The sequence below is a fragment of the Durio zibethinus genome, chromosome 27, assembly GCF_047325235.1.
Source record: "Durio zibethinus cultivar Kanyao isolate XHJ-2024 chromosome 27, ASM4732523v1, whole genome shotgun sequence".
Lineage (NCBI taxonomy): Eukaryota > Viridiplantae > Streptophyta > Magnoliopsida > Malvales > Malvaceae > Durio > Durio zibethinus.
The window spans coordinates 5,334,035-5,394,982 of NC_143188.1; the positions used below are offsets into that span (position 1 = coordinate 5,334,035).

At 29.8% G+C, this 60,948-nt stretch overlaps 5 protein-coding genes across 7 annotated transcripts in view; 1 reads left to right on the forward strand and 4 right to left on the reverse strand.

Moving 5' to 3' along the window:
• Positions 1–7,475, reverse strand: part of LOC111279271 (cysteine synthase-like) — a 7,888-nt gene extending 413 nt beyond the window's left edge. Inside the window, exons 1-10 of one of the 3 annotated variants that reach the window (XM_022866261.2) lie at positions 7,335–7,475; positions 6,972–7,024; positions 6,725–6,834; positions 6,508–6,565; positions 2,805–3,068; positions 2,589–2,726; positions 2,402–2,453; positions 433–512; positions 174–233; positions 1–70 (exon numbers count right to left, since the gene is read on the reverse strand). The exon at positions 1–70 is cut by the window's left edge and continues 11 nt beyond it. In XM_022866261.2, coding sequence (XP_022721996.1) covers positions 1–70; positions 174–233; positions 433–512; positions 2,402–2,453; positions 2,589–2,726; positions 2,805–3,068; positions 6,508–6,565; positions 6,725–6,834; positions 6,972–7,013 — 874 coding nt within the window. In that variant the 5' untranslated portion in view covers positions 7,014–7,024; positions 7,335–7,475. The other 2 variants (XM_089756035.1, XM_022866260.2) reach the window with 2 other exon arrangements.
• A 26,566-nt stretch (positions 7,476–34,041) lies between these two features.
• On the reverse strand, positions 34,042–36,363 carry LOC111279109 (Ribosomal L18p/L5e family protein). Its single transcript, XM_089756573.1, has one exon. It carries the CDS (start codon positions 36,361–36,363, stop codon positions 35,329–35,331), a length of 1,035 nt encoding a protein of 344 aa, XP_089612699.1. The 3' UTR covers positions 34,042–35,328.
• FDC1 (2Fe-2S ferredoxin-like superfamily protein) lies at positions 34,187–34,838 on the forward strand. The gene has a single exon (XM_022866012.2). The coding sequence runs from the start codon at positions 34,187–34,189 to the stop codon at positions 34,637–34,639; it is 453 nt and encodes a 150-aa protein (XP_022721747.2). The 3' UTR covers positions 34,640–34,838.
• A 1,881-nt stretch (positions 36,364–38,244) lies between the features above and the next one.
• Positions 38,245–41,918, reverse strand: LOC111279108 (FRIGIDA-like protein 4a). Its single transcript, XM_022866009.2, has 3 exons — positions 40,933–41,918; positions 39,385–39,560; positions 38,245–39,026 (listed from the first exon to the last, which is right to left on the reverse strand). Exons 1-3 carry the CDS (start codon positions 41,825–41,827, stop codon positions 38,535–38,537), a joined length of 1,563 nt encoding a protein of 520 aa, XP_022721744.1. The 5' UTR covers positions 41,828–41,918; the 3' UTR covers positions 38,245–38,534.
• Positions 41,919–49,440: 7,522 nt separating this feature from the next.
• On the reverse strand, positions 49,441–58,672 carry LOC111279188 (RNA recognition motif XS domain protein). The gene is made up of 3 exons (XM_022866105.2): positions 57,581–58,672; positions 54,467–54,774; positions 49,441–50,141 (listed from the first exon to the last, which is right to left on the reverse strand). Exons 1-3 carry the CDS (start codon positions 58,420–58,422, stop codon positions 49,786–49,788), a joined length of 1,506 nt encoding a protein of 501 aa, XP_022721840.2. The 5' UTR covers positions 58,423–58,672; the 3' UTR covers positions 49,441–49,785.
• Positions 58,673–60,948: the final 2,276 nt, after the last annotated feature.

Consider the following 60,948-nt stretch of genomic DNA (forward strand, 5'->3'; position numbering starts at 1 on the left):
TTCCAGCATTCTCAGGTCTCTTAGCAATTTTAATTGCAGCTGCAGTAGCCGCCCCGGATGATATTCCCACCTGTAACAGATGCTTCAACAGTCAGCTAAGTGCAGGGACAATAGAAATGGATGAGATAAATCCCACTGAGATATCTCTGGTTTTGAAAGATTGAGAAACTTACGAGTAAACCTTCCTTCAGTGCCAGAAGCTTTGCAGTTTCAATAGCTTCATCACTTGATACCTGCAAATTTACAATAATAATAGGAATGGACGGTAGTTGTGGTTTATTAGCATTCACTGTGATAAGCTACCTCAATCAGGCAGGACAACATAAATAAACCAACTAATATTTAAGCTTTTTCATCAATGGTTTAGAAGAAAAACTTTACAAAACAGAATAGGAGGATCAATATCATGCATGATTAACATATCGGCCTTACTTGAACAACTTCATCAACGATATTGACTTCCAAAACACCAGGGATGAAACCAGCACCTATTCCTTGGATCTTATGCGGACCTTGATATTTGATATATAAGCATGAAACAACCAACAGTCATCAAACCGATAAACTTTTTAGCTTATAGTAATGTCTTGGAGAGAGCCAAACAACAAATTTAAGGAAAGCAGACTCATGGTGTGAAGATGAAATTTCATGTGTAGAATCCATAGACATACCTCTTGGGGACAATGTGCAAAAGAGACAGGAATCACTCACCCCTTGGTTGGATGGAATTGGGATTTTATTCCAGCCATTTTCTTTATGCCTTTTCTATTTCATTGTTTGGTTATTTTTTTAGCAAAGAGTAACAATTCCATGGAATGTCAATTCTTAAAACCAAGGACTAGCAATTCTCTACTCTCCCTTAAGGATTGCAATTCCTGCCTCATCAGTAATAGAGAATACTATTTATTGGACAACTTTATCCTTATAATAACTACTTAATTCCAATTTTACCCTTTCATATTTAATTAATTCTAATTATTATGATTAATTATTTTTTATTTTAATTAATTAAATAATATTAATTATTCAATAATTAATTAATATTACTTTAATATAATTAAATAATATTAATAGTAAAATATTATTAAATTAATATTCAAATAATATTCAAATATTACTCTATATTAAAATCTTATTAAATTAAACATTTAATATTGAAAATAACATTAACATAATTTTAAAATAATATAATATACTAAATTATTATTAAATTAATATTTCATATTTCATATTATTAACATTAAGTTCATATTAATATTTAATAATATTAAAATAATATAATATATAATTATTATTAAATTAATATTTAATCTAAAAAGAATACCAAAATATTATGAAAATAATATAATATGTTAGAATATCACTAAATTAAATATTTATGATGAAAAATAATATTAAAATATTATGATAATAATATAATATATTAAATTAATATTTCATATTAAAATATTTCTATATAACAATTATTATTTGTAAATAATATTAAATATTTAAATATTATTAAATTAATATATTTGTTATTAAATATTAAAATATTATTAAATTAATATTTAAGATTGAAATAATATTTAAATAATAGTTAAATAACATTTAAATAATTAATTTTTAAAATACTATTAAATTAGTGTATAATAAAAAAATATTAATAAAATACTAAAATATTATTAAATTAATATTTAATATTAATATTATATGAAAATAGTATTAAAATAATAGTAAAATAATAGCAAATCTTATTAAAGTAATATTTAATGTTATTAGTTTAATATTAAATATTGTTAATAATATTAATATTATTCAATAATTTTAAAAATTTTTAAATAATATTTAATAATATCAAATTAATATTTAATATTATTAAGTTAACATTTAATATTGTGGAATTAATATTGTTTAAATTTTAATATTTAATATGATTATTTTAATATTGATATTTAATTTTTACATTAAATTATTGAATTTTTATTCGTTTTTACTAATGAATAATTTTATAATAAAATATAAGTGTAAAATGATTTTTTGAACTTATTCCTTTCATATTTTTTGAACTAGCCAAATATATTAACACTAATACCTTTTTTTATTTTATTCTAATGAACCAAACTTAAAAATATATATTCTATTTTATTTTTTTATTCTCACAAAATATCAATTCCATTCCTCTTTATTCCAGTCTGCGACGAAAGGAGTAACCAATGAATTACAGGAATATCATTTTTTTAGAACATAAAAAATTTGTGAAACACACCGTTAACCCTTCCATTCTCCCATTTGATGATTTATGCCAAAATGAAATGTGTTAAGGCTCCACTTATGAATAATTAATTTGTAGTTCAATCATTTGACAGAAAGATGCCAACTGCTAGTATATAATATGCAAGAATGAAGATTTTTAACTTACCAGGCTTTCCTCCAGCAAGAACAGGACTTTCAACTGGTTCAACACCATAAAGCTATCATACCCAACAAGGAAATTAATGAGAAATGGGGAACAAGATATTAAAAACAGATAATTTATCTACTCGACTGCTGTATATACTAAATGATTTAACAGTGAATTTGTAGTACAATAAAAGATGCAAGCTTACCTTAATGTTGGGATTCTGCTCTTTCAGATATTTGCCTGCACCTGTTATGGTACCACCAGTACCTATGCCAGAAACAAGTGCATCAATTTTGCCTCCCGAACCTTTCCATAACTCTGGTCCAGTGGTCTCGTAGTGTATCTATACCAACAACAGTTGATGTTAATTGACTTCGCCAGCCCATGATCAGATCCATTAAAATATTGTTCCAGAAAATACCTTTGGGTTCGCAGGGTTCTCAAACTGCTGGAGCATGTATGCATTGGGTGTCTTAGCCAATATCTCCTCTGCCTTCTGTACAGCCCCTTTCATGCCTTTAGCAGGATCCGTGAGAACCAACTCAGCCCCAAATGCTCGGAGAATAATCCTTCTTTCAAGACTCATTGAAGCAGGCATTGTAATGATAAGCCTGTATCTCTTGGCAGCAGCCATAAATGCTAGCCCTATCCCAGTGTTTCCACTTGTAGGTTCAATGAGGACACTCTTCAGCAACCATTCATGAACAAAGTTAAAACACAAAATCAAGGGACATTTTACATAAAGCGTTGTTCCTTCACGAAGAAACTCAGATCATTTTTGTTCACATTTTTTATAATAACAGACTTTCATTGATACTAATCCGGATTACAGACAAAGTTTGGGAGAGAACACCAAACCCCTTGTACTCCTATCTGACATTCAAGTTTTGCAATCTTATGGGATAGCTTATTTGCATCTCTAAAGACATGACAAAATCAACAGAATATTTGAAATCAAATTGCCATCTACCCAGAATGAAGTGTCCATGCTATTAACTTCTTTAACAGCCATTAAAGAGTCACATTCAAGCATTACTTTATCCACTCCATAGTCACGAACCAGCTTCAAACTCCACAAATTAAGGCCAACCATTCCACGACAATTAAAGCCAACTACAACTAATAATGCACATATTTCTTATAATAGTTAATTACACATTTAATATTTGAACTTGAAAAAAATATATAAATTGAAACCTAAAAGAATAAAATGTACAATTTACATCCTAATCTTTAAATTATATATCATATTAACCCAAACTCTAATCCTATTAATCATATCAACTTATACATATGACGTTTGAAAAATATTATTAAATTATATTTTTATCACACATACTGTAAACATCTTTTTTAATATAAATTAAAATATATTTTTTAACTTGAACAGTAAAAGTTGTCTAAAGATCAGTCAATTATTGTTTGTCATGTGGTTCCCACATGATGTCCAAATAAAATTTTTACTGAATATTTGACACAGATTGCTATTTGCACTACAACTTTTTTTCTTCACAACCCACTACTAGTAAAACCCAATTTTTTACTCAACACACCCCAAACCCAAAACACAAATTCACTAAAAATCCAAACACTTCATCTCCTTGAACCGAACACCCTAAAAACCTTAAAGTATTAAGCCCCAAATCAAGCCCCAATCTCTCATTTGATATTAGATAGCTTAGAATCAAAAGTTAATCATCTATTCTTTTTGCTATTGCATTTGGTTTCGTGTTTAGTTTCATAAGATTTAAGATTTTAAGTTTTGAGATACAATTTAAACATTTCAAAAATGAATTTTTAAAAATTATTGAAGGTTTTCCAAAATGAATGACCAGAATCATTTAAGAATTTTCAAAACTTCAAACATTTTGAAAATGAATTTTCAAAAATTATTGAAGGCTTTTCAGAAATGGATATCCAGAATCGTTTAAGAACTTCTAGAAATTCATTTTGGATTCCCTTAAAGGTTTTTGAACATCCATTTGCAAAAATTTTTAAGAATTTCCTAAAGTGAATTTTCGAAATTTCTCAATGGTTTTTGGACATTCATTTCCAAAAACATTTAAAAACTTCTGAAAATGGAATTTTGGTACATTGAAGATGTTTGTGGAAGCCATTGCTTATGGCACAATAACTTGGCATCGTAAGAAACATTGATCCTAACAATGTCATCAATGATTGACGAATTTGATATTTGAAACCTTTAATCATTCGACCACCAAATATTGTTTACTTAATAATGTTTGCAACATTGTTACAATTTTGACAAACCTGTATCTAAGATGTGGCAATCATGCTCCATCTCACCAAATTTGATCCCACCATACTATTTCTTATCAGCAGACTCTCACCTGTATACCCACTTACAAGGCAACTAGTTGCTAACAAGAAATGTTATGGTGGTATCAAATTTGGTGAGATGGAATGTGATTGTCTCACAAGTGCTTTTTCATAATTAGCAATTTCTCTCAAATGCATGTTTGTTAGAATTGAAAAAATGTTACAAATAGTATTAAACGAATAATGCAAATGAAAGATTAAACATCTTTACTACTGGATTTTAAATGGTTCATACTTCGAAGAAATCATTAGAGACTCGTTTAGAGATCGCAATAAGGAACATTCAATATTTTCATGTCAGATACTGATCAAAGGATTAAAATCTACCTCATCGTACTTAATGCAACCAAGAAACTGAAGTAAAAAATTACTTCTGAAAATGCATTTTCAAATAATTATAATGCTTTCTAAAAATGTATTTTTAGTACAATGAAGAAGTTTTTGGAAATTATTTTCATTACAGTGAAGAAGTTTTTAAAAATGAATTTCCGGTAACTTTTGTTCAATTACGAAAATCAATTTCTAGTGAATAATTTTTTTTTAAATGAATTTTCAAAACTTACTAGAGAAGAGGAAAGACATGTGAAGGGCAAAAAGGTAATTGATTAATGAGTATTTAAGCAATTTCATTAAAAGTCAATTTTTTTGTGTATTGAAACTTTTTTGGGGTTTAATTAGAAGCACTTATCTAACACTTTTATTTAAGAAATGATATGAAATCTACCTTTTCATACCTAATGCAACAAAGAAACCAAAATAAAATATTACTTCTAGAAATGCATTTCGAATAATTATAATGCTTTTCACATATGCATTTCAAGTATAGTGAAAAAGTTTTCGAAAATGAATTTCCTATACATTGAAAAAGTTATTGATGAAGCCTCTGAAAATGAATTTCTAGTAACTTTTGTTTAATTTGAAAATCAATTTCCGGTGAATAATTGCTTTTTTTAAAAATGAATTTTCAAAATTTACTAAGAAAAAAAAAGGGATATTAAGGATAAAATATAATTGACTAATGGATATTTAAGTAATTTCATTAAAGGTTAATTTTTTGGGGTGTATTGAGAATTTTTGGGGCTTTAATTAAAAGCACTCATTTAACACTTTTATTTAACAAATGATATGAAATCCACCTTCTCGTACCTAATATAACAAAGAAATTAAAGTAAAAAATTACTTCCGAAAATGCATTTCTAAATAATTATAATACTTTTTGAAAATACATCTTTGATACAATCAAAAAGTTTTCAAAAATAAATTTATGGTACATTGAAAAAGTTATTAAAAAAGTTTCTGGAAATAAATTTCCAATAACTTTTGTTCAATTCCAAAAATCAATTTCGGATGAATAATTGCTTTTTCCAAAAATGAATTTTAGAAACTCACTAGAAGAAAAAAGTGGTGTGCAAGATAAAAAAATAATTGACTACTGGATATTTAAATAATTTCATTAATGATTAATTTTTTGAGGTGTATTGAAAATTTTTTAAAATTTAAATAAAAGCATTTATTTAACACTTTTATTTAACAAATGATATGCATATAACAAAATTATACTAATTAAAGATCATGTAAGCAAATTAAATTAAAAATATTAAAACTTAGATTAAAATAATATGTTATTTAAAAGTTCAATGTGCAAATTGTATATTTTATTTTTTAAATATCAATTTTATATATTTTATAAAAATTTAAATATCAAAAATGTAATTTAACTCTCTTTTTATAAGTAAGAACTCAAATTCAAAATTTACAATTAGTTCACGACAACAGGTACTAACCTTTCCTGGTGTAATAAGACCCTTTGCCTCAGCATCTGCAATCATGCTATAACCAATCCTGTGCCAATCATAAACAACTGTTAAGTTTTTGCAACGATTTAACAAAAACAGAAATTTAGATAAGAACCTGAAGTATTTAGGGGAACTTAGCATTCTAGCATGATAAATAGACTGACCGTGGAAGCAATAAACCAAAAAGAATTTTAAAAAAGGATACCTGTCTTTGACACTAGAACAGGGTTCCATCATTTCAAGCTTAGCAGCAATTCGAGCAACACAACCATCCACCACATTGTTCAGGTATACCAATGGAGTTTTACCAATCAACTTTACAATCAAAATCAAAACCAAAAAAGAAAATGACCAACAGTTAGTAAATCACTCTACCCAAATAAAAATCCAAAATCAAAATAGATCCCCATCCAAAGAAAGGAAAAAAAAAAAAAAAAAAAAAAAAAACCTACTTCAGTGACATCTCTGGCTATCCCAATACTTTCATGCGCCATTTTCCAGATAACTGAAATGAAGAAAACCCACTACGTAAAATTAGTTAAAAGGTTCATCTTTTGCAAACTTTAAAGAGTAAAGGAACTGGTAAATTTGCCTTTTTGTTCAACAAAATGTGAGAAAAATAAATAAATTTTGGTTTTTTCCTTTCTGTTACTCAATTTTATTGGCATCCAAACAGAAAGTTTTTATTTATGAGAACATACTCAATCAAAATCTCTTCGAAATCCACAAAAACAAGAGAAAACAAAAATGATTTTTGAGTGAAATGGGAAAGTGATTAAAAATAATTAAAAAGAGGATTAGAAAAAAAAAATCACCTTTGACAATTGATTTAGTCTAAAAGCAGATGAACTGTAACGGATGCTGTGGAGGTATAATAGAATGGGATTTACATACGGAATAAAACTTAAAATAATTATAAAAAACTCCAATTTTATCTAATTAATTTGGATAAAAAAACAAAAAAGGAGTGACATTAATTTCTGAATCAGCCTCTGAGAATGCATCCAAGGGATAAAGATGGGACGGGGAATTGAGCATTTTTGAATCTAACCTGATTTAAGGCTCAATTCAACAGTGCCAAATTTGGAAAATGACTCAAATTTTGTCAGTGTACCTGATTTTTTATCAATGGTCCAAACTTCAAATACTACTTTTCTTAGAGATACTATTTTCCTTATAGGGAAATTAAATTTTTGTCAGTGTAACTGATTTTTTATCAATGCTCCAAATCATATTTTCCTTATAGATACTGTGTTCGTTATAGGGAAAATTAAATTTATCACTCATCTTATTATAATTTTATCGTTGTTTTTTCTTCTTTTTTTTTTTTTTTGAAATGTATTAGATATTTTTTAATTTGATTAAAAAAATCAAAAGTATGCTCAAAAAAATATATATCAAAACCAAAAATGAGCTACCCGACTAAATCCATTTGACTCGAGCCCTAGATATTGATATTTTAGGATAAGGATCAATCCAAAAATATTTTATTTTGATAAATAATATATTTTAATTAAATTTTTAATTTTAAAATACATATGAAAACATAAAATAGTTTTTAATATTTTAATAATAATCATAATTTAAATGGATAGGTTGAGTTTAAGCATGAGTTTTAGAGGTGCAAATTGGGTTTGGCTTCGCTCAAATCTCTCATCCTATACCTCTAATTAAAAGTTAATGACAAAAGAACTTTTAATGAGAAAATTAAAAAATAATTATAAATATTTAAACTTTTGATTTTTTTTTAAATAATAAAAAAGTATTCTAATTTTAGCACTTTATTTAAGTAAATCTTTATATGTTTATTAAACTTAAAAAAGCATTTGACTTTTAATTTGCATTCAAATAAACTCTTAAATTTTAATTTATATTCAAATAAGTCTTTATTTTTTATTTTATACCTAAATCAACTTTAATATAAATCAATCTTTTGTTTAAAATAAAGGTTTATTTGAATACAAATAAAATGAAACAAAAACTTATATGGACACAATAAAAATAAAAGAGCTTATTTAAAAATAGTAAAATAGTTCAAAAAACTTTTTAGTGTTTTAATATCTTTTTTAACCAAATTAAAAAGTATGGTGATAGAATTACACATGTTCAAAGATAGATTGTAAATTTGATCCATTACTTAAATAGAATGATAAATTTAGATATTATTCTTTATTAAATTTATTAATAGCAACCTAAAATGATTAAAATATATGTAAAGAGTGGCAAATGATAGGTTAAAGTTTGGCTCATGTTGAATTCAAGTCATTTTAGGTTTGAATTGTTTTATATTCAAACAATTTTAAGTTCGGATATTTTGGATTGGAGATTTTTCAATTTTGGGTTTTTTTTAATTAAAGTTTGTTCATATTATTTTTAGATTTTATATAAAATGCAACAATTTTAGCATATTTTTTAAACTTAGTTATTTCAAATTTAGATTATTTTAGATTTGAATATTTTTTAGGTTTGGATTATTTTAGAGTTCATAAAATTTTGTGTTCAAGTAATTTCAAATTCAAATCTTTTTTTTTTTTGTCAAATTAGATTCAATTGACTTCGAGTTTCAACTTTTTCAAATGAAATTTCATATTCTAGTTCATTGTGTCACATTTATTTAAAACCATAAGTATTGTTCCATTGAGCTAAACACAAATGTACTTAAAAAAGAATTAGGGCTATGAATTGCAAAATGTTAAGTTCAGAAAATGTTTTTATTTTAACCTATCAAATATTGAACCTTGTTAAATTTTTATTGATATCATTAACAGATAAACAAAGATTAGAAAAAAAATATCAACTTTGACAATTAACTTAGTCTAAAAGTAGATGAACTGTCATAGATGCTTTTGAGCTATAATAGAATGTAGTTTCTAAATGCACCCAAAAAAATCTCAAAACACTCATATTTTTTATGATAAAATACTCATATAGTAATTTTCTTAAATAACCTTAATCAATATACCATTTAGTCATTCTCTCATATTTCATACACCAATTTCAACTTCTAACCTCAAACTTGCCCCTTCCCCCTCAAACATAAATTCAAATTCTGACACTAGCCATCAGACGGATTGTCACTTATCAGCGTTAGTTGTCAGCGTAAAAAATCTTTCCAAAATCATCCTAAGAAATCCAAAAAAAAATTCAATATTCCTCTATTCTCGAATATAGTTCAATTTGGACCTTTGGAGAATCTTTACACATAATTCACTTTCAATATAAACATAATTTAGGGTCAAATCATCGTACTTTAATTATATATGCAACTCTAACTAGAATGCTATGCTTTTTGGCCAATTACCCAGTTTAGCGATAATGGAAAAGGAAAAGACCAAATTTTACATAGTTGAAAGTGGGTTCAAGAGTGAAGGACTTAAAACAAAAAGTTTTTCAGTGCAATAGCTAGTAATAGTAAATAAACTCATCATACACCTTCAATGAGATTAAGAAAGGTACACGTTAGGGATATTTTATGGTCCAAGAGGCATAACGAACTTTTTTTTTCTTAGTACATCAATATATGAAAGGCATTGTTGACATTCCAAGTTAAGTTAATGTGACTGGCCGACCTAATTTATAGGAGTCCTATCAGCTAAGCCAAGTCACCTATCCTCATGAACACATATGAACATGCAAAAATGTCACTATACAATTGAATCGTCATTTGTCAAGTCAGGTCAGGTCGACCTATCAACCTTATGCTCATAGACAAAATCTAGGCTAACTTAGCCTAAAGCCCCCTTTGACACAAGTATAAACAACCTATTTCCATTTAGGTACTATTCATTCAATTATCTACTTTCTTGGTGATTTTTTTCATTTTTTTCTGCCAAACACTTACTTAAGCGTCGTAGCACAAACGCTAGAGACACCTCCAGCCTTTGTTACTGATCGACTCACGATCTCTGATTTGTTAGCTTTTCAAGTTTTGCCCTTGTCAGATAACTTGATACCAACATTGTGGCGTACTAAGTAGATTGTTTTTTATTCAAAAGCCAAGCAAATCATGCATCCATAGAAAAGAATAGTGAAAAGAGACAATGTTGCATCTAAGACTGAAACTCAAATTAGCAAACCAAACTCGGACTAACCTATCAAACCATATTGACCATGGAACAGTTTAAGGCCCTAACCCAACAACTACAGACCTTTCAAGAAATGATTTGCAATATAACCCATCCATAAACTTTAAAGAACCAATCACTATAGCACTTAGAAACCCTCAAACCCAATCATTGTAAATCTATGATAACAGTATAGCTACCTATAATGGCAATCAAGACTTTTAGCTTTGAAGATAAGCTCAAATTCCTTGATACTTCTTTTTTCACCGAGGATATTGATTAAGCTTTATCACTTAAAAGGTTCAAGATGCATACCCTTAAGACATATGATGATATTACTGATCCTTCTGATCATCTTAAACTTTATAGAAGTAAAATGTTGATCCAAGGGACCAATGAGCCACTCAATTGCAAAAGATGTGTAACTACTTTCGAAAGCACTACTCAATCATGGTATACTAGTTGGGAACTAAGGTCGATTTTAACTTTTAAACATCTCAGTCACTCTTTTCTTACCCATTTTACAAATGGTCGATGAGCTAAGAAGATTATTTTGAGCTTGATATCCATATATCAAGAAAATGATGAGTTTTTAAAAGATTATGTAGCATATTTTAATACCAAAACTTTTTATGCAAAAGAACTCGAATAAGCTGCTATTGTCGCTGCACTGATGAGAGGATTGAATGACAAGGAATACCACTTAAAGCTTATTATTTCTTTAAAACCCCCAAGACTTTAATTGAGGCACTGATGGTAGCAAAAAAGTACATTAAGGCCAAAGCATGATGAAAAATAACTGAAGTGATAGAGAAATTTTCCTCTATCTCAATAAAAAAGAGGTAAAAAAAATGACAATCCTCCAAGAGAAAAGAAATCCATAAAAGGGTACCCTATAGCTAGAAACCCAATTGTAAGATATGACAACTATACTACATTGAATACCTCTTAAAAGAGGATTTTGATGCAAAAAGAAAAAGATCTCCAACTCATATGGCCTAAACCATTAAGGCAGAACGGTAAAAGAGATCTAATTAAAAAATACGCTTTCCATAGAAACCATGGCTACAATACCAAAAATTGTATTTACCTAATCAATGAGATTGAGAATTTAATTAGAAAAGGTCGATTGATAGATTTGTGGACAATAGAAGGCAAAGACAAAACAAGAGAAACTTTGGTGAAAAAATGAAAGAATAGCAACCAAAAAAGAATTAAAAAAAGAGAGATGACAATGAGCGAGGTCACATCGATGATAGACCCAGTCAAAAACATGAACAAAGAAATGACATTATTAATCAACTTATGTCTGGAATTATCAATGTCATAACAAGAGAGACCTTGATATTAGCCAAAGCATATTTGATGTAAGAAAATTATTGTCATTGGATCCGCGACTAAGAAACCAAAAAGTTAGAAGGACGAACTGATCTCGTTTAGTTCAAAATACTAGCAAGAAATCTAATTCCCATATGATGATGCCATCATCCTTCAAGTTATGGTATAAAAGCATGTAGTGAAAGGACATTGTTTAATAATGGCAACTCGTTCGAATTTTGTACTTTTTAAAGATGCTTAAGATGGTAATTACCGAGAACATGTTGAGACTGTTACACACTACTTTGTGGGATTTAAGAATGAACAGGTGCAGTCAAAGGCACTATCAATCTATTGATCACATAGGAGCTAAGCTGAGGATCATCAAATAAATTATTGAGTTTATACTTTATAATGGCTAATGTACCTTCAACTTACATCATTTTAGGACAACTGAGCTAATCTATCTTAAAGGCTATAGGGTTAGCCCTACATTTGAAAATCAAATTCTCAACCCTCAATGGAGTAAGAGAAGTCTGAAGAGATCAGTATGTAACAAGGTAGTGTTATGTCACTACTATGAAGGGCTAGACAAGGAAATAATCTATTAGCTTAGCCAATACTAGGGAAGCACAAGATGAGCAAGTTATTAAGATAAGGGATATGGCTAAAGGAAAACAAAATAAGAATAAAACTACAACAAACCAAAAAAAATAATCAGCTCTCTTAAGAGCAAAAAGGAATAAGCTTTTAAACTTATGATCAACTATGAAGCCATTCTAAATAACACTTATTAAAACTGAGCTTTTAAGCTGATAATACATACCGAGCTTTTAAGAAGAAACATATAGCATTTTAAAGCCAAGCTTTCAAGCCTACAAAACTACATTATGAGCAACACTTCATCAAATAAAGCTTAGCAATTTTATCTACTTTATCTATTTATTAAGCAAATTAAATTTACATTAGAAGTTTTATTCTCTTTCATAGGAACCAATTCTAATCCAAACAAAAAAATTATTACCAAAAGCCAAAAATCGATCTCACCTAACCATAGCCAACTGAAGATTTGATACTCATTTCGTTTTTGAAAATAACTTAGAAAAATGTATGTAGATTAGGGTGAAGCTCAGCCAAAAAGAAAAAAAGATAGATTTACTTATAAACAATGCCAACCTTTTTGCATGAACCCATCAGATATGCCTGAGATATTTCAATAATTGTATACAAAATGAACACTAAACCAAACATAAAACCAATTTGACAAAAGAAGAGGTGTTTTACTTTAGAAAAACAATAGACTGTTGAAGAAAAGGTTAGTAAATTGCTACAAGCTGATTTTATTAAAAAAGCTTATTACTCAAAGTGGATAGCAAATGTAGTGATGGTAAAAAAGCAAAATGGGAAGTGAAAAATATGTGTTGATTTTACCTATTGTCTTAATGTTTCAAGACCAAAAAAGTATCTCGAGCATTGAACGAATTGGAAATTTGAAAAATAGGGGGTTTTAAAAAGTATTTTCGATAAAAATCAAAACAAATAGTTGCCACTAATCTTTTTAACAGTGTGATTGGTCACCCAAAAATTTTTATCCTTTTTAATAAAACATTTAAAAAATTTAAAAGTTTTATAAAAAGAACAAATTGAGGTCTGCAAAATCATATTTAGGCTTCGAGAGTCAATTACATATAGGGAAGAATTAGCATAGTGCTCATAAAAAATGATACCAATTAACTGGATGTTATTCTTTGACTTTAATTAAAATGGTCCTATTTTAGTGTTTAGAAATTAATTTCTTTTTTCATTAATTTATCAAAAGCTTGAATTTTTTTCTTTTGAAAACAAAACATTTTATTTTAAAATTAAAGTGAAAACACCTTAAGTATTAAGACACCTTGTTCACTCTCCTATATTTAGGTAAAGCTTCAAAAATATCTTTAATTTAAAAGTTTTCAAATTACCCCACAAAATCGAAATAACACCTAGCATAAATAATAACTATTGAAAGTTCCCTATATTTAAACCAAATCTTAAAAACATATTTACCTAAGATATTATCTTATTTAAAAATATTTTTTTCTTTTTGAAAACTCAGTTTTGAAAATAAATGCGTGATATGGATAATCATAATAATGATATGATGAATGCATGACAATAAAACATGAATGACAAAGTATAAATGCATAACAATTTATGAATGCATGTAAAAAAATAAAATGTGATTGAAATGCATGAATGGGGTTAAAGGTTGATTTTAAAGTTTGGGGTTGGTTCGAGGTTTTAGAGTTTGGGGTAGGTTTAGGGTTTAGGTTAGGGTTTGGGGTCAAGTTTAAAGTTTGGATTGGTTTGGGGTCTAGGTTAGAGTTTAGGGTTTGGGTTTGGGTTTAGGGTTTGGTTTAGGGTTTGGGGTTTAAGGTTAAGGTATAGGTTTAGGATTTAGGATTTAAGGTTAAGGTTTAGGGTTTCATGTGTTTAGGGTTTAGTTTGGGTTTTGGTTTATGGTTTCATGGGTGGTTTAGGGTTTGAAGGGTTTAGGGTTTCATGGGTTAGGAATTTAAGGTTTTAAATTTGAGGTTTCATCAAAATGCATGTGATAGAAACAAATTACAAAGATGTCATTGGTAAAAATGTAAATGTTGATGCATGTGACAAATAACAAAAATGCCATTGGCAAAAATGTAAATATTGATGCATGTGACAGATAACAAAAATGCCATTGGTAAAAATTGTAAATATTAATGCATGACTAAGGAACAAAGTAATTACAAATCTAAACATTTTAAAAACTATATGACAAGCTAAATGTACGTGCAAAAACATGATGTAAATGGATCAAATACTAAAGTTTTTAAATTCTCTAAACATGTTCCACCATTTTTTTTTTTTTTTTGTTTTTTGAAAATTCACACAAACAAACACTAAAATTACCAAACAAGCTACCAAAACAACATTTAATTCATAGAAATTAAATCAAACACATTGAGAACTTAACGAACAAAGCAAGAACACAAATAATTAAGAATGAACCAAACAACATCTAGCCATGAAAATCAAAGGGAAAATTCGGTTCAAGCATGGAAAGCTTGGCTGAATGCTTTCATAGCCTCCCACTATCATTCATTCATTCATTCATTTAAACTCAAACATGCATTAGACATTAACATATTCATCATATAAAAGCATTTCTACGACAAGAGGAATTCCATCAAACATGTAGTAAACTAAAATAGTAAAGAAGCCATAAAAACATGAACCAAACACCAAACATATATCACTAACTAACCAAAATTCATGCAAAATACAAGTAAGCTAATCGTCTAAACATCATAAACATTATTTACAAGCAAGTATATCAACAAAAAGAACCAAAAAGAGGTTCGACCATGGTGAAATGGAGGTTGGTTGAATCTTCAAATGGTGTTAATGGTAAAGTTTTATTTACCTTCTTCGATATCTTGTCTCAAATCAAACTATGGATTCGTTGATTAAGTTTCTAGATCAAATTTGAAACTAAAAACACAAACAACTATGAATTTCTTTTTTAAAAAAAGAAAAATAAAAGGCAAATATGAAAATGCTTTGAAAATGGGATGAGAAATACATTGAGATGCAAGAATGGGAACTAGAAATTATACTTCCAAAAATGCTTTCCAAATTTTCTATTTTGTTCTTATTTTCTCCATTGATTTTTCCAGCTCTTCTTCCTCTTCCCCCTTCAAAAAACGTAAAGGGTATTTTTCTAATTTCATACCTTCCAAGGTATAATAAAGGTTTTCAAATTTTTAAAAATCATTAAGTAATATTAAATCATGATCTGTAGCTTTTTACGAAATTGCAACCTTAGAAAGGTCAATTTACAAAAATATCTTTAAGGGTATTTAAGTAATTTCACACCTCTCAAGTTGTGATCAAGATTTTTAATGCATTAGAAATCATTAAAAAAAATTAATTATAGTCTAGAAGTTTTCATGAAAATTCGTCTTTGGAAAAGTCAAATTATGAAAATACCCCAAGGGTATTTCATTAATTTTACATTTTTTGAAGTGCAATTAGGTTTTCAATGCTTTAAAAATCATAAATTTCAATTTAAATCCATATTGATTCCAATTGGTTGTGGATTCTAAAAGTTGACCCGAGTTCAAATCTTTTTTTGTCATTTTTGACCAATTTGACCAAGTTTGACTTTGCTTGACCAGATTTGACTAAGTTTGACTTTGGGGCATTTAGATTAAATTGGTCCCAAATTTAATTTTAAAAACTTGTAAAAATAAAAGAATGTTAGATTTGAATTGGGTTGGATTTTAAGAGCCTTATAAATTATCAAATTTTGCCTGAATAAAATTAAGTGTTTAAACCAATCTCAATAAAGCCTATCCTAAGGAAAGTTTTCTTCTGCCAAGTATAGATCGACTAGAACATAATAGTACTGAGCATGGGCTCTTGAGTATTATGGATGTATAATCTAGCTATAACCAAATCAAGATGTTCAAAGAGGATGAGGAGAAGATAACTTTTGTAACATAAAAAGCTCAATATTGCTACAAGGTTATGTTATTCGAATTAAAAAACACGAGAGCAAACTATCAAAGGTTGGTTAATAAAGTCTTTAAAGATAAAATTAGTCGAAACATGGAGATGATATAAATTATATGATTGTGAAAAGCAAGACCTCGACCAACCAATGAAAGATTTGGAAGAAACCTTCAACATTTTTAGGAAATATAATATGATGCTAAACTTATACAAGTGTGCCTTTAAGGTAACCCTATGTAGGTTTCTTGGATACATGATAAATCATAAAAGCATAGAGGTCATAGAGGCATAGAGGCCAACCCAGAGAAAATCTTAGCTATTTTAGATATGAACCTAATGATCTCTATGAAATAGGTTCAAAAGTTGATTGGAAGAATAACAACACTTAGTAAGTTCATGTCCAAATTGGTAGATCAATGTTTACCTTTCTTCAAGATATTCAAAAACATTTCAAACTTTCAATATAAATCCTAGCATCAACAAGCCTTTGAATAGATCAAGAAGATGTAGTCCTCACCTCCTGTTTTATAGAAACCTTAGCCCCATGAAACCTTGTATTTGTATATAGCAACAATTAACCAAACTATCAGCTTAGTGTAAGTCTAAGAAGAAGAAGAAAGATAGAGACCAATGTATTTTGTGGTAAGGTTTTAATAGGGGTCAAGCTCAATTATTAGAAAATAGAAAAATTGGCATATGCAATAGTCACCTTAACTAGAAAGCTCAAATCATATTTCTAGTCCTACACAATAAATTTTTAACTGACCAGTCATTGAAACTAATTCTGTGAAAACTAGAGCTTTTAGGGAGATTGATAAAGTGGATATTGGAGCTCAATAAATTTGATCTCTATATATTACTGAGATCAACACTTAAGTCCCAAATGTTGGCAAACTTTGTTATTAAATGTATCTCAAAAAGTCTTGAGGAATAGCTCATATCCACTAAGTAATGAAAGGAAATGGAAACATGGAAACTAGATTTAGATAGCTCAGCAACTAATAAAAGGAGTGGAGCTGGGTTGATCATGGTAAGCCCAAAGAATGTACAGTTATAGTATGCCTTAAAATTCCAATTCAAAGCCTCAAATAATGAAGTAGAATATGAAGCATTGATAGGTGGTAGCCGATCTAAATGTAAAATTTCTATGTGCATATAGTGATTATCAATTAATGGTTCGTCATGTTAATGAAGAGTTCAGAGCCAAAAAAATGATGAAAAAATACTTGGAGAAGATAAAGGCCTCGATGATAGTATTTTAGAAAATAAAGGTAAAAGGCTTTGAGGTCAAAAAATACCTTAGTTGATTTTTTTTCTAAGTTAGCTTTAGGAATTGCATCTAGAAATTTAGGCCAAGTACTAATAGAATAATTGTTTGAAAAAAGCAAAAAAAAAAAAATATAGATCAATTAGATTAAAGAAAGCACAAATTCATGGATAAATCTAATAAAAACTTACCTAAAATAGGAGAATCGCCAGAAGACAAGGCTCAAGCAAAAGCCCTAATCAGAAAAGTACCTCAATACACCATAGTCAATGAAAGGTTATATAATAAGTCTTTCAGTCTACCATACTTAAAGTGTGTAAATGAAGAAAAAGCTAACTGTGTGCTTAAAGAGATGCATGAAGAAATTTGTGGAAATCAACTCGAACCTCAACACCATGCCTATAAATTATAAAGACAAGGCTACTATTGGTTGATTATTAGAAAGAATGCTACCAATCTAGTTAATAAATGTGACAAATGTTAAAGGTTTGCTTATATTCAGCACCTGCCCTTGATTGAGCTAATTTCAATTATAAGTCCATGGCCTTTTATAAAGCGAAAAATGGATGTGCTCGAACTGTTCACCTTAACCCTGGGATAAAGGAAATTTGTATTAGTAACCATTAACTACTTCACTAAATGGCTTGAAGTCGAGGCCTTAGCCACCACCATAAAATTTTAACTGGAAAAGTTCTTTTGGAAGAAGATCACTATCGATTTGGTTTACCTCAATCCCTGGTAAAAGATAAAGGGAAATAGTTCAACAACCCAGCACTCAGAGAATTTTGTTCAACCTTTGTGTCGACCAAAGATTTACCTTAATAGCCCATCCACAATCTAATGGCTAGGCTAAAGTAGCCAATAAAAATATACTCAAAGCTTTAAAGAAAATGACGGATGAGGCCAAAGAAAAATAAATCTAGAAACTGCCTAGAATATGATAGGCACTAAGGACGACCAGCAAAACTTTGATGGTGGAAATTCCTTTTAATTTGGCATTTGGGATAAAAATCGTGGTACCATTAAAGATTGACCTTTTCAGCTTCTACGTTGAGCTAAGTAATGAACAAGAAAATGTAGATGCTTTAAAAGCAAATTTAGATTTAACCAAAAAGCAAAGAGAATTATAGCACATTAGCATAAGGTAACCAATTATTAGAATCGAAGACTCCGACAAAAGAATATTAGAGTAGGCAACCTGATACTTAGAAAATTAGAAGCTTTTAGAGTAGATAACTAAAGTAGGAAGTTAGCACCAAATTGGGAGAAGGCTTATATTGTTAAAAAAGAAGTATGAGCTAAGACTTACAAATTACATAATTTAAATGTGAATTTCATGCCGAGGACATGGAATGCTAATAATTTAAAAATATACAATCAGTGACCACCATGCTGGTCAGTAAAGTCGAATCTTAAAATTATAATTAATTAAATATATGAATAAAATCAAGCTAAGATTTGAGCATTACTGAGCTAAGACATTTTTTTTTTATTTGTTGATTATGTTTGCTTAACAAAGAAACAACAAAAAATAACTAGCAAATGAAAATATAAATTTTCATTAATAATAAAAGGGATACATCAGTTAAAATCAAACAAATAAAAACAAAAGTATAAAAGTTCCTAAGAACTAGCTCAGATTAATTCTTTAACTATGCACCAGATTCGAGTTATGGCATATCAGATCCCTTAGAATGGTCCATTATAACCACATCCACCTACCTATTTTCCTTAAACTCAGTAGTAGTAGTAGCTTGATTAATTTTGATGTCATCTTTATCCTAGTATCTGCCAATCATTGAACCTATTCAATTTGTTACTGACCTCTTACAGTAACATAATTAGCCATCAAACGATAGATATTAATAATTCAAATATGTCGATCAACATAATTATACTAAACTCAACTACAACTACATTCCATGTTACAAAGACTTATTCTTGAGCAAGTTTAGTCTGCATATTATAGAAGTCTTTGGACTCCACAAAATTTTCAATAGCATGTTGTTCAGATAACTTGGCTATCTAAACCTCCCCCTTAGATGTTTTATCTCCTTTAAAGCTTTTACAAGTTTTCTTTTGGATCTATGTTAGAAGGATTTAACTGTGGCATTTTAGATAAACATTTTCTTAAGTTTGCTCAGACTCTTCACTTATTTCTTGAGCTTGTCCTTATCTTTCTTTACATCAACAACAAAATTTTTAAGCTTCCTATTACTATTAGTGAGGGAGTTGATAGTGGATATGTACTTTTCATGTCTTACTCGAACTTGCAGAGATGAGCAAGAGCCTTAAACAAATGCATTATACTATAAAGATACTTAGGCATGACGTTATGCATAATCTTCTTTACTACGAAAAAATAGATGATGGATATGTACTTTTTCATTACATCACTCCAAGTCTGTAAGATAAAAAGAAATCTAAACTCAAATTATGAAAAAATAATAAGATGCAAATAAGAAAAAAGATTGAACTTAGACTTACTTTTCTTATGATGACATTGAGCATAATCTTCTTTACTACTTCGGCATCACTAAATGCGCTCTCATCGACATTATACTTTAAAGATATAGAGTATCGAGTAGATGTAAAAATTATTCCAACCTCAGTACCTAATGAATAGGACTCGATCTTTGGTCTTTTTTTATGACAGCTTCTCAACAAGCTTATCTTTCATCTTTTGAAGAGCAATAGGGCTCTTTCCTCTTATTCGTAGGTGTTAATAAGGATTTATTATTTTGATGCACCGAAGAGGATTGTCAAGTTAATAAGGATTACCTTTTTTTTTCCCTTTTGGTTAACAAGCTAGGTGAACTTGGTCAAATTAAAGTTGGTGGTCTTTTTGGCAGCCATATTATCAGATTCAATTATAATGATAGAAAAATCTGAATTGAAAGTTGGAAAATGATTACTTAGAAAATAACTTTGACAAAAAGAAAAGGAAAACATTACTCTAATACTCAACCTTCTTAACAATACTATGAAAGATTAGTTCATATACGTCTACCACTAACTCTCCACCTTTAAGGAAATAATTTATTGTATCCTTAGCCTTAAGCTTATCATCGGTCAAAGAATCCACCTTGGCATTATCAAATAAGCTAAGATAATTATTTTTCTCCCACACATTATTAACTTTATGGATACAAAGAAAGAGAACCTTTTGAGTCTTTATTAAGCTTAACCAATTAGCAAAAATCCTCTTGGAGAGATGAGCTGTCATATAAGATTAGCTCTTTTTATGAATATGTTTTTTTATTCTAAATTACTTTTTAAAAAGAGCTATTAAAGGAACTATCTGAAGCTCTTTACAAAGAATAATAAACACCACTATATACCTAAAAGAAAGGTGAGCTATGTAATTGTAAAATTATAGGTAAAAAAAATATCGATAATAAAAAAGTATAAAAGAAACCTAAGACCAACTAGAACAAACTCCCAGTACACCCATAATCTATCATTTTTTACATTATGAATAACCTTATCCTTAAACTTAGGAAGGTTAACTTCATATTTCTTTAAAAGATTAAACTTGGTCGTTAAGGCTATAACATGATAAATCGAGTAAATATTTGGACACTCTTCAAGAATAGTTCATCTTTTCAAGCTTTTCATCATGTCCTTCGAATTAAACTTAAGGTCATAGGAAGTATAAAAAGGAATGGTAAAAAATATGTTAGTAGAGACCTCGGGCGCTATAGCTTTTCCCCCTTCTCTTTCTTCTTATTACTTAGAACCTTTTTCCTAATTGGGCTCTTAGTTTTACTCTACCCTAAAGGCTTCCTCACCATAATCAGCCATCGTGGACTGAGTAAATCCATGGGACTAACAAGGATTAAAAATCTTGATGACATAAAAAAAAGATGAGGTACTACGAATAAGAGACATAGAGTTCAAGTTTAAGCCCAAATTAAAAAAAAGGTCAAAAGCAAGTATGGCTAGCAAGGGAAGAACTAGAATAGAAATTTTATTAGCTAGGGCAAAAAAGGATGGAGCAAAACTAGAAATAGTTGTAGTTGTTGTAGGATGATAAAAAAGAAAACCTAGCTTAATAATATGAGGTTTATTGATGTTGGAATCTATGTCTACTAAGAGTTTCTCTATGACATGGGTTACCCTCTCACCCCTAGCATGGGCATTCTCCTCTAATTGTTTCTAGTTTTCTTTTGACATTAAATTGAGCCAAAAAAATAGCTTGAGTATAATATTTCCCTACAATAAATAAAAGGACAGAGTCATCTAATAGGATTTCAACTCTATCCTGGCTAGATTAATTGATGTTGGGAATTAATGTTTGAGTTATTGAAGAGTTTCTACAAATAGAAAAACTCACAAAGAAGATAACTCACAAGTATTTGAATAATGGTAGAATATGATTTTGAATTAAAAAAGATAAAAGTTCAACACCAAGACTAGAAACTAAGGGATACAGAAACATTATCCTAAAAATTTTAATCAAGGATACAAAACAATAAAAGTTTACCATTCTAGAAAATCCACCTAAAACATACAAAACTTGAAAAAAAAAAAAAACAATCTAGAAAATTGCTTAAGGATAAATAAAACTCTATTCTTCTTTTACCAAAGAATAATAAAAAATATATAGGCTAGGAACATCCTTCCAAGTATGAAATCTTTTAGATTGCATTGCTAGAATCGTGCCTAAAATCATAGGATTTGCATATGAACATAATATTCTATAATGTGAATGTAATCTTCTACCCATTTACTCCTAAACTTGACCACAATCCCATTCATATTCATGATCTTCTTTTTCAGCTACTGTAAACATAATTTTTCTATTCCAACTGACCTTTACTTCTGTATTTATTTAGTGGATTTAGACCAAGGATAGGCTCATCTTATTTTGGATGAGTCTGCCTTAGTCTCAACCTAAGTTGTATGATATGCAGACACTTCAGTATCAATCTCCTTTGGTTAGAAAAAACTTATCCTTAAGTTTTAACTAGTATTCTCTCCATGGTAAGATGACAAATCAACAACATTGAAGGTGGAAGATACACCATAAGTATCAGAAAGCTCTATCTTATAGGCATTTTTCCCAATACATTAGAAAATTTTGAATGGTCCATCTACCTTAAGTTGGAATTTGTCAAACTTTTCTTGTGAAAACCTTTATTTATGCAAGTATTCCTACACCAAATCATGTTCTTTAAACTTCACTTGTCTTTGATGCATGATTATTACCTTTGTATATTTCTTATTTTTTTGTAAAATTCTATTCTGAACTGTTCATGAAATATTTTGATACTCTTAGCTCTTTTTTCTATATCCTCATCAAAATACTATTAGTAAAGAGAAAAACTAAATCTAGAGGATTGATTGGATTCTTACTATATATCACCTCAAAAGGGATGCAACCTGTGGCTTAGTTTTATGAGCGGTTGTAGGCAAACTCTATTTGAGGTAAAACAAGATCCCACTGCTTGATATTCTTTTTTATGAAAAAAAGAACCAAATGCCTTTTACTAACTTTGATCTTATTTTTTTTCTGTAGCTAAGATAACTTATATGATTGGGGGTGATCCACTACTTTAAGGCTTAATTTTTGCACCATAAAGGTAAAAATAATATTTTTAAAACTCTCACTATCAATTATAACATCACATACCTTCCCATAGGCAATACACCGAGTGTGTAACATATTTTTACACAACCAATCTTTTTTTTTAGCAGGTGCAGTACTTAAGCTATATTTTATTACTAAGGATTCTTCACAATCGCTATAGGTTACCTCTTCTTTCTCTTCAAGGTTTTGATCCTCTTCAGCTAGTTTTTTTATATTTTGCTTTAAATTTTCCTCTACTAAAGTCACAATCTTCCTATTTGGGCATACTGAGGCGATGTGTCCAAGCCCTTAACATTTAAAACACTTTTTGGTTTGTTCATTAGACTGAAGCTTGCTTTCTCAAAAACCAAATCTCAAGTTACTACCACGAGCCTCTTTTTGTTGTCTCTTCACTTTAAGGGCAAGCTTGCATACATTATCGAAAGTCTAATAGGGTTGTAACTACACCACATTAGCTATCTCAATCTTCAATCCTTCAAGATAACAGGGTAATATTTTGCTCATTCTGTTCTACCAATTCATAGTTTAACATAAGATGATCAAACTTAGTCGTATACTCCTTCACTGAGAGATCTATTTGCTTCAAATTATGGAGCTTAAAAAAGACATCTTGTCAAAAGTTGTCTAAGAGATACTTTTTATTCAACTCTCTTTTCATCTTCTCCCAAGTTGTAATTTTTTTCTTACATTCTCTTTTCTTTTACTTCTATAAATTTTTCCATCAAAAGGATGCATGCTTTCTGAGTTTGATGGCTACTAACTTCACCTTGTGATGTTCAGAGGCATCATGGTATTCAAATATACGTTTCACCGTGTGTAGCTAATCTAAGAATTCTTCAAGTTGCATTTTTCTCTCGAACTCAAAAATTTTTATCTTCGATTGAATATACTAGGTTGAAGTTTGTTTCTGCATAGATAGTCTTTGACTTACCATGGGTAAGATAGGACGTTATCATCAGAATCACTATTGTTTTCAATGAAAGGATTGGTTTCTCCTTCATATTCTTCGTTTCTCTTTTGTTGCCTCTTTTTCTCTTCTCTTTTTTCTTATATATACAGCTAAGGTTGTAGTTGAAGGATTTGTTATTGCATTTTTCTATAAGGGCATCCATTGAGTCAACATTGGTAGTTGTTGCAATGTCGATATTGGCTTCAACCTTTTTTGTTGGTGCTTGAAGATGATAACCTATCATAGCTTTGATACTAATTTGATACCAAATATTGATGTTTGAGTTGTTGAAAAGTTTTTACAAATAGAAAAACTCAAAAAGAAGATAACTCACAAGTATTTGAATAATGGTAGAATATGATTATTTGATTAAAAGAGATAAAAGTTCACCACTAAGACTAGAAACTAAAGGATACAAAAATACCACCTTAAGAATTCTAATCAAGGATACAGAATAATAAAAGTTTACCACTCTAGAAAATTCACCTAAAAGATACAAAACTTGAAAAAAAATAATCTAGAAGATTACTTAGGGATAAATAAAACTCTATTCTATTTTTACCAAAGAATAATAAAAAAATATATAGGCTAGGAACATCCTTTCAAGCATAGAAGCTTTTAGATTGCATTGCTAGAATCGTACCTAGAATTGTGCCTAAAATTATGAGATTTGCATATGAACATCATATTCTATAATGTGAATGTAATTTTCTAGCCATTTACTCCTGAACCTGACCCTAATCCCATTCATATTCATGATCTTCTTTTTCAGCTAATGTGAATGCAATCTTCCTATTTCAGCCAATCTTACTTTTACATTTATTTAGTGAATTTGGACCAAAGATAGGCCCATCTTATTTTTGGATTAGTCTACCTTAGTCTCAACTCAAGTTGTATGATGTGCAGACACTCCAGTGTCACTAACTCCTCAATTTTCCTCGATTTTATCCTATATACAGATAAATCTAAGCTAGAAAAAATGGTAAAAAGATAAGAAAATGTATTGAAAAAATTTAGGGAAGAAAAATAGGTCAAAAAAAAATCTCAGAGAGAAAATTAGAAAGTAAGTAGGTCAGATTGAGAGAAAAAAATTTAAGCAAATGTAAACTACTATTGAAATAGGGTTTATATAAGTAATGGCCAACTCGATCGAAAGGCTTAGATTTAGCCATGTTATGATACCAAAATTGAGGATGACCTTTTGACCTCTCAATTCAAATTCAAAGAACCCTCTAAATTTAAATAACCCACCAATTTTTCTCTCTTTTCATTCAATTTGTCTAATTCTCTCTCTTTTTTCAATAAATGCAAGTAACCCTAAAACACAATTAAATATTTCAAAAAGTTCTAAATGCTACATTGGCAAAGAAAGATCCATTTAGCTCAAGATTGTTAAAGATCAGTACATATGAAGATCAAACTATACCAAATAAAAAGCTTAAACTCCAAAGCTAGCTCAGAAAGAATTACGGTTAAAACATTTCTAGTCAAAACAGATCAAACAATCTAACCTTTTAAAATAGTCCAACACCTCAGACTAAATGGATAGAGACAATTTGTTATTGGCATTTTATAGTTTAAATGGTGTAATAGACTTTTCCTTCCTTAGTGTGACTTAGCAATATACCTAGAGCATTATTAACATTTTAAGCCAAGCTAATGTGGTAAGCCGATCTAATTTATTGGAATCCATAATAACTCGACTAGGTCACTTGCCTTTATAAACACACATGAACATGCAAACGTGTCATTGTGTGATTGGATCATTATCTGTCAGGTCAAGTCAGGTCTACCTTGTCAATCATATGCTAATAGACAAAATTCAGGCTAACTTGACCTGGAGCCCCTTTCGACAAAAGTATAAATAACCCATTTTCATCTAGTACTATCATTTAATTCTGTATTTTCTTGGTGATTTCCTTTCGTATTCTCTTTTTTCTGGCATTGATTTGAGTGTTAGAGAATAAATTTCAAAAACACCTTCAGCCTTTGTTACTAATCGACTCCTGATTTTTTATCTCTTGCCTTTTTAGCAATGGCGAAGCCACATTAAAACCAATGAGGGCAATGGCCCTTTTAAAGATTTTTCAAGCCCTCTAATACATATTGATATAATTTGATATGTTTTATATAATTCATAAATATTCTCTTAAAAATTTGAAAATGGCCCCCCTAAAAAACTAAAAAGTTGTTATTTGTTATTGTAAATGTTTAGAATCTTGAGATTTTAGATTCAAAATTCATAATACCTGGATTTGTTTCAATTTTATGTTAGATTTGTTTAGTTATGCTCTAATTTGTTGATTGGTTTATTTATTTGATAATTATGTTATGTAATACATAATTATAATTGTAATTTGTACTTGTAATTTCAACAAAAAAAACTTTTAAGAAGAAAAAATTCAATTCTCAAATTCCAATTAATTTGTAAAAAGTATTAAAATTTATAGTTTAGTTTTCATTAAAAAATTAAAAAATAAATATATTTGTTAAATATGACCCACATTAAAAGGTTAAGACTATTCAAAGAAGTTTAATAAAAAAAAAAATGTAAGATTAATAGAACAAAAAAGACATAAATCTTATTTCCTAAAAGCCTAAACCCAGCAATAAGTCTTATTTCTTAAAAGCTTGAATTCAACACCAAATTGCTATAGTTATCGAAAAGGAATATGTATTCTTATCTTCTTAAAGAGCCAATTACAATGATGGTACAAAAGGGTGATTAGAACTTCTTCCATGATAAGACTACTGCATCTTTATTTTTTTATTTTAAAACCATTAATAACAAATTATAAGTTTTTTTTTAATTTTAAATATGAGAAAATTAACAATATTTGTTGAGAGAAAATCTTAATCTTGTTAACTACATTGAGAGAAAATTTACTAAAACTTTTCAATCTAATGATTTTCTTTTAATGAAAGATTGTCATGCACAATTTTAAATAAAATTATTTGAGTTTCTGCTATCTTAATAGTTACAATTTTTTATTTATCTTATTTATGGTTACATTATGGAATGTCATATTTTGCTTAAAATTTTTATAACTTTTGACCAAATAATATCATATTATATATTAAGTGAAAATTTTTAAATTACAATTGTTATTTAGTTTGGCCACCCTTAACTTGGAATCCTGGATCCGTCATTGCTTTTCAAGTTTTGCCCTTGTCAGACAATTCTGAACCAACAAGACAAAAAGTCAATTCCATATGGAACATTTTCCTTGTAAGTGAATCTACGAAGGTTACTCGCCAAAAAAATCTATAGAGCTTTGATGAATATAGACATCCATGTATAGTAACCCTTGCATTCAAAATGTCAGAATACGTGACCTCCCCTCCTTTTTTAGTACTAACATCTCCATCTCTTTGTCACTTGCTTTCAATAATGACCACTCCAAAACACATATGGAGAGGCCATTTCAAATTTAACAATCCAATCATTTTTGGTCTAAACAACAACGATTCATTTGAATTTGGAAATTTACATGTTTTTAATGGTTACGGATTTGAAATTTTGAAAGTTTTGTAAATTCAAAAGCCTTAAAAAAGCTTACGAACAACATATCCATTAGTCCATTAGATTTATGGATTTGCATATCTGTCATTCATGATTTTACACAAAATAGCCTAATAGATTAGTTTTAATTTACTCAAAAATTAACAAAAATAAAATGCAACCTATGTCTAAATTCAAAGTAGCTTGATTTAGGCCCAACTTGTGATTTTAGGGTTTGAATTGAAGTTTAAGGGATGAATTTTGGTTTAGAATTTAAAGAAAGATAGGATAAATCAAAAAGGTAGAAGCTTACAAAAGTGGGTGTGAAGGGTGTTTAAAGGAAAAAAAAAATATGGTTGTGAAGTGTAATAAGCAAAAATTTTGTGTTTAGGATTTGAATTTGGGGTGTAAATAGAAAATGAGTGTAGAGAATAATTAAGGGATGTAAATAGAAACTATCATAATAGAATGTGTCTTATATACAAAATAGAAGTGAAAATAATTATATAAAATTTTTCCAATTTTGTCTAACTAATTTGGTTTTAAAAAAAAAAGAAAAAAGAGAGAGCCATTACTTTTTGAAATTTGAATCAGTTGTTGAGAATGTATCCAAAAGATAAAGATGGGATAAGTGATAAGGAATTGGGCAATTTTGAATTTAACCAAATTTAAATCTCAATTCGACAATTAACTTAAATGCAACCATTTTTGGAAAAATGACTCAAATTTTAATTAAGTAATTGATTTTTTTTTCAATGGCTCAAATTTACTATTTTTCTTATAGTGGCAATTAAATTTATCACTCATATTTAAATGAGTACAATTTTATCATTATATTTTTTAAGTTGGATAAAAAATTATCAAAGGTAGAAATGATTAGAGGTTAAGCTACTTGCCTAACTTAGCTTGGCTTAAGCCTTGGATATTGATGTTTTATGATAGAGATCAATCCAAAATATTTTACCTTAATAAATAACATATTTTAATTAAATTTCAATTCTAAAATATATTTAAAAATATAAAACTATTTTTAATATTTCAATAATAATCATAATTTAAATGAACAAGTTGAGTTTGGGCTTGAGTTTTAGAGGTGTCAATCAAGTTTGACCAATCCAAACTTGCTTATATATACATCTACATAAAAATGGGTAAAGTCATGAATAACCCTAAATTATAGTAAAATGTTCAATGTAATATTTGAATTTTAAAAAACTTTAATGTGGTATTTAAATTATGAATCTATTAACTAATGTAGTAATTGAAGGGTTAGTTGTCCACTATATGTCATCATTTTGAGCTAGCTACATTAGGGTGAGTACATTAGTTAATAGGTTTATAATTTAGGTAACACATTAGAAATTTTTAAAATTTTAGTACTACATTGAACATTTTACTATAATTTAAGAATATTCATGACATTAACCTAATTAAAAATTAATGGTTAAAATTTTTAATGAAAGAATAACAAATAGTCTATAGAATACTCAAACTTTTATTATTTTTTAACCAAATAAGAAAGTATGGTAATAATATTACACATGTTCAAAGATGAGTGGCAAATTTGATCCACCACTTAAGTAGAGTTATAAATTTAGACCTTATACCTTTTGAATTCATAAGTAATAGCCTAAAATGGTACAAAAATGTATATAAAGAAATGGAAAAAATAGGTTCCAGTTCGCTTCATGTCATAGTCAAGTCATTTTAGGTTTGTATTTTTTTTGGATTTTAGTCATTTCAAGTTTGAATCTTTTTAAGTTTAAATCATTATGGATCAAACAAGTAAGCAAAAATTTTGGAAAGATTTAGATGAGGTAGTGCAAGCCATACCAAATGAAAAAAGTTGTTTATTGAAAGATACATGAATGGTCACGTTGGCAAGGATTTAATTGACTTTAAGAAAAGACATCGAGGATATGGCTATGGAGTAAGAAATGATATTAGGAATAATATTCTAGAGTTTGCTACTATATTTGACCTAACTATATTAAACATGTGTTTTACCATAAAAAGAATCATATTTAATGACTTTTAGGAATGGGTTAAATGCTAGTCAAATTGATATCTTTTTTTACAAAAACAAAGGATAGAAGTAACTGTAAGGATTGCAAAGTTATAGTGTGTGAGAGTGTGACAACATAACATAGACTATTAATTCTAGATATTTTTCACCTTTAAGGATCAAAGATGATACATTAGAGTCATGAATCACATATTAAATGGTGAAACTTGAAGGAGGATAAAATGTTAGCTTTTAAGGATAGACTGAAAAAAGAGGTTGATTTAAAACCTGATGAGGATGTAGAAGTAATGTGAGAAAAAAATTTACCATAATTCAAAGGATTGCTAAAGAGACACTTGGTGAATCTAAGGGTCATACACTATTAGGAAAAGACTCTTGGTGGTGGAATGAGAATGTAGAAATGACAATTAAAGTTAAGTGATAGTATTATAGAAATATAAGAAGCACTAAGGATGAGGAAAGTAATCTAAAGTATAAGATAACAAACAAGAAAACCAAAAATGTTATTCAAGATTCAAAGACTATGATCCATAAAAAATTATATAGAAACCAATGATAAGAGATGTAGAAAAATAATCATTCAAAATTGCCAAGGTGAGGATAAAAAGAGTAGGGATCTTAATCACATGAGATGCATCAAAGGCAATAATGAAAGAGTTTTAGTGAAAGATTTAGAGATTAAGAAGCAATGGAAAGATTATTTGATAATCCTTTTATTGGTAATTTTGAGCATGATATAGGTGAGCTTAACATACCTTTTAACGATATAAACCATGTTTTTAAATGTAATATTAAAAAATATGAGTTTCAAAAGGCTTTTAAAAAGATGAAAGAAAATAAAAATGTGAAACTAAATGGAATCCATTGAGGTTTGAAAATGCTTAGATGACATGGGGATAGGATGGTTGATGGATCTTTTCAACAAAATTTGATGTCAAAAGATGCTAGAAGAATGAAAAAAAGTACTTTAGTACCTTTATACAAGAATAAAGGTTGTACACAAAATTGGTTGAACTATTAAGGAATAAAGCTTATGAGTCATATTATAAAACTTTGGGAGAAAGTAATTGAATATAGGTTGTGATGTAAGGTCACTATTTCTGAAAACTTATTTGGATTTATGCCAAGACGCTCCATAATAAAGGTAATTCACCTATTGAGGCTTTTGTTGGAGGGTTTTTGGGTAAGAAAAAAAATCCATATATGGTATTTATCGACTTGAAAAAAACATATAATAGAATTCTCATAGAGGTGCTATGATAGGCATTAATAAAGAAAAGAGTTCCTTTAAAGCATATTAACATAGTTAAAGATATATATGAAAGAGTTGTAAGGACATATCCAAGATAAAGTGCCATGGTGCATATTATTTGTTGATGATATAGTCTTTGTTGCTAAAACTAGTAATAATCTTAATGCAAAATTAGAATTATGAAGGCATACACTGAAGGCTTTAAATTGAATAAATCTAAAACTGAATACATGGAATATAAGTTCAGTAGTCACAGGGAAACGAGTGCTTATGTGATTAAGTTGAATGGTGAGATAATACCAAAAATTAGTCATTTTCTATATTTAGGATCAATTATTTAAAGCAATGTTGCGATACAAAGGAATTTAAATCATAGGATTCAAGCAGGATGCATGAGGTGACGACATGCGCCAAGTATGTTGTGTGACTACAACATACCTTTAAAGTTAAAGTCAAAGTATAAAACAATTGTAAGGAGTACATTGTGATATGGAACTTAATGTTAGGTTATTAAGAAATAACATGAAAAAAAAATGAGCAATAACTGAGATGAGAATGCTTAGATAGATATGCGGTAAGACTAGAAGAGATAAAATTATAAATGAAGAGATTCGAAAAAATTAAAGATAGTCCAAATTGAGAAAAAAAATGAGAGATGATTGTTTGAGATGTTTGGAAATGTGAAATATAGGTCTATTTGTGCACCAATTAGGAGAAATGAGTTTTTAGATTTAGGACAGACTAAAACTTCTAGAGGTAAACCAAAAAAAACATGGATGTAAGTAATAAGAAATGATATAAGAGTAAAGAAAGTAAATGAAAAGGTTATTTTTTGTATAAATGAGTGGCACAAGAAGATTCAAAACTACAACCTAATATTATTCTTTTTCAACCTTGCATACAGCCAACCCTAAAGTTATGGGATATAAGGTTTAGTTTTTTGTTGTTATTGTTGTTGTTATCGTTATCGATTCAAGTCATTTCAAGTTTAGACTCTATTGAATTAAGGTTAGTTCATATCATTTTTAGTTTTTATATAATGCAACCATTTTAGCATATTTTTCAAATTTGGTAGCTTCGAATTTAGATTATTTTGGGTTTGGATTTTTTTCGAGTTTGAATACTTTCATTTTCAAGTTATTTTAAGTTCAAATTATTTTCTTTGAATTTTTTTTGTCACATTAGATTTGATTGAGTTCAATTTTAAATTTTTCGAATGAAATTTCAAATTCAGATTATTTTATCATCTTCATACAAAACCATAAGCGGTAGTATTATTCACTTGAGTTTAAATACAACATTATTTAAAAAAAGAGATACCTTTATGTAAAATTGTAAGTGAAAATATTGTTACAATTGAACTAAATACAAAGTACTTAAAAAAAGTTACCTCTAAGTAAAAGTATTGTTTGAACATTTTTTATTTAAATTATTAAAATTAAATTTTGATTACTAAAATTTTATTAACATCAATAATCAATAATCATTAATAACTAAAATTATCATTAAGGGATAGTTTTTTTTTAAAACATGTCTAATTTACAAAGAAAAATACTATTTTACCCTTTAATTGATTACAAAAATATCATTTTTGCCCTTTAGAAAAAAAAAACTAAAAATATAAATTGTAATTAAAAACGAAGAAAAAAATGTTTTGATCTCAAATCTATGGCTACTATAGGCAAAGCCAATGTTAAGACTCTATTGTCGATGATGACAAAGACATATCCCACAATATTAAAATCAAAAAATTTTCCAAAAAATACTAAAAACACAATTTATCAAATAATAAAAAACAAATCCAAGCAATGTCATAATCTAAAAAACTTAACCAAACACATAAATAAACTTAAATTAAAATACACAAAAAATTGCATATCAAGCAAAGTTAAAGTGAAGGAAAAGAGATTTTATCTCTCGGTTTCAATTTAGAATTTTTGGATGGATTTTGAGGAGTCTGAATGATGAAAACAAGGAAAAGGGTAAAGGAAGCCATGGTGAAAGTTTGGTGGCCAACGACAGCAACAACGATCCTAGATATGATGTTTTCAATTTCGGCTTTGAGCCTAGATTAATGAATTTTTAGGGATTTTTGTAAAAATCTAATCCTATATAAGCAAAAAGAGGTCAAAAGAAAGATTTTATTAATTTTTTAAGAATTTCAAAGGCTAGGCTTGGATTTCAACACACTTTCAATGAAATACGATTAAGTTCACTACATCACTAGTTGAATCTAAATACAAATTTCAATAAAGTTCATTTAGTATAAATTTTTTATTGATTTTTTTTTTCAATTACAGTTATAATACTTTTTTTTCAGTTATAATTATAATAACTTTTATTACTGTTATCATCTCACCATCCATTTAAATAAAGTCTAACACTGATGGTTAACTGTTGATAATGACGAGGATGATGGTTTGACATAAGAAACTAGGTTTAAGGGAATTTAGAGAGACGGTGGATTCTTAAAGAGAAACATAAACAAAACAATAAAATTAAAAAAAAAAAAAAAACAAAATGTATTTTATATTGAATTTAACCCAAAAATAAAAATGAAAAAAGTCCGCATGGTGGTCCTGAATAAAACCCGGAACCTATACATCCAATCCGACAGCTGCAAGGTAAGGCATATATACTCGTATATGAACAAATTTTTATAATACAAGGTGCCTAAGCTTTGCTGTTTTTCTGCTTTGCTCGTATTTTCAAAACCATTTTATAGTTTTGTTTCTAAGCATCAATTTATAATTATGCATTGTCATTTCAAGATTTTTTTTTAAAAAATCATAATTTTAAAATAAAAAATTATAAATATTTAAATTTTAAATTTATTAAATACCACTTCTTAAAAAATTAATGATCACAAAATTAAGTTAATTTCCTAATTATGCAATTTCAAGATCTGCCAATGTTTTCGCTCTATTGGAATTTTTAAATTAATGGTATTTATAATTGCAATTTAAGATGGTGAAAAAAAAAAGAAATGGTGGGGCTTATGAAAATCATGCAGTCTTACTACTTTCAAGAACTTGACATTTGGCAAGCTCACTGAGAAATAAAAAAAATAAATAAATGGAAAAACCTTATCCTTTCTAACACCACACACCTTCCTACAGGCTGCAGCTCTTCTCCTCGCTGTCCTCACCACAAAAAAAAAAACAATGGCAACCCTTCATTTCACCCCCTCTCCTTTTTTATTTCTCGCCAAACCAAAACATCCCACCACAATTTCTACCTCCCACTACCAGCTTAACCCCAGAGCCCGCCATGGCTCTTTCAGATTCTCAACATTCATTGCAAGGTCTTACAAAGTTGTGATAGAGCATGAAGATCAGTCGACAGAGCTAGAGGTGGAGCCCGATGAGACCATTCTATCCAAGGCGTTGGACTCTGGCTTGCCTGCGCCACATGACTGTAAGCTTGGGGTATGCATGACTTGCCCTGCTAAGCTCTTAAGCGGCTCAGTTGATCAGAGTGAAGGTATGCTTAGTGATGATGTTGTGGACCGTGGATATGCACTGCTGTGTGTATCTTACCCAAGATCAGATTGCCATATCAAGACTATACCTGAGGAAGAGCTGCTGTCATTGCAGTTAGCAACAGCTAATGATTGAATTGTTTATGCTTGATTCAGTTTCTAAAAGGTAAATTTTGATTCCAAAATTGTGTTTGTCGGATCCCTATTCATGACAGGACAATAGTAGGGTTATCCCATCAGTTACTATTGTAATTTTACCTGAAAAATATTAATTTGCATCGTCCATTTATCGTCCATTCAAAGTTCAATAAAATGATTATGATCCAGATTGTGAAGGTGTAGGAGAATGATCCCCAATTGATCCATCATGTCTGGGGTTCTTCATGAATATAAAAAGTGCACTAGATTTTGAGTCATAATTTGATGATATTTCATGACTTTGTATTATTCAATTCCAAAGTATTAAGATGAAACCAGATAAAAATAAATAAATAAAGGACAAAATTGTACAGAAGGCTCTAATTTTGCAAAAAAGTTGCCATTCCCAACAGCTTAGAAGACTGAAACAGAAACCTTATGAAGATGCAGCCGCTTCATCAACTAACCCATAAATAACCAAACTCCACTTGACAATCCAGAAGATAAGAGAAGAAAACACCTTCTCCATTACAAAGTGAGTAGAACTGACTACTAGCAAATTTAACTCGGTGGATCAGGGCAGTAATTTCATACATGAATGTAACAGTTTAAAATGCAACTCAAAATGTTGTCAAGATATGATCAAGTGGAGATTATAAAAGAACCAAGACAGGCAAATAAATGCATTTAAGTTGTTGATGCCTTGGCTGCTTTCTTGGGCCTTCTTTGTTTAAGCTTAACCTTCACATTTACACCATTATCAATTATAGACCGAAGAACTATCTGAAGCTTCCCCTCTAATCTGTCCCCTTTCCTTGGTGTGTAAATCACATCATGGATATCATCATCCAGTGCTCTCTGAGCTAAAATTTCTCCCACAGCAGCACAAGCAGATGCATTTCTGGTCGAACCTAAGTCAAATTTCATATCCTTGGAAATCGAATGAGCTACAGCAACAACCTTGCTAGTCGCCCTGTGAACGATGCAGGCTCGAACTGATGCTTTGGATATATAAATGTCCAGGCAAAATGGCTCATGATATGGACCCGTAAGTTGATTAAAAGTGGGAGCCCTAACCTTCTTTTTCTCAACAGAACAAAACTCAAATTTATCAAGAACATTAGTAACACTTCTATTTTTAACAACTTCAAGCAGATTAACATTTGATTTCTCCGTCCTTTTGCTTTTTTTAGGATCATCCTTCTTCTTTAAACGCTCCTTTTCGCTTTCTTTGCTATCATCCTTGTTCTTGGAACCTTTCTTTCTGTGGAAGTCATAAGTATACTCCTCAAACTCTTTGGAGCTACGGTCAATTTTATAAAAGAGACTACCTCGAATTCTCATGTTGTCAATGTCATCAAAGTCTTGATCATCTTCACTTTTAGGAGAACCGTCATCTACCCTTTGACCAACTGCTTCTGTAAACTGTCTTGTTCCCACTTCAGTATCAAATCCTTTATATGCATGAGCTAAACCCGATGAAACTTGCCAGGTTTCATCGTCTACAAGTTCAATATCATAATGACCCAAGTGAGAATAGCTATCATTGAACAAAGGAGAAAGATGAATCCTACTAGAGTAGTTTGTTGATGGGGTTGGCTTGATATCTTCGTTGTTGACAATTGGAGGAAACCTTGAGCAAAAACTGCGGAATCTCAGAAGGAAACCTGAATTCCCAATTGATGGAAATGCAATGACTTTTCTAAGTAAATGCAACGTCATTGGATTGGGGGCTGCTTGTTGGCAGAAAAGGAACAAAATTGGCAGGACTGAAGAAGCTCTCAGTGGCAAATCATCAAATAGTTGGTAGACCAAGAAAGATTTACGTATTGCGAAAACATTGTAAATTGCATTTCAACGTTCCAGGTGTTTGTTAATCAGTAAAGCCTACTTTTATTTCAAGAAACAATCTCCTAAGCTTCTAACGTAGATGGGTGTATGGGTGCACACAGCTGCGGAAAAAGAGAAAGCTGGAGACTGAAATGAAGAAGACTGCTAGTAAGTGAGAAATGAAAATATATAGTTGTGGGATGTCATGTGAGACAATAAGCAGGATGCTTCAGCCTTTGAGGCCTTGGTTCAGGATCAAACAAACACTTGATTAAAGAGGTGACGATCCTTAGGGAAAGGTTGTTTGGTTTGGTGGATTGGAGTTGATCCGTTTAACAGCTAAATTCTGTGGCCTGCGAATGAGGTTTATTTGACTGCCGCTCCGTAGCATCCCGATCTATTTGCCATTTGTTCAGGATCGTTCAAGGTTTATTAACTGGTAATTGATAATTGAAAACAAACTTGTGTATCGGGAACGAATTGTTTTATGTTGCATCTTGTTCATGAGAATATCAGGGAATGAAATACTGAGATTGATGTGAAAATTATCTCTTTTTTTTATTATTTATGTGCAAGATTTTATAAATTATATATTCATTCCTTATTTTTCATTATCCTATTTACAAAAATGGATAAGATCTATTTACATTAGAATAAGAATTATATTTTTTTTTATTTTTAGATGAAAATGACCAAAAATTAGTTTTATGAATGTAATTTTAATAAAAATAAAAAAATATAATTCTTATACTAAAATAAATCTTCCCTCTTAGAAACTTTCACTATTTCCTCGCCCTTTCCATCCATTTTCTTTCTCTCACTCCTTTACATCCTTTTCTTTCCCATCATGGTGTTGATGAAATTGCAAATTTAGTGGTTCACCGTTGCTTCCAAAGTCCTTAAGTAGTAGCTATCTACAGAGCTGAAATTCCTCCTGATTGTTCCAGTATAGATGGATAGAATGCCTCCCCAAAAAACCCTCTCCCCTCGTATCTGTTCCCCTTCTTTTCTCCTCTCAAGTCTTAGCAAAGTTGCCTTAGTGTCATGGTCCTAGATTGAAATGATAAATCTCATATCAATTTAGCATTAAAGTTCGATTTGGCTATGAATATTCATATTACCTTTAATTTATAAATTTTGTTTAGATAAAATTATAAAATTCAACAAATCGAAATAGATAATATTTTACAAGTTAATATGAACGTAATATTTAGTATCAATACTAACTCTAGGTGTACTAATTATTGATATGAGCATGATATTTGATATCAGAATTAATTTTAATAAAAATGGATCCTCTTGAGAATGAAGATTATGATCAATAGATGCTCTTTGAAATGAGAAATATGTTTATGACCCTAAAAAAATTTTATAATCTCACATCAAATGTATCTTCAAATTCGATTTAAAATATAATTGTTCACATAGGTAAAACATATTTTATAAACACATTTTGTGAGATAGAATTCGTAAAACCTAATGAAATATAGATACCAGAATACCTTACAAGATGTTTAATTATAATGGGCCGGACAATACATTTTAGCTTATCAAACAGATTACAATTTTTCAGACCTAGAGTCCCCACAACAATCCGTCTTTCACAAAAAGAATATGCAAGTTTAAGGGAATCAAACACCATCCAGTAATTAATAAATCATCTCTATAAAAAAAATAAAAAAAAAAAAGTTATCACTCGCAAAGAGCCTTCCCGGATGGCATTTGATTCTATTTGAACGCAAATAGTAAACGAGGATGCAAAGGCTCAGAAGATAAACAGAATAACATCTTTCTACAACTAATTCTACAGGGTTGTCTTGAGTTTAGACATTGTTATGATTCCACCGTGATTACTTCACAATCACCTAGTACTAAAAGTTTGATCAACATTAGAAACACAGCTTCTCACCATGGCAAAGCAAGAAGCAGAACATTTATAATTAACACACAGACATCGCTACCATTAAAAAGGTTAGTGATTACAAACAAACCATTTAGAAAGAAACTGAGATTGGTTCGGTAGTCATCATATCAGTGGTTACCATATCCATGGTAGTCATTGTCTATCGGTAGTAAGCCTGCTGATAAGATGGTGCCAAACCATTACCGTAACCGCCATACGCGGGATAGTTCATGGGAGCTCCAGGATAAGAACCAGTGAGGGGAGGAGGGACTGCTTCTGGTGAGTAAGCATAGGGATTGGTGGGTGGGCTCCTGCTTCCATACATGGCAGGTGGGGATGGGTATGCTGGGACTGCAGCAGGGTACTGGGAATGTGATGGAGACCTGACAAATGTAGGAGGTGCAGGAAAAGATGAGACATATGCATTCATCAAACGGCCAGCTTTAGCTGGAGGCATTGGACCACCATTACTAGCCCGCGTTCGCTTGTTAGCAGGGACAGCAGCTGGCTTTCTCTTCTCAGTCTTGGTCTTCTCTAGCTGCTCAAGGCGTTTCTTGAGGTTTTCAGGTGGAAACTCAGCCTCGAGTTTGTACTCTTCAATGCACTTGATGACAGCTCGAAGTGCTGATTGCTCTTTGCGTGCAGCAAGTTGCTAGAAAAAACAAGAAAGCTTACTTATTAATTGAAATGCAATGAATTTAAAGATGCATGTTTCCTTAGATCTAATCAGACGCAATCCCACATCCCTAATCCCCACCACAAAAGAGAAACATGAAATGACAATACCATTCACCCATATTAGGCATCCTTTATTGGAAAAACATCATAGTTTAATTTATAAGCAAGTAGGTAATATGTGACTGAAATAAAACAAAAGAATTAAGCATTCTGCTTACAGCAAACCCCAGGAGAAAAATCCTAGCATCAAACATTTAATTAAGTAAAAATAGATAATCCAAAACAATAGATAGAGTAAAACAAATGATCAGTATGAGTAAATTGGTGTATACCGCAGCCCGGCCAGCATTATTGGGATCGTCTAAAATAGAAGTTGCAGCCTTCTTCGCATCCCTCAAGAAAGATTTCAGCAAGGGTACAGGGGGGAACTTGTCCACAAGGCCAACTTCATAAGTGAAATGAACTGCATCAAGCTGCTGTCTCTTGCTGATCAATTCTTCAATCATGTCTGTATACAAGAATTAAAGGCCTTAGAAACGCATAGAGAGCATCGCTAAAGCACAACAAACCATTACAAGCAATGCTTTCAACGAAATTGGCCATGTTAAGGATTGCATAATGATATAGGCATTAAAAATGATATTGCAAATTAAACATTGAATCTTTACTTATTTGAGTTATTAGCCACATCCATTGGTTGCAACACCAACACCCTTGAATTAACGTTTTTCTCAGTAACAAACTAACAGAACCGTTGACTTCAACAAAGAACTTGATACATATCCAATCCTGTGAACATCTAGCTTCACCTATCTCAACAAAAAGTTCTGGTTGCTATCCTATTTGCACTAAACCACAACAGCAAGCACGCACACACTTCACAACATGCAGTACATAAGTCCCCAAATGCTAAAATTGCTTCACGATATTAGTTCCCTAAATGGTCCTCTGAAGCCACACCATATATCTTCCAAAAACACCAAGCAACAAAATAAAAAATATACATATACACAAATTGGCAACATTCATACCAGTCAAATCACCAATAAGCAAATTACACGCCAACATGAACCATCTCCAAAGCATGTAAGCTTACAAAAGAAAAGGTACATGTTTTACCAACATGTTAAGGCAATATACAATAGCTAATTAACATTAAGGCACTTAACTATGCTAGTTAACTATTGCTGCAGACTCTTCATTATTGTGGAGTACCTATGTCCAGCACATATCAAACTAACATGTTTATAGTGTTTTGCCTAGCCCTCCAAATATATGGAAAAACTTTAAAAAATAATTGAACATACCAGTTAGACCTAACAATTGTGTAACCGTGTTTGTTTATCTTGTGTCAAACACGTATAAAAAGGAAAATTATCGTTTAACGATTCATGTTGACACACTAAAGACTAAATACTAAACATGAAACACATTTTTTTTATTTTTGCCAAATTCATATGATTTTTGCAAAAATTTTAAACTGTCACTTTCGTGCTTTTTCTTTCTTTTTTTCTTTTATGTGTCAATGAATCATTTTTAAAATTGTCAGGTCTAAAACCAGATTCGGATACATACTTTTATCTAACACTCTCTTCCAAACACAATCAATATAAGCTCATAAAATGCCCTAAAAATCTCACCTTTACAACTCTTAAGTTAATTCTGAACGTTATGCAGCCAAGTTCAAATTAACCAGGAAAAAAAAAAAAACCCACTGTCACCACAACATCACAGTGAAACAGAAACATTCCAGTGCTTAACATAAAAACTTGAGTCCTAGAATACAAGGTCCTCTAATAAGCTACACCATGTTTGAAACTCCATACTCTCACTAAAAGGAATTAAAAATGTAATTTCATCAGAAGAAAAAGTAAGCATACCAGGCATTTTATCACCGAGGCCAAGCGAAATGGCAAGTTTAGGCATTTGTTTCCTCCAAGCAGAACCAACAACAAGCTTACTATAAAGCTCCAGATCCTCTTTCTTAACAATCCCAAAGGTAACCAAATGTTGCAAAAAAGTATGAACATCCGGTGTCTTCACGTTCTCAATCCCTCCTCTCTCTTCAAGACTCCTTTTCCAGGTCTCTGCGATTTCGTTCGCCTTCTCCTTCATACTTGGCGTAACAAGCATCCTAGATCTTCCGATCACCGGATCAACCACCACCGGAATTAAGCTTTCCAGAATCAAAACACAAGCCCATCCCAAATCATTTGTTCTCTCATTCCCTCTTTTATCCACCGGAAACACTTCCGATATGGCCTCCACAACGAACCTCGCCGGATCGATGCATTCTGATAAAGCCTCCGGAATTTTCTCTCTTAACAAATCGATTTCTTTTTTTTTGCCAGTCACCAAGTTCCAGAACTCTTTAGCTTTCATTTTCAAGCACGTTGATTTTAGGAGTTGCAAAAGGCCGTCTCCATCGTCAACTTCGCCGTCGGGATTGTCTTCGACGTCGTCGTTAAGGGTTTCCAAGGCAGTTTTTTTATGGAACTCTACTCGATTGAGTGCGATCTTGACGCTGTCATCGATGCTTAGCTCGCGCTTCTTGAGTGAGTCTAGTGAGGCCTTGGTCTCCGAGTCTAGTGTTTCAATTTTGCGCTTCAAGGCCTCCGATTTTCTCATCAGGTTTTGCTCGAGTGAGTTGATGTGATCGGAGAGTTCTTTCCACAGGAGAGTGCAGCTCGTCATCAGAGACGTTTGACGCTGGAACTCGTCGAAACTCGGCTGAGTTAACTCGGTCAACTCGCCTTGATCGGGGATCGACCCCATGGTTGGTAAACTTCTCCCTTTCTTTAACCCGTCCGGTGACTCTGAAGCTGAAACCAAAAGAAAAGAAACAGAAGAGAAACTAGAGAACCCCTGCAACGGAGAAACACGGGATGATAAAAGCTTAAGCAGCGCTCACGTGGACCTTTCAGAATAAGACACGTCTAATGGCGACTAAAAACGATGGTAATGGTCGTCTCTATCCTACAAGGTGGGTGTGTATGATAAGGAGTGCGCGTTCCTGACGGTGGAACTAAAATGCGCGGAGTGGGTGAAGGCGTGTAGGATAAGGATAAGGGGGTGTTTGGTTGCGTTAAAAGACATGAGCTAGAGTGCTTTCCCGGATATCGAAGAGAGATCAGAAGAGAAAAAGAAAAGCAAACGGGGAAGAAAAACAGAGAAGGGGGAAAAAGCTGGTGAAAGTAAAGGAGTGGTGGGCCAGTGGGAAAGGGACTCAACATGCCCATATGGTAAGAGTCAGAAAAAGTAAAGACAATAGTTGATTATTGAAAGATAAATGGGAAATAGAGAGGAAAGAATGGATAAGGAAGTGAAAGGAGTGAAAGGAAAGAAAAGGAAATTTTTTGATAAATTTTTAAATTAATATTGAGAAAAAAAGTGATTTAAAATTATAATATTTAATATGATTAGAATTGAATTTTTTATTCAATTTAATTTAAATTTAAATATTAAATATTTTTATTAGATTCATATTAGTTTGTTAATAAAAATAAAAAAAATTCAAAATAAATTATATATTTTTAATAAAATAAAATAATTATTTTAAATAAAAACTTATTTAAATATATTAAAATTAAATTAAAATAATATAAAAAATTAAAAATATAATTTTTAAAATTCAATAAATAAAACTAAACTAATAAAATTTAATTCATATTAAATAAATTTTTTTAAAAAAATTTATTCAAATTTTAATTAATTTTTTAAAATCTATAATATTATATATCAATTAAAATAATCAAATCAAATTGAATCCTTATCGCTCTTAATTGGAACAGAACACGCGCATTTCTTTGTTAAAAAAAAAAAAAAGAAAAAGAAAAATCACATTCAAGGATTGAAGGAAATTTGTTTTAGTTGATATGAGAGATTTGGTTTCTTCATGGATGAGCATGGCAAAATTGGAGTTCATTTTGGGTGGTGGGACCCTCCTTTGAAGGACGTATACTTTTGACACGTGAGCATATGGGCCCATGATGGTGTTTTCCTATGGGCGAAAATTAAATATGGAGAGGGTTAGGTGATTGGTTCCCCAATTGGCATTACGTGTTGGCTCAAAATTTTGAATTAGGTTTTCAAATTCAATTTTTTTGTTTTTTTCTTTTTTTTTTTTTTGAAAGTAACGGATGCATTACTTAAATTTAGGTTATGTACGGAATTAAAAATACCAATGCTTTAAGGTGTTACATGCCAGTCACTTATTTTTTATTTTTTTTATTTTTTTAGATCTTTTAAAATATTTGATTTTTTTTTAATTTAATTCTTTAAGATAAGATTCACTTTATATCAAATTTTTGCCTTTTTTACTTTTTTTTACTTTTAATTAATACTTTTAAAAATATTTTTTAGAATTCATTTGATATTTAAGATACATCAAGTGTTTTTTTTTTATTATTTAAAAAAATAAAAATTTTAAAAAATTTTAAATTTTTTTCTACGCCACTTGATATTGAAAATGTCATGTTTGGAGTTATTTATTTTTTATTATTATTTTTTAAAAATTTTAAATTTTTTTGTAAGATTCACTTGACGTTAAAGGTACGTGACACTTTATGTTTTTTTTTTTCATAAATTTATAAAAAAATAATATTAATGAAAATGTCCATTTAATATCTTAATTTATTTTTTTTCATATTTTTTTAATTTTTTTAATTAAATTAATTTTATAATAAAATAAGTCATTTAATAAAAATGACAAAACAATCAATAAGTTTTTATCTGACTCAACTTATGTTTTTGTAAAAAATTAATATTGAATCAATTCAAGTTAATTTTTTTATAGAAATAGGAAATGAGTCAAAAACAGATTTATGATGCCATCTCTAATCTATCTTATCGTATATATAAAATATATATTTTATTATCTATTTCATTTAATATTTATATATATGTATTTATAATTTTTTTTTTGTTTAAACCTTGATGTTAAGTGGGACACACAAAAAAATTAAAATTTTAATATATTTTGTGAGAATAAGAGATCAATTTATATATTCGTGTGTCACTCTCATTTGAATTTTTTTTATTTTTTTTATATTAGGTAAATATTTTTAAAAAAGTAGATGACTAAAAATGAAAAAATAAAATAAAAAATGATCCGCAACAACACACGGACACCCATATAATAATAATTAAAAGTTGGCTAATTTCAAATGAAAAATTTGTGTTTTGACATTCAGAGCTTGTAGTTTAATCCAACATTAAGGCTTTGTATGGTACAGTAGATAAAAAATGAAAAAATAAAAAATTAGAAAAGAAGAAAAGTGGAAAGATAAAAAAATAGATTTTTTTTTTTTTTTTTGCATTGATGTGCTTAATTGAGAAAATGAAAAAATTGAAAGAAAATATATGCTTGACAGAGATGAAAAATAAAAAATAAAAATTATATAGTTTTACCATTATAATCTTCTTTAAACTAAGGTAAAAAATCTAAAAATTATGAATAATATTGTAAATATGCATCACTTACTCATTTCTCTCTCATTTTCTCGTATCTTTTCTTTTCAATTTAGAATGATTTATATTTGTAAATAAATATGAAAAATAATAATTTTCTTCTTTTTTTCTCTTTCTTTTTTTTCCTACCAAGTACATTTAATTTTTTTTTTTTTTAACTTTTCCACCTTTCTTTATTTATCCTTTTACTTTTTCCCTCTATCATGTGTATCTTAAATTCATAAGAGTTAATTTATAAATTTATATAAATAAACTATCAATTTAGTAATATTAAAATTGATTTCATGATTGAAATTTTTGAATATAAACTTTACTCGTAATTAACAAAATTACAAAAAAAATTATGATTTTATAATTAATGTAACCATCAATTATCCAAAAAAATTCAATAAATTTGAGCAGCGAAATTAGAGTTTGTCAATTTAAAATAAGAAAAAGGTTATGAACTGATCTTGAATATATTAAAATTGAAATTTAGGCAATGTTTGGGCATCATTCCGTCGAGGCACGTGTAACAAAAATATGAATTTAAATCCACTATAAAAGGTAGGTCAATGGATATAAAGTTGTTATGTTAAGATTTTGGTTTTAAATCTTATAAATATAAAAAAATAAATATTAAGAAAGTTTATTTTTTAAAAATCGAATTTAATTCGATTTTAAAATAATAAAAAATTTAAAAGAATCATCCGGTATTAAAAATTTCAAATAAAAAAAGTTTACTATTATAATATATATATATATATATATTTCGTGCACAATCGGCCACGGAGACAATTCCAATCGGAGAAGAAAGATTCCAAGGAAAAAAAAATTATGAAAAGACATAGTGATTAATAATCTTCAAATGCTACTAATTGCATGTTGGGTACAGTTGAAGATACCACATCATCATTCATTTGATTGTTCGCTACTTAATATAGCCAATAAAAGTTAGGCTAACGCTAGAGCCACTTAACCTACGGCTGCTATGGCACCAAAGGGGTATCCCACTTTCAAGCTCCCCCATTCGCACCACAGATTCTCAGTCCAACTCCATCCCACTCATTGTCTCAAAATTTTATTATTATTATTCTTTTTGTTGAAATCACTTAGAAATTCATTAGACTTTGGTTTAAGCATCAAAATAGTATCGTACCATTACCTTTGTTTTAGACTTAGCATTTTATTATCCCCCAAACTTTCATTAAATAGTAAATATATTTCTCTTTGTTTAAAAGTTAAGTTTGTTTGGAATTTGAAATTTAAAATTTAATTTAATTAATTTATATAATAATTTTTAACAAAAATCTTTTAATATATTTAAAATTCAAATTCTACACTTAAATGTTTTTAATTTTTTCAAACTATAATCTTTTTTTTATAAATTAAATTAATTTATGATTCGTACAATACACAAATTAACTTTATTTATTCATTTAATATTATTTAATTTATGTGTAAGATATATATAATACATATAATAGTTAATGTACAACATATATATAAATAATAGATATGATAAGATAATAATCATCTTATATTATATTTAATTTGTATATAAAGAAAGGGATATGATTACAAAGAAGATTATCATCTATTTTGTGTGGGATGATTCAATCCTCCAAAATAAAAAGGATTATTTTTAATATATTATATTGAACTTACTTGTTCTATTATACATTTAAAAGTTACATCAATTATTTAAATAGTATAAATTTTAAAAATAATTTTGACATTATTCTAATTATTTCATATATTAAATATAAGAAAAGATGACATTATTTAATCTAATCATATTCATAATATAATTTTATTTTATCCTATTATAATCTTGTATACTAAGGCATAACCTTAATAATAATTTACAACATATGTTGAATTAATTTGTCAAAATTAAAATAGTTATCAACTGATATAAATGTTAATTAAAAAATCAACTATTAAAAAAAGATGGTTATAGAAATAGTAATAAACAAAAGTTATATATTTCTTTATTTTCATTGTCCAATTTTATTTAATATAGAGATAATAAAAAGATGATAAATAAAAATTTTAAAAAATTATTTGTCCAAAAAATAAAAAATTGTTGATTCATGATTTACCAATTCAGGATTAGAGTAAAAAACATTAAACATTAAATATTCAATATAATTAAATGAAATATTAAAAAGATGTTATTGATTACAACTTAATTAAAAAGCATATTAAAAAAGAGATTTGACAATTGTATATTGATATACTTAATTTTTAATGTTTATTTGCAACAAGGTAAAAATAGATTTGATTTTGTTTATCTTCTTAATTATTAGATATCTTTATTTGTTTTCATTATTTTCATTTATACTCCTTTATTAGTTCATTCTATTCACCTTTTTTTTTTTAAGAGATAATTTTTTTTAAATTATATTGAAAGTCATGCAATTTAAGGAGATATGATGAGTAATATATACACTATAACTCAAATAAAGGTTTAAACTATATTCTCTTAAAATTTTTTCATTATCTTATATTTCATACTCAAATTCGTTTTATCTTTTGTTTTTTTTAAAAACCTTTTAATATATAATTCATTTAATTTTCATTCCTACATGACCATCACAATTGAGAAAGATAAATAAGAAAATATAATCATATATATAGATAAAAACATGAAGGTTTGATTTGAAATCATTTTTTAACAAATAGTATATACTACATTAAACAATGAAATTTGAAGCAATGATTTTGATAAAGATATCGTTGTGATAATTAAATAATCTAGTCAATTTTTAACCAAGTATCCAATTAAAATAAATATATACAAATGGAATGTAAATTAAAAAAGAATTATACTAAAATAAACCTTTTATAATATGTAAGGCAAATTAGAAAATAAAATTAGGATAGAAATTTTATGTTCTTTTTTATCTAAAAAAAAAAAAAATTCATTATAATCTTAAATTCTCTTTAAAGACAACCAAATAAAAAAAGAAAGAAAAAAAGAAAAAAAATTTCAAATATTGAAAAAAAAAACCATCCAAACAAAACTTATTATCTTCAATTTATTGATTAATTATGATGAACACATTATTATATAATGTGCAAATAATAATAATAAAAAAGAGCTTGTATCCAAAGAGACATTTAACGGATTAAATGGGCATATACAATAGATTAAAAAAAAACTCAAAAAAATCAAGATTAATATGATAATAAATTGAATAATAATTAAAAAAGCAAGAAATAGAAAATGTGTAATGCGAAACAAAATAATAAATTAAAATTGATAGCCATTCATATATTTTTACTTTTGAAAATCATGAGTGATAATGCTTTCTCCTACATTTTTTAGATCTAATTTGCTCTTAACATCATTTGTCACCACCTTTTACAATTTATTCATTATTGAGATTAAATATTACTGAGGTTTTAATCTTGGATGCTTCCCAATTGCTCTCATTTAATTTTGCATGACTTGTTTATTTATCTCCTAATATTAAATCATTTAGTGATAACGTGTACTTTTATATCAAGATAAAAAAATTTTTTGTATAATTTTAAATTAAGATATGTATGTGTTTTAAATTAAGATAAGATATTTTTTATTTTAAATCATAATAAAAAAGATAAGAAAGTTGGTAAACTACAATTACTCAACTACACATTCTAATCAATTTAAATTTACAAGGCTATTTTTATATTAAATTTATAAAACTATTGATTTAAACTGTGTATGATTTTGATGGTGTATGAATTACATAGTTTTTAAGATTAGTGATTTAACTTTAAAAACTATATTTGAATTTTGAAATATATGGGTAAGTGTGAATTATTAAAGTTATTTTATTTTACTTAAATTTAGGATAACATTTATATATATTGAACGATTTAAATGAACTTAACTTTGAAATCTTAAAAGTTAAATAATTGATTGAATACAATTATTTGATAAATAATTAAAATTAAAACATTATTTTATTTATCATTTAAATAAAGTTTAAATGTAAGCCTTTAGAAAATCTACCTAATTATATATTTAAAAATTATTTTATATGCCATTAAAATAAATTATATAAAAAAATTACATATATATAAATCTTATCATATAATTTTATACGTTGTAATATAATATATATTAAATTCGTTCTTAAAATTAATTTTTTGGTTAAGACTTAAAATTTTTAAATTTAGATTATGATATTAACTAGATGAGATTTATGAAATATAAAAAAAAAAAATTGAAAAACATAATATCTAATATATATAAAAAAAAAAAAAAAAACTATATTCGAAATAACCTTTAAAAAAATTTAGCATTTTATGCTCGCATAAATGCTTAGATGCATGAATCCCTAACGATGTGATTTGCTCAAATCAAGTGATTCAATGGCCAATATGACATGGTTCATAGCACACAATAATCATAATCATTACAAGGAATAAAACATTCAAAAAATAATATCCTGAGTTATCAACTTCTTTACGTTAAGGATCCGATAATCGATGCGTGCATCATGTACAAACAAGCAAGCAATCAGCCTAAAGCGTCTTGGCAATGAATCCTGAGAAAGTGATTAATCAAATCATCACACCGATAGCCCTGTTCCAAACCCTTTTATTATTTAAAGAAAAACCAACAGTAAAGAGAAAACTTCTGACTTGTTTGCATTATTGTTCCCTTAATTGAATCAGGCAGAACGAGAGGCCATGGTGGATATAAATAAAAAAGGGACACAATGAACACCATTAATGCCATGTGGTGGTAAAGCTAACCCTGTCATTGTTGTCTTTAGGGCTGCCTTTTTCTTTTCCAATGGAGAAAACAACTCTAATGTTGGGTTCCTAGTATTAGCAAAACCGTACAACTAATTCGGAATATCAGGACAATAACTAAACCAATCGAATTTGTTCACTACGTTTTTTTTACATAAAATAAATATAATAAAAAAGTACAAATTGGCAAGTCTAACTATTATATATGCAAAGAAGATAATTTTCTCTCCAACCTTGCTAATTTACAGTCCATGTCTGCAAGATCAAAAACCTTGTTTAAAAAGCTGCCATTTCTTTGGAGATGAATAAACTAACAATGTGACAAGATTCTAAAAATTCTAAGCATTAGCAATCTTGTTACATTTTCGACAAGCAGAGGGCAGCCAGCTAAACACCTCAATCAAACAACACGACCCTGAAACTCATTTTCCGACAACATGAAGTGGCTATATCTATGGGCCAGATATTCACAAGATTAAATGACTATAAATTAATATATTATAGTACTTTGCAATGTTAGCCAGAAGCTATTAACTTGGTCCTTTATGCTCTCTCCGACTCTCAATCACAACCCTCTTCCTCGTGTCAAAATCAACCTTGTCTAAATCAGCAACCGTTCCGAGATAGCCATAAAAGATTCTCTTTTTTTCTCCAGTCCTCTCATCCACCTTCACAAGACTCGGATTTCTTTCATCATCCTTGCCTAAAGTCAAGGGCTGTACATGGGACCATCCCTTGCGGCCACGGTTTTCCTTTCCAAAGTATTCAGCAAGCCTGACAGCATCCTTCAGGCCTGTCTGATCACCGGCAAACTTGACCACTGTAATACCCAGATGACCTTCTCTACCATACATGGCCTTTGACTTGCCACTTCCAAATCCAAGATCTGAAAGCACAAGCATCAGAGTAAAATGAAATATTTCGAAATAAATGAATTTATTGAAACTTTTAAGCTCATGGTGATGCACATTTGGAATATCATTTGTCCAAGTTGCTCATGATATTGATTCCCCAAATAGTCATAGAAAAGCATCTTCTAAAATCAACAGCAGACAACTCAAATAAACAAAACATATCCGAGTAACAGACTACGTTTTTCCTGCCAACATAAGACCCCTCAAAAAGTTTTGCTCTCGTAGCGGCTAATGACAGGATGTGAAAGCACTCATATGGTACAAGTCAAAATATGTAACAGACTGGCTCACTTATTGGGATCAGTCAACAAAAACAAATAAAAAGAGAGGTCAAGAACCCACTGTCACTGGCTGGCACTGAACAGTAACACAATTACATGCACTCAGCCAACCACCTATATATTTCATTCTAGAACACGAATTTCAATAGGTGAAAAAAAACTTGGTTCCGAAAAACATAAAGATGACAAATAAATTTATCCACAATGCCTAGTACGACAATATAAGCAATGACAAATATACAGCAATCCAGATTCCAAACTTCAAGGTGATCAGATAGAAAACTATAAAACACAAAAAAGTAACTTAACGGAGTAAAAGACAAGTTTGTGAATCACCACAGACAAGTTTAAAGTAATGTAATGAAAGAAAGAGGTTCCTATCCATAAGGTCACGTTAGAACATAGCTGCATGCATCTCTGTGTAAGGCAAAGATCCTCTAATGGAGATATACACTACTTTATCTCAAGGTGATTAATGCACTTTCAACTACATCTATGACTTATATTTATTCAAATCATTTCCTTTTCAATTAATTTTCTTTTATCTCTACATTCAATTTAAGGCCATTAAAATTTCAGCCATACATTAAGTTCAATGGGAATTGGTCACCCTAAGGTAAAGTAGTTGACATCTCCGCTACCGTGGAGAGAATCTTTACCCGTGTGCCAGTTATGTTAAGGGGAAGGAGGAGGGTTGTTTTAGAGAGAAGAGCAGGTGGCACCCATATGCTGCTAGTGGTTTTATAATTGTACAATGAATGATCAGGCATGCAAAAAATCTAATCACAAGGACAGACCAAGAAAATTTGACAATGAAGATTTAAGTATGCAAAAATCAACATTGTAGTGAATATTTATCAGTGAGAGACGGATGCCCACCAAAGGTCTAGTGAACCATAATGAAACACAACGGTGTAAATTATAAGACTAATGACTAGTTATCTCAAATATGATACCTTACTACTAATGCTACCTCATTCAACAAAACAATATTATAATTGGACATTAACGAGGTCTGTCGTGCTTATGTGAAACCTCTTTTGTGGGCCTATTCCTGTGGTGCATAGTGGCCTTGCCCAATGCCCACTCTTCCTCCCCCCCACCACAGAAAGAAAAAAGAAAAAGAAAACCCTCCCTTTATGGTCATTACACAATTATAAGCAATAAAAAGAAAATACAATATCTTCCTTGCCACTGCCGAAGACAATACAAAATTCAGAATACCAACATTGCAGCAGGCTACAGAAACACAGTCCAGAATACAATTAGACATACCTGACTTGAGAATTACTATCCGAAAAAAAAAAAAAAAAAGAACTTCACGAAGAAACCATAAGCATTTGGTATTTGAAAAAACAAAGAAGGCATTTTCTCCTACATTTTGCTTAAGTAGTCAACTAAATGGATGTCAATCTGCAGCTGTTGGAGGAATCTTAAAAAAATAGAAAAGCTAAACATTGTCTATAATGGAAACCTGCCATTCTCTTGTGCCCATCTTCTCTAAGCATTTTATCCACGAAAGATAGAGGAATGTTGCCGATATCAAAATTTTTTGTCCCCGTGAGCATCATCCTAGCATTGTTTCCAGTATATGCAAAAACAAATATCCACAACTCTAAAACCATCAATTTAACTGTTACCAACCAAGCATGCCTAAAACTGGCAAAGCCTGACTAGCAACACAAACCTGCAGTTTAACTATTCATACGCAGGTTGAAGTGGGCTATGATTAGCAACAGTGCTTGCAACACGAAACAACAACCAATATTAGGAATATGCACACATCAAGAACCACAGACAAGGTAAAATACAGTCAACATCGTACAGAAGCTCTCAAGAGAACAAGTAAATTTGGAATTATGGAATCCTCTAATCTGACCATGACAGGGCTATGGCTCTTCCTGAAACTGCCATAGTTTCCTCTAGACACAATTAAACCAGCATCCATGAATTTCAACAAAGTAAATCTCCTCAACCCTCACAACCTTTATATCCCAGTCGAACAAGAATACCAACAGCAAAGCAATCTATGGCTTTCTTAACCAAAAACAAATTAGCAGCCCAAATGAAATTACAAACTAAAAGAAAATGTGACTTGATACTGATCAGGCGTGACTGCACTATATTTTAAGAGATAAGAAACTTATTGCACATACTTGAATGATGTCCCCTTGGTATTAATATTTACCACCACAACAATCAGAAGAATTAAACAAGCAAATACATGAGGGTGATAAATTGCAAAGATGGAATTCAAGAATTTCAATAATGATAAAATACTTGTATATTGAATATTGCAACTTTATTGAATACCGAAAAGGTGACATTCAGAATCAATGTTCTAAAAACTACAGTCATTAAATTGTAACTCATAAATAGCAAAAAGGCAGAAAAGTTGACATGGGACAAAGAGAAAATTAAACCATAACATTAGTGCTGCATAACCAAATATATAAATAGATGTAAATAAGATGAAAAGGTTTGGGAACAGGTTTCTGGGACATTAAATTTTTAGAGCTCCAAGCAAAAAGGTTGTTAAATGACAGAAAATTGTTGATGTTTTCATAGGAAAATATTGATACTGACACGAGATAAACTCTATCTTGACTCAAAACACATAAATTTTACCATCAAAGATGCCTATATAACAAATACGTCCAAACTCAATGAAATGCTAAGAATAAATAATTTACTCATCTACCAATAACACAGAAGCATGCATAAATAAACTTTGCATTATGTTATCATAAGCACAAAATCAAAGTTGAAGTGGAGGCAAGCACGGCTGAGGTGGAGTCAATCATGTCAGGGTTTTAAACTCCCTTGCCTGCCATTTCTTAATAAATTTCATCTTCACACCAAAACAGAGGAAGCCAAGCTAATTTCTTCAAAACCAGATGGTTTCACCAGGTTATAGGTTCAAATAGGTAGGTCAAAAAGGTTCCAGGATATTTTATCAAGCCAGTGTTTTGATCTGGACTGCAATTAAGACCAGTTTGAGGACTATCTGCTCAAACTACCTAGTCCAGTCCAATTTTTAATAATATTGGGTAAAGCATAAATCAATTGAGCAATCATAACTAAAGCTTTGGCAGAAATTGAATCAGAGCATCAGATCCATATGACCAGCTTGGCAGGAAATTTTCTACAAAATTGGTATTAATACAGAGACAAAACTTGGACCCACTTATAGGTTAGATCAAGCACAACTTGGCCCATTACCAAGTCCATGTCACACAAACATGGTGCAAATCCCATCAGGCCAATCCACAAAAAATAACGCTTTGTGATAGCGGTTAGAGAATTTAGAGCATCAATCAAAGAGGGAGAAAAAATGTAAAGGAATTGAAAGAGAGAGTCTGCACAAGACAAATTTAAGACCTTAGTAAGTGCAACTAAAGGTTCAGGATTGGCCACACTGACCATTCAAGCAAGAAACAGTGAATAATAAGCACAAGCACAGTCAAAAATATTATCCACAACTGAGGATAACATATATTCATGTCACACTTGTAATTAAAAGGATTGAACGAAGCAAAAATGAAAGAATCAGCATGCACAAATTGCTGTCCCAAATTTTACCTAGTACTAGAAGGCAAATGAAGGAATCAGCATGCACAAAATTTCTATCTCAATTCTCAGAAAATTTCATAGTATTAACCCCTCAGTTTATTTTGCATGTCAGTTGCTTTCCTAGGTTGCTAGATAGATAGCTTCATGAGTTGGAAAGAGTTCTCAAAATGACCCTTTACTCATAAGTTTCACAAGATCAATAGAGATAACACAGTTGTGCAGTATCCACAAAAACTTGTGTTATACAAAATGGAATCGGAGTAATCTAACGTGAAATTTGACTAATAACAAATTATAACTGGTCTATGCACTATGAAAACATAATTATAAAACTTAAATGGAAAGAGAAGGGGAACTAATTAGATAAAAAGGATTTCCTAAACAAATCACTAACCACCATGGAAAACACCAATAATAATGAAGAATAATGGAGCACATTATACCTCTTAGTTTGCTATCCATTGCCTTGTTTCCCAAACCTTCCATGCGTCCATCTTTGCCCTTTCCCGTAATTGTATTATGTACTATCACCACAGGAGGCCACATAATCATATCCTCTTGGTTTGAGGCTGCTTCATTTGCAGGTAAGAACTGATAGGCCTTTGAATTATCAGGAGGCTTCGAGTAGTTCCATCCCATTAATACGCAGAGAGCCTTGTGTAGGCCTAAGTGATCCACATGCAAGTCAGCATTATCTGAGTAGTACGTGTGCGTTATCAGACCATGCATATCAGGGAAGTCTTTAGAGGACCTGTAATTTTGCATATCAAGCGCATTGAAGAATAAAACTCAGGTTTTCCTCTCGTACATCGCTATGAATTAGCCTATAAGATTGAACTAGGGCAATGAGCAAAAAATATTTAGCAGTTTGAAAATAAGTTGAACACATAAAAAGGGCAGAAGTAATGTGCATGGCATAGAGCCAATATATTGAACCCTGTTATCCAAGTAGACTGCAAGCATCATGTAAAAACTTGCACAAAAAGCAAATTTGAACACTGGATTATGATAAACCTAATCCTATGATAGCATTTCCACACAACCATTTCCTACTTTCTAAATCATTGGAAATAAGGGTATTGTCATCACCCGAAAAATAATCATTGTAACAGGGTTTAAGGAAGAGAGGGGGAGGGGAGAGAATTGCAGTTTGATCTAAATGGGCCTCCCTAATAAGCAATAATTAAAAAATAATGAAGGTTTCAAAAGCCGTAGCTTTGACAATCATAATAACGGGCAACCGATCATATGTAGATTTTGAACAAATATACAGCTACACAGGATGTCAGATCTCGACATCAGCACAGCATTAGACTACAGACTTGCAAAAGTTGAATCAAGACCATGAAAATTTTCTCTTGCATGCAGGAGAAGTGTATCAAAGAAAAACAAGCATATAAGGTTAACATTTGGTTCGTTTGATATGAACCAGATATACACTCTTTATACACCACAACTTTCACTCTCTACTTCATGATAAGAAAATAATAATGAGGTTTCTATTTCCAGTACCGCAAGCAATACAAACAGAAAGATGACTCAATAACCTTAAAGCATGGCAGCAAACACAAAGGAAAATCCTGCATGCTCTGTATACATGCCTGCATGTGAACATTATACTTAGTAGATAAAGCAGATAACACTAAAATTCAGAAGAGCTTACAGCTAAATTCAAACAAATGATAATCACCCAAAGGGCCACTCTACGGAAAAGTAGCCAAGTACCAAAAAAATAAAGCACCCGAACTGCTGCATGCAAGTTAAAGGCAAGAAAAACAGAGTAAGAGACTACTTTCATTACTTTAACGTACACTTAGCAGCCTTCAACTTCAGTTTTACTAATAATTTAAGTTAACTTGTATCAACTAAAAAAAAGAATGGCTATAACAAATTACCACTATCAGGCCAGCCCAGCTATGTCATGGGGGTGAGAAGGAAGTTACAATCTGGAATATGTTAGTACCAAGCAGCAGGTAATATCAGCCATAAACTACTAACAACCAAGCCAAAAGAACAGACCTCTACCAGGAATATCCAGGTAAAAGCCCACAAAAATCTAAGATAATTATAACACACTCTTATAAAAGATAAGGTAATTATAATATGAAAAAAAAAGTGCAATTCGGCTGCAACCTACAAAATCATGATGAAAAGTACTTGAAAAGGGATCTGTAACCCCCTCGCTTTCCAAAATCAACTATGCACATGCTAACTACTCAACATTGTGACAAGTGAAACTGCAAATAGTATGAGAATCATGAAAACCGATGGCAATCCAAAAATTAAATTATAATATTTTATTGAAAAGAAGGGAAATCTAATATTAAGACCCATCATTAAAACAACATAACCAAATATGAACAAGTAACCATACAGGAGACAAGGAGACCATCAACAGAAAAAAGGAACTGCTATAATACAACACATATACCAGCTATATTATCTCCCAGACAAATTTTCAATTGCATGGCTAAATAAACTGATGTAATTACGTACCACTCCAGACACTACTGTATCAAAGCATAAGATAGAGAAACAACTATCTTTTACAATCTGCCCATCATTTTATAAATAAATTATGCTTGAGTCATTTCAATTGCCCACAATGAAGATTCATCAACACAACAATCCAGCACCCAAGTTTGCAAGCAAAAAGTCAATTTTCACTATTATGATGAACAAGTAGGCTGACTCAGATGTTTGATATATAATCTTAATAGGAAATAAGACAATGCAATGCTACACGGGAAGAAATTATTAAACCAGTTATTAAAAAGGCAAGCAGCCAAGCTTAACTATGCCACATACAAAGCAAACCAGCAAAAAGATTATAGCAAATCCAAGATTTAAGTTTTAGATAAATGGATCAGATAAAACACCTTAACCTAAAACCCTAGTAATGTCAGATTGTTGAGAACTTGACGGGCCCACCATTTATGAAAGGAAGACAACTCTGCTTCAGCATTGCTTCATTAAACCGAATTTAACAATTATTGTAAGTACTATCAATAAGCTATCTACTTATTCAAAACTTACCGTTAAAAACTCAACTGTTAATCATTATTAGTAATGGTTTATGCTATAAAACATCTATCAAAAAGAAAACAGCATTGTTTTCTACCCAGACATAATCCAAAAGAATAACAATTGACAAATATTCATAATTCTAGAAAGAAATTGGCAACAACATCAAACACACACAGCACCGACCACGATTTCAGTGCTATTTGCCCAAGCAAATGTAACACAAGTCAACTGAACACAAATTGAAGACAGAAGGCATTTGTACCCTTGAGTCAGTATCAACTACCACCTCTAAACTATTAACAAAGCATTGCATACAATACAGCACTCTAGAATGAAATATTAAAATGTTGACAGGCGCATAACAAGTAATATAACTAGTTGCATCACCACATATTATGTAAGAACTAAAACACCTAAGTAGTAAAGAATTCCATTTTGATCTCAAAGGACGATATGGAATTCAAATAATCCAAAATAACATTCAAAAAGTTAATTCCAATTCAGAATCAAACCCAAATTTATAATCAAACCTGCCACAAGCCAAGCATTGAAGCCGCCCTTGTTTCCCATCCTCCAAGTAATTCTTTTTCTGCGTTGCATTCTCAAAAACAGCCTTCACAAAGTGCAAAAACGCCTTCTTTAGCGCGGTTTGATCCACTTCCAAATGCTTATTATTAAACCCCAAATTATTATTTTCAAATCCCCCACCAACTCTCATATACTTGGCCGCCCTCATTTCGTCATTTTGAAACGGGTTATTCGTTCCAGCAAGGAGGTCCGGCCGGCCTGGTCCCAAAGTGTAAACCTTCGCATTCGCAAGCCCGAACCTTTGCCTTGCTAACTCTTCCTTCTTCTCCTCTCTTAAATCTTTTTCTTCTTCGCCGTACTTTCTCTTTAAAAGGCCAAGCCCGTCCCCCGGGCCATTCCAATAATCACGATTATCGCGGAAGCCCAACGGTGGGCTATCGAAGTCGCGAGGTCCCATTAAGGGTCGGGTCGGAAAGTCTTGGTAATCGGGTGGGAGAGCAAAGTAGGAGCGGACGCTGCCATCATAGAGAACGATTGTCTGTCGCTCAAGCATGTGGAATCCGTATGCCGGTGGAGGTGGAGGGCCTAGAGCGGCGGGGTCCGGGAACGGGAAGGAAGGAAGGGGAGGATGGGATTGATTTGGGTCCGATTGAGATTTGTTTTGGGCAGCGGAGCTTGGGGATGGGCCGGTCTTGGGGGAAGGATTGGGCTTGGTGGAGGATTTGGGCTCAGCGGTGGTGGAGGAGGGGTTTTTGTTGGCAGTGGAAGAGGAAGATTCCCAGCGGGATTTGCGGTGGTTGTTAGAGGAGGATGACGGTTGTTTTGGCGGGTTCGGACCGGCCATCCTCGGAAATTTCGTTGCTTTTTAGGGTTCTGTTCTTTAAGGTTGTGTCTTTGGGTACATTTAGGAAACAGAGGAGGAAGAAGCTGCTTGAAGACGTACCTTGCGAGCCAACAACAGAACAAAGAACGTTCTTCTTCGCGTTTTTTCGTCGGTACTTTTTGCGTAAAATACCCAAATATTCACTCCACTTTAAGGTTATTTTAGGTATTAATTTTTTAATTTAGTAAGTTACATTGGAGTAAGCGTTTTTTTGTCGCTGAATAATTATTGTTCAATGACGCACTAATATGATAATATTATGTGAACATTGTTACGTCAGTTTTTAAGACAGTCAGGAGGTATTGTTGACGTGCTATAATAAATTAAAATAAATAAATAAATTTTGATTACAATATTTTAAAAATTATTATTTAGATTATTCAATTTTAAAAATTTATAATTTTATCATTAATAAATAAATTTTCAATTGTTATAGAAAATAAAAATCAGCATTTAATATTTTTATTGTGTGAAATTAAATTATATATTTTTTATTTTATTATAATTATATAATTTAAATTTAAAAAATAAATGAATATTCATCCAATTGTCAAAATTACTAAACTAGCATTGTTTAAATATTTGTAATCTAGTCTATCTATATAAATTCAAATAAGTATTTTATATTTCATAATACCAATATTCTAATTATAATAAAAGTTCATAATATTAATTCTATGTAATAAAATATAGATAACACATATTTATTATAATTAAAATCTTGACATTATAAAATATGAAATTTATTAATATTTTGGTCACTAAAGTTTGTAAAATTTATTAATATTTTAGTCTTCATTGTTAATGATTTATTATCACTGTAAATTTATAATGAGTTGATCGCCAACATTTATGAAATTTAATATAATTTTATTTTTTGTGTTACCTATTGAAATTTATTTGGAAAACATTCAAATAAGTCATTGAATTTTTTTAAAAAATAAAATATTTATAAAAAAATAAAAATAAAAATTTAATATTTTTATTGTATGTATGAACATTTATTTTATTATAATTATACCATTTAAATTTGAAAAATAGAAGAATATTAATTATTTTTCAAAATTATTAAAATATTATTACTTCAAATATTTATCATTTAGCTAATTTAAATAAATTCAAGTAACTATTTTAAATTTTTATATTTTGATTATCAATATTTGTGAAATTATTAATATTGATATCACTCTTAACGTAACATTATAATGATTTAATCACCATTATTTTGTGAATTTTAATATAATAAATTATTTTATTTTCTTATTTATATTTCTTTTAATATTTTATTACATAAAATTAAAACTAAATCTTGACATTATAAAATATGAAATACTTAATTGAACTAATTTAGATGAGCTGGATGACAAAAATTTGAAGTAACATTATTTTTGTAATTTTTGCAAGTGGATAATATTCATTCATTTTTTAAATTAAATAGTATATTATAATAAAATAAAAAAATTTATAATTAGTTCTATGCAGTAAAAATATCAATTACTTTTTTTTTACTTTTTTATAAATTTTAATGATATATTTATTAATAATTAAATTATAAATTTTTAAAATTTAATGGTCAGAATAAAAATTTTTGAAAAGTTAATTGACTAAAATTTATTTTTTCTAATTTTATAATGCCATGTGGCTTGTCAGATGACGTGGTAGTGCCACATGGTATTTCTACATTAACATCATTAGTCACTAAAGTCACTAATGAGTGAGTGACAAAAAAATCACTTACTCAAATTTAAGTGATTAAATTGAAAAAATAAATACTTAAATGACTATTTTAAGAAACCCTAAAATTGATTGATTATTAGTGTATTTTACATTACTTTTTTTCTCTTTCAAAATAATAAGTAAAATAAATTTAAGCTGTATTTAAAGCTAATAAATTAAAGGGTTAATTACAAAAATGATCCAAATACTATATATTTTTTGTCAATTTGATACTTAAAAAAATAAAATTCTCATTTTAGTTTCAAATTTTCATTTTGTCAAGTACTTTAGTACTCTCAACTAACACTGTTAGTAAGTTGCTTAGTGACAGTAACACCTAATAAAATCATGATATGTGTCCAATTATCAGCACATCATCTATCTGTTACATCAACATTTAAATAAAAATTCAAAAAGTTAAGAAAAATGTATTTTTAAAATTTTAAAATTTTTTTTAACGTAGTGGTAACTGGACAATTTATGATATGTGATATAATTTTATTAAAAATTTATGCCACATTAGCACTAAACTGACGATAACAGTGTGAAGAACCAAAGTGCTTAATGGAATAAAAATTAGAGTACCAAAGTGAGAATTTTAGTTTTTTAAGTATTAAACTGATAAAAAATGTATACTACAAGGTCCATTTTACATATTGAACCTAAATTAAATTTCTTACAACATAAAAAATTCCATTTACTTTTATTTATAGGCCAATAAAATCAATTGTTATTTTACAAAATTGATTTTTTAAAAGCATTGAACTCTTA

Excerpts from the sequence above, each read along its gene's own strand:
- LOC111279109 (XM_089756573.1), bottom strand. The coding sequence starts at position 36,363 with ATGACGTTGCATTTACTTAGAAAAGTCATTGCATTTCCATCAATTGGG.
- FDC1 (XM_022866012.2), top strand. The coding sequence starts at position 34,187 with ATGGCAACCCTTCATTTCACCCCCTCTCCTTTTTTATTTCTCGCCAAA.
- LOC111279108 (XM_022866009.2), bottom strand. The coding sequence starts at position 41,827 with ATGGGGTCGATCCCCGATCAAGGCGAGTTGACCGAGTTAACTCAGCCG. Across the intron at positions 39,561-40,932 it reads CCTCGGTGATAAAATGCCTG|ACATGATTGAAGAATTGATC; the intron begins GTATGCTTACTT and ends TCTTGTATACAG. Across the intron at positions 39,027-39,384 it reads ATAATGCTGGCCGGGCTGCG|CAACTTGCTGCACGCAAAGA; the intron begins GTATACACCAAT and ends TGTTTTTTCTAG.
- LOC111279188 (XM_022866105.2), bottom strand. The coding sequence starts at position 58,422 with ATGGCCGGTCCGAACCCGCCAAAACAACCGTCATCCTCCTCTAACAAC. Across the intron at positions 54,775-57,580 it reads CAATGCTTGGCTTGTGGCAG|GTCCTCTAAAGACTTCCCTG; the intron begins GTTTGATTATAA and ends GCAAAATTACAG. Across the intron at positions 50,142-54,466 it reads AATGGATAGCAAACTAAGAG|ATCTTGGATTTGGAAGTGGC; the intron begins GTATAATGTGCT and ends TTGTGCTTTCAG.